Source organism: Macaca nemestrina, chromosome 5 (genome assembly GCF_043159975.1).
Source record: "Macaca nemestrina isolate mMacNem1 chromosome 5, mMacNem.hap1, whole genome shotgun sequence".
Taxonomy (NCBI): domain Eukaryota; kingdom Metazoa; phylum Chordata; class Mammalia; order Primates; family Cercopithecidae; genus Macaca; species Macaca nemestrina.
This window is the reverse complement of record NC_092129.1, coordinates 39,153,525-39,225,613: the sequence shown is the minus strand read 5'-3', so window position 1 is coordinate 39,225,613 and position 72,089 is coordinate 39,153,525. Positions and strand designations below refer to the sequence as shown.

Below are 72,089 nucleotides of genomic sequence, written 5' to 3'. Positions count from 1 at the left end.
ATGTTATCTATTTTCCTGTCTCCACCCTCAATTTTGAAATCCTTCCCAGCAGGCACCTAACACATTCCTGGCACAGAAAAGGTGCTCAGTACAGTAAACCCTTGCGAAATGATTTAAAGAATTAACGAACTAATAATCAACATGGTAACTGAAAGAAATGAAGGGGCAACATGAACATGAAGTTTGGAGTGGGCAGTAGTGTCAGTGAGAAAGCTGTTTCTCTGTAGTGTTACCTGAATTGGGTCAAATGAAAAAAAATCCAGGAGAACTGGGTTCTAATCAAACTTTAACACTAATTAACTGTCTGCCTCTGGGCAAGTTATGTCACCTCTGTCCACCTGAGCTGACTTTTCTATAAATAGTACGAACTCCATAGGTTTTCTGTGAGGGTAAATAAAATATTGTATATACAGTGTCTATATTTTTTCTAGAACACATTAAGAATATAACACGAGTTTAATAAGAATATAACGAGTTTAATAATTAAGAATCTAATAAATATTAACTTCAGCCTCTTAAAGTTTAATATTATCTAAACCTGATGAAATCAACCAATTCAAAGCAACCAAATCAAAGAGCTTTAGACTAGTAATTTCAAATAGAGAGTTACTGATTAAGAAAACAAAAACCTTCTGGCACAGAAGATGAGGATTAAGAAAAAAGAAGGCTGGGCACTGTGGCTCATGCCTGTAACCCCAGCACTTTGGAAGGCCGAGGCGGGCAGATCACTTGAGGTCAGGAGTCCTAGACTAGTCTGGCCAACATAGTGAAACCCTGTCTCTACTAAAAATATAACAATTAGCTGGGCATGGTGGTGGACGCCTGGAATCCCACCCACCTGGGAGGTGGAGGCTGAGGCAGGATAATCACTTGAACCCGGGAGGAGGAGGTTGCAGCAGCCAAGATTATGCCATTGCATTCCTGCCTTGGTGACAGAGTGAGACCCTGTCTCAAAAAAAAAGGCAGAACTAAGTTCCAAAATGGGCTGGACGTGGTGGCTCATGCCTGTAATCCCAGCAGGCTGAGGATTGGAGGCTGAGGCAGGAAGATTACTTGAGCCCAGGAGTTCTAGCCTGGGCACCACGGCAAGACCCTCGTCCCTAGAAAAAAAAAAAGAAAGATAAAGAAAAAAAAAAGTTCCAAACTGGAAGGGAAAATTGAATTCACATTAGTAATAATGTCTCCACCATTCCCTTTGTCTTTTTTCTTCTTTTCTTCCTGTAATACTTCACTTTATAACATTTCCTAGAGAAAGATTTATATACATATCTTAAGTGTACAGTTTGATGAGTTTTGACAAATGTACGTACCAATGTAACCAACAGCTTCTTCATGACAGAATATTTTAATGGCTTCAAAAAAGTTTTCTTGCACCCTTTTCCAGTGAGTTCCTTCATAGACAACAACTGCTCTGATTTATATAACAATATATTAACAGTGCCTTTTCTTGAACTTCATATACAGTAAATGAAATCATGTGTTCATCTTCACACAGAATTAGTCTGTGAGATTCATCCATATGTATGTATGAGTAGTTCTTCATTTTTTTGTGGCTGGGGAGTATTCATTTTTTTCCTTTTTTATTTAAAGAAATTCTGGGGGTACATAGTAGATGTATATATTTATGGGGTGCATGAGACGTTTTGATCCAGGCACTCAATATTCTTTTGTATGAATGTCACAGTTTGTTTATCCTTTCTCCTGTTAATGGACATCTGGGCTTTTTTCCCCAGCTCAGGATTGTAAATATTCTTGTACGAGTCTTCTTGTAGATCTATATTTTTGTTTCTCTTGGTAAATACATAGGAGTAGAATTGCTAAGTCCTGGCATGTTTAGTTTTATTAAAAACTAACAAACAGTTCTCCAAAGTGACTGTATCATTATATACTTCTACCAGCTGTGAATGAGAGGTGTAGTTCCCTTCTAAATGCTTGCCAATATTTGGGGTTGTCAGCTTTCCAAGAAAGACTGTAACATTTTACATTTCCACTAAACTGTATGAGTTACTCCACATTCCTCACCAGCGCTTGATACTAGCAGTCTTTTTAACCTTAGTCATTCTAATGAGTGTGTAGTAGAGTGTGGTTTTAATTTGCATTTCCCTGTTGACTAGAGATGTTGAGTACATTTTCATATGCTTATTTGCCATCCGTATGTGTCCGTGTGTGAAGAGTTTGTTCAAATCTTTTTGCCAAATTTTTCATTGTGCTTGCCTTCTTACTATGGAACTCTTAAGTTTTTTTATAGATCCTGGACACAAGCCCTTTGACAGACATATGCTTTGCAAATATTTTCTCTCCATCTACAACTTGCCTTTTTACTTTCTTCATTGTGTCTTTCTAAAAGTATAGGCTTTTAATTTTGCAAAAGTCCATTTTGTCAACGTTGTCTGACGATCAGTGCTTTTCCTGTCCTACTTAAGAAAACTCTGATTAACTCAATGTCACGAAGACTTTCTCCTACATTTTTATCTGTAAGTTTCACTGTCTTAGCTTTTTTTATTTAGGTCTATGATTCATTTTGAGTTAATTTTTGCTTATAGTCTGAGGTAAGGGTCAAGGTTAATATTTTATTAATCCATAGAGATATATAATTATTTCAGCACTTGTAAAAGACTATCCTTCCCACACGGAATTACTTGGCACCTTTATTGCAAACTAATCCATCATATAAGTGTGGGTCTATTTCCAGATTTTCTATTCTGTTCTATTGATCTATTTGTCTATCTTTATACCAATAACACACTGTATTGAATAATGTAATTTTATAATAACTTCTGAGATTAGGTATTGTGATAATGTGAAATATATATTTGGTCTCAGATCTGTTTCCTCCTAAAATTTTTAGAATCTTCAAAGCGATGTCCTTTTGTACACTAATGAGTTGACTGACAGCTGACAGCCCCTATGCAGCTTCAAGATGGAGACTGGTCACAGGAAAGACAAAGAAATCATTATAGGATTGGGAGGGTTACAAGAAAGACCAATAAATCATTGTAGGATTGGGACTTTCAGCCCACCTCGCAACCTCTGGGAAAAAGAAAGGGGCTGAAAGTTAAGTTGATCACCAATGGGTTGGTTTAATCAATCATGCCTATGTAATGAAACCTCTGTAAAAGCCCAAAAAGGCAGTGTTCAGAGAGCTTCTGGATAGCTGAACACGTGGAGGTTCCTGGTAGGGCATGGAAGCTCCATGCCCCCTCCTCCATACCTTATATGCATCTCTTTATCTATATCCTTTGTAATGTCCTTTGTAATAAATTGATAAACACAAATATTTCCCTGAGTTCTTAGAGTCATACTTGAAAATTAATTGACTCCAAGGAGTAGAGGATGGGAAACCCCAATTTCTACTTGGTGGGTCAAAAGCACAGGTAAAACACCTAGAGCATGCAATTGGCAATGAACATGGGACTCAGTCTTGAGGGACCTAATTCTCAAACTGTGTGATCTGATGCTATCTCCAGGTAAGTAGCATTAGAATTGAATTGCATTAGAGGACACCCAACTGGTGTACACCACAAAATTGATCGCTTGCCTGTTGCTGGGAAGAAATCACATATTTGGCCACAGAAGTCTTCTGTGTTGACTGTTATGGCAGGTGAGCAGCAGAGAAACAGTTCATGTTTTGCCACTGGAAGATATATATCCTCTAACTTTGATTTTCTTTTCTTTTCTTTTCTTTTTCTGAGATAATCTCGCTCTGTCCCCCAGGCTGGAGTGCAGTGGCGCAATCTCAGCTCACTGCAGCCTCTGCCTTCCAGGTTCAAGCGATTCTTCTGCCTCTGCTACCTGAGTAGCTGGGATTACAGGTGTGTGCCACCACACCTGGTTATTTTTTGTATTTTTGATAGAGACAGGGTTTCACCATGTTGGCTAGGCTAGTCTCAAACTCCTGGCCTCAAATAATCCACCCACCTTGGCCTCTCAAAGTTTGGGGATTACAGGCATGAGCCACCATGCCTGGCTATGTCCTCCAACTTTGTTCTTCATTTAAAAAATTATTATTGCTATTCTTTGCCTTTGGTTCTCCTTGTAAATTTCATAAGCAGCTTACTAATTTTTTCAAACAAGTCTATTAGGATTTGTATTGGTATTACATTGAATCTATAAATCAACTTAGGAAGAATTGCTGTCTTAACAATGTTGAATCTTCTAATCGACGAACATGTATGTCTATATTTATTTATGTCTGCTTTTGCTTTTCTCAGCAAGATTTTGTGATTTTCAGTGTAAAGGTCTTACCATCTTTTGATAAATTCATGTCTTAGTCCATTTAGGCTCATCACAAAATTCCACAAACTGAGTAGCTTGTCAGCAACAGAAATTTATTTATCAGAGTCCTAGAGGCTGGGAAGTTCAAGATCAAGGTGCCAGAAGTGTCCAGTTCCTTGTTAGACAGTGACTTCTTGCTGCATTCTTACATGATGGAAGAGGTAAACAAGCTCTCTGGGGCCTCTTTTATGAGAACACTAGTCCTATTCATAAGGGTTCCACCCTCGTGATCTAGTCATCTCCTCAAGGCCTCACCTCTTAACACTGTCACACTGGAAATTAAGTTTCAACATAGAAATTTGTGGCGGGGAAGGAGGATACAAACATTCAGACCATAAAAATCCCCAAGTATTTTTATGCTATTATAAATGGAATTTTGTAAGTTGTCTAATTATTCACTGTGTACAGAAATATAAATTTTATTTATTGACCTTGTACCTTACCATCTTGCATTCACTTATTAGTTCTAGTAACTTTTTATAGATTCTTTAAAATTTTCTATGTACAAAATCATTTTATATATAAACAAATATAATTTTACTTCTTCTTTTCCAATTTATATTTTTTATTAGTTTTTTTGTATATTACATTGGTGAAGACTCCAGTGAAATATTGAGTGACCCAGTAAAAGTAGACATCTCTCCCTCATTTTTGAACTTAGGAGAAAATATTCTGTCTTTCAATATTGAGCATAATGTTATCCGTTAAGTATTCATAGATATTCTTAAATCAGATTTAGGAGAAAATCACCTTTTATTCCTACCTTGCTACCTTGCTAAGAGTTTCTATTATAAACAAGTGTTGAATTTTTATAAAATGCTTTTTTTTTTAACATCAATTGAAATAATCATTTTTCTGGTGTTTGCTCTGTTGATGTGGTGAAATACATTGATTTATTTTCCATTGTTAAATGCTATTTGTTGCAATGTATTACCCTTTTTATACATATTACTGGATTTGATTTGCCAAAATTTTGTTAGGAAATTTACCACTTATGTTTATTTGGCCTATTAACATAATGTCTTTTCTCGTGATGTTTTTGTTTTAATATCAGGATAATGCTAGCTGCATTTAAGGAACAAATTATTCCCTCTTCCTTTGTTTTTTGAAAGAGTTTGTTTTGAACTGGTTTCATTTCTTAAGCATTTAATGAAAATCCCCAGTGAAGACCTCTGAGCCTGGAGTTATCTCTATTCAAAGCTCCTTAATTATGAACTGAGTTTCTATAATTAATATGAGGATATTTAAGTTCTCTGGTTTGTGGGGTTCTGATTTGGTAATCTATTTTTCTTAAGAAATTTGTTTATTTTATCTAAATTGTCAAATTTGCTGGCAAAAGCTACACATAGCATTCTCTTTTGATCTTTTTAATGTTTGTAGAATCTGAAGTGATGCCCCCTTTTCTGATATTGGTAATTTTGGACTTGCATCTTTCAGCTAGAGTTTTAAGAATTTTATTAACATTTTAAAAGAACAAGTTTTATTTATTTTTTCTCTATTGCTTGTCCAATTTACCTTTCATTGATTTCTGCTATCTTTATTATTTTCTCCCTTCTACTTATTTGGGGTTAATTTTTGTGCTTTTTTTTGTAAGTTCGTAAGGTTGAAATGTAAATCATTGATTTTAGATCTTTTCGTTTTTCTTTAATTTATACATCTTATATGTATAAATTAATACCTTTTCAGAAGACAAAAAGATCTAAGAGAAAAGAGAAAGATCTACCCACGGATTTGCCTCGATCACTGTTTTAGCTGCATCCCCCAAAGTTTGGTATGTTGCATTTTTATCACTCAGTTCAAAATATTTCCTAATTTCTTCTTGCAATTTTTTTCTTTAACTCATTAATTACTTAGGAGATGTTGTTTAATTTCCAAATGTTTGGGGTTTTCCTAGATATATTGTTTCTATTTGTTTCTAATTCAAACTCATCATGATCAAAGAGCATACTAAGTATGATTTCACTATTTTAGAATCTTTCACTGAAACTTGTTTTATAGCTGAATATATTATCCATCTTGGCAAATATACCACATTGCTTTTGAAAAAAATGCGTCTTTTGTATTCTTTCAAATGTTGGGTGTAGGATTCTATAAATATCAAGTAGATCAAGATGGTTGATAATTTTGTAAAGAGCTATGTGTTTCTGATTCAATTTGTCTAGCTGTTCTTTTATCTTTGGGAGAATGACATTAAAATCTCTAATTATAACTTAGGAATGGCAATTTTTGTTTCTAGTATTTTTAAGTTCTGTTATTAGGCACATAAACATTTATTACTGTTATGTATTTCTAGTGGATTGACAAATTTATTATTATAAAATGTCCTTCTTTATCTCTGGTGATACTTTTATCTTTAAAATTTTGTTTATATCTTATTTTAATATAACTACACCAGTTTTCTTACACTCTCTGTTTTCATGGTAAATCTTTTTCTATCCGTGTACTTTCCATCCGTTTTTCTCTATATAATTAAAGTGCAACTCTTATAAATGGCATATATTTTGGTCTTGCTTTTTATCCATACTATCTCTATATTCTAATTGGAGTGTTTAAATTACATTGAGTGTTTAGATTAAATGCATTCATGTATTTATTGATATATTTATAATTGGGTCTACCATTTTATTATTTTGTATTTGTTCCTTCTATATTGTGTTTCTTTGTTCCTGTTACCTATTTTTTTAGATACTTGGAATTAAATTTTATTTTTCCTATTAGCTTTTTAGCTATACTTCTTGACATTATTTATGTAGGTGATTGCTTTAGGAAATGGACTTCTTATAGTCCACTTACATTTATGCACTGTGGCTTCATACAAAATGTAGAAGACTTACAACTCCGTCAGATCCATATTGACTTCTCCCTAATCCTTTATCCTTTAGCTGTTACACATATCACAGCTGGATATCTTAGAAACCCCACAAGATAGTGATATAGATTGATTTTAAAGAGTTATATTGATTATACAAAATTAAGATTAAAAAGCAAAAAAAAAAAAAAAAAGAGCATTTTCTAGCCAGGCACTGTGGCTCACACCTATAATCCCAGCACTTTGGGAGGCCGAGGTGGGAGGGTCACCTGAGGTTGGGAGTTCAAGACCAGCTTGAGCAACATGGAGAAACCCTGTCTCTACTAAAAATACAAAATTAACCAGGCATGGTGCCTCATGCCTATAATCCCAGTTACTCAGGAGGCTGAGGCAGGAGAATTGCTTGAACCCAGGAGGCAGAGGTTGCGGCCAGCCGAGATTGCGCCAGCCTGGGCAACAAAAGCGAAACTCCGTTTCAGAAAAAAAAAAAAAAGCATTTTTTGTTCGCCCAGATGGTTATTAGTTCTAGTGCTCTGCACTCTTATTCATGGTTCTGAGTTTCCATCTCTTATTATTTCTCTTCAGTCTCAAGAACTACCTTCAGCGTTTCTCATAGTATAGGCCTGCTTGCATCAAATCCTCTTAGTTTTCCTTCATCTGAGAATGTTTTTCTTTCTCCTTCATTGCTGAAGGGTATAGAATTCCGAGTTGACAGCTTTCTTTTACTTGAAGCACTTTAAAGATGTTGTTCTACCCTGCTGGTCTCTGTGGTTTCTCATAAGATCAGCTATTAATTGAATTACTGTTCTCTTATATGTATGTGTTGTTTTAATGCTTGCCACTTTCTAGATTTGTTCTTTAATTTTGGCTTTCAGTATGTGACTCCGATGATACCTGTTTCTGCAAGATAGGCTTTGACAAAAATCAAAATTTTAGGTCAAATAACAGTATCACTGATTCCTTTACTGGCTAGAATGCAAAATATGTAGAACCAGGTCAGGTTTCCAAGGAGAATCTTATCAAATCTTTAAATAGCATGCAATTTAAATGCTATTGAGATTGACCAGAGCAAATTCTTTGTATGAAGCAAGTATAATATTAATAACAAAATATGATTTAAAATTTACATAAAATAGAAAACTACAGAAGAATCTCAAATATGATGACAGTCAGAATCAAATAACACATTATAAAAATAATACACTGGCCAAGTGCAATGAGTCACGCCTGTAACCCCAGCACATTGATGGCATGCACCTGTAGTCCTAGCTACTTGGGAGGCTGAGGCAGAAGGCTAGCTTGAGATAAAGGCTGCAGTGAGCTATGATCATGCCACTACACTCTAGTCTGGGCAACAGAGCAAGACCCAGTCTCAAATACTAATAATAATAAAAATAATATGCCATAATCAGTGGGGTTTACTCTATAAATCTAAGAATACTTGGCATCATGAAGTCAATTGATACAATTTGTCAAATTTAAGGAGATTTAAAGAGAAAATTCACAAATCATCTCTGCAAATAATAAAAAGATATTTGATACAACAGAATTCTCATTCTTTATTTTTAAAATTCAATAAAATAAAACTTGATTATTATTTTGCTAACATGAAAAAGATATATAAATAGAAATCCCAGAACAACACAAGGATGCCCACTGTACTGCTAGGATTTAATGTTTCATTGAAGGTGTTAACTTATGCTATTAGATAACAGAAGAAAATCAGTAGTGTAAGAACTGAAAAGGAAGAGGCAAAACTAACTCTTAATCCACCTAACAAAGGTCTAATATCCAGAATCTACAAGGAACTTAAGCAAACTTACAAGAAAACAAACAACCCCATTAAAAAGTGGGCGAAGGATATGAACAGACACTTCTCAAAAAAAGACATACATGCAGCCAACACATATATGAAAAATAGCTCAACGTCACTGATCATTAGAGAAATGCAAATCAAAACCACAATCAGATACCATCTCGTGCCAGCCAGAATGGCAATTATTAAAAAGTCAAGAAACAACAAATGCTGGTGATGTTCCAGAGAAATAGAAACACTTTTACACTGTTGATGAGAATGTAAATTAGTCCAACCATTGTGGAAGGCATTGTGGTGATTCCTCAAAGATTTAGAACCAGAAATGCCATTTGACTCAGCAATCTCGTGACTGGGTATATATCCAAAGGAATAAAAATCATTCAATTCTAAAGACACATGCACATGTATGTTCATTGCAGCACTACTCACAATAGCAAAGGTATAAAATCAACCCAAATCCCCATCAATGATAGACTGGATTAAAAAAAAAAAATGTGGTACATATACACTATGGAATACTATACAGCCATAAAAAGGAATGAGATCATGTCCTTTGCAAGGACATGGATGAAACTGGAAGCCATTATCCTTAGCAAACTAATGCAGGAACAGAAAACCAAACACCACATGTTCTCACTTGTAAGTGGGAGCTGAACAATGAGAACACATGAACACAGGGAGGGGAACAACACTTACTGGGGCCTGTTGGGGCAGGGTGGGGTTGGGGGAGAGCATTAGGGAAAAGAGCTAATTTATGCTGGGCTTAATACCTAGGTGATGGGTTCATAAGCCCAGCAAACCACCATGGCACACATTTAACCTATGTAACAAACCTGCATATCCTGCATATGTAAACTTAAAACACACACACACACACACACGCACACACACACACACACAAATAATTTATTTTTTAAAAGAAAAGAACAAAATAAAAAATGAATGCAGGGAAAAAATGCAATTAATACATATATAAAATTAATTCTATTTGAAAATGGTATAATATTTGATTTGTCTTATAAAACACATAAATTGAATAAAACTGCAATGTTTATAAAGTAGCAAGATTTAAATTAATATAAAAAAGTAGGTAGCCTTCAGATTTGCAAACAATATACAGAAAAACAGATAATTTTGCTATTTATAATCAACAAGATAAAATAACTAGAAGTAAGCTTAACATGAAATGGGCAACACCTGTACCTAAGAAAAACTTAACAATACTGTTGAAGGAGAAAAAAAGACACGTAAACAAATGAAACAGTGTATCTCATGTTTCTTAATGCAAAGACTCAACATCATTACAATGTTCATTCTACTTAATGAAGCTAACAAAATCCAAGCAAGAGTAGCCAACAAACCTTGAAAATCTCCAGATGTTGCATATAACATAAGACTTCATTGATTAAAACACTTTAATATTGACCTGTGAATGTAGACACCAGTGGGACAGAGTAGAAATTCCAAAAACAAGGACAAATACATGTAGGAAATTGAACTGGTAAAGATGGCATCTCAAATCATCTTTAATAAATTGCATGAAGACAACTGAGTAAAAGGCAATGTAGGATCCATGGTTCATATCATGCATCATGATAAATACCAAATGGATAAAAAATTTAAATGGAAAAAATAAAATCAAATAAGTATTTAAGAAAATATAGATAAATTTTATCATAGAACTACAGTTGGGAAAATCTATCTACCTATCATTCCACTTCCAAAACCTAAAGAGAAAATAATGATAAAATCAAATGCATAAATACAAAAACCTTAAACATGACAAAACAACAACAACAAAAAAAACAAAATCCAAAGACAAAAGAAAAACTGGTCAAAACATTGCAATTTGTAAACAAACACTGATCTTCTCAGTACCTAATAGCTCCCAGAAATCAAGATTTTTAAAACCTATAGTAATAGGAATGGGGAAAGGACATGACACAAAAGTTCACAAATGGCCCTTAAAGGTATGACAATATTCTGTTTTACTCATGATAAGAAATCAGGCTGGGCATGGTGGCTCACCCCTGTAATCCCAGCACTTTGGGAGGCCGAGTTGGGTGGATCATTTGTGGCCAGGAGTTCAAGACCAGACAGGCCAACGTGGTGAAACCCCATCTCTACTAAAAGTATAAAAATTAGCTGGGCATGGTGGCGCACATACAAGGACTGTAATCTCAGCTACTGGGGAGGCTGAGGCTTGAGAATCATTTGAACCTGGGAGGTGGAGTTTGCAGTGAGCCAAGACAGTGCCACTGCACTCCAGCCTGGACAACATAGAGAGACCCTGTCCCCCACCCCCAAAAAAATCAAATATTAAAACCACACTAAGAAAACACTTGTCATCTGTTGGATTGGCAAAATCCAGAAGTGTGATACACACTCCCTTGGCAAGGCTGTGTAGGAACAGGTACCCTCACACATTTACTGGTGGGAGAATAAAATGCTACAACGTTCCAGGAAGAGAGACTGGCAATAGCTATCAACATTTCAGATGCATTTACCCTTTAATTCCCCAACATCATGTCTCAGTATCTAGCCATTAGTTACACCTGTACACATAAAAAATAGCACATGAAAAAGGATGCTTCTGGCAGCATTGTTTGCAATAAAGGAGACTGAAAACTACTCAAGAGTCCAACAACTAGGAGACTGGTTGCATAAACTCTTAACACATTCATGTACTGGAATGATCTGCAGCTGTCAAAAAGAGCGAGAAGGATGTCACAGATGGACATGGAGAAAGCTCTATGATACATTAAGTGAAAAGAAAAGCAAGGTGTAGAACAGAAAAACTACCTTTTGTATAAGAAAGAGAAATAGAAGAATATTTATTCGTATGTGTATAACAAAATAGTGTAAAGATAAACAGAAACTCATATAATAATGTAGAATGGGCAAGGGAGGAATTTGGTGGATAGAACAGAGAAGGGCAAAATGTCCCAGTGTACCTTCTTAGACAGATTTTTATTTTTATTATTATTTTTTTAGACAGAGTCTTGCTCTGTTGCCCAGGTTAGAGTACAGTGGCATGATTTCAGCTCACTGCAACCTCCACTTCCCACATTCAAACGACTCTCCTGTCTCAGTCCCCCAAATAGCTTAGACTACAGGTGCACACCACCACAGCCAGCTAATTTTTGTATTTTTTTTTTTTTTTTTTTTTTTTGAGACGGAGTCTGGCTCTGTCGCCCAGGCTGGAGTGCAGTGGCTGGATCTCAGCTCACTGCAAGCTCCGCCTCCCGGGTTCACGCCATTCTCCTGCCTCAGCCTCCCGAGTAGCTGGGACTACAGGCGCCCGCCACCTCGCCCGGCTAGTTTTTTGTATTGTTTTAGTAGAGACGGGGTTTCACCGTGTTAGCCAGGATGGTCTCGATCTCCTGACCTCGTGATCCGCCCGTCTCGGCCTCCCAAAGTGCTGGGATTACAGGCTTGAGCCACCGCGCCCGGCCTTAATTTTTGTATTTTTAGTAGAGATGGGGTTTCATTATGTTGGCCAGGCTGGTCTTGAACTCCTGACCTTAAGTGATCCACCTGCCTTGGCCTCCCAAAGTGCTGGGATTACAGGCGTGAGAGTTTTGATTTTTTTTTTTTTTTAAGACAGAGTCTTGCTCTGTTACCTAGGTTGGAGTACAGTGGTACCATCTCAGCCCACTGCAACCTCCACTTCCTGGGTTCATGTGATTCTCTTGCCTCAGCCTACTGTGTAGCTGGGATTACAGGTGTGTGCCACCATGCCACCATGCCCAGCTAGTTTTTGTATTTTTAGTAGTAGAGACAGGGTTTTCCCATGTTATTCAGGCTGGTCTCCAACTCCTGACCTCAGGTGATCTGTCCACCTTGGCCTCCTAAAATGCTGGGATTACAGGCGTGAGCCACTGCACCTGGCCAGTTTTGAGTTTTGAGCCACGTTCAGAAAAATTTTTTGAAGGGAAAATAAATTCAAGATATGGGAAATTTTCTAAGACTGTTGTTATTTAGTAAAACAACACATGGCTTCTGTCTTGCTAGTTGTGGCCCTATGGGGTGGTCACATGCGGGAGAGACTCTCATCTGTCCAGGAAGAGGGAGCAGAGTACAGGGCGTCGGTGCTCACAGAGGCGGCAGCCAGGCCCTAAGCCATCCAGAACAGTCAGGCATTAGCACAGTTTATCTTGGCCCCACGCATGGCCTGATTCCACTCATTGTCTTGGCTCCCTGTGGTAACTATCAGGTCATGGGACTGCCTTGGGAAGAAAAAAAGTAATGGGCTATCCAGGCAGGTTCCACTCCCTGTAATCTGTCCCTGAGGAAGGTCCCGAGAAACATTAGCAAGGCTTTTCTTTGAAATGCCTTTCTATAATTACTTTTTCTGTCTCAGGAAGACTGTTTCATTGCACCTAATCTAAATTTAGGTTTCCTAATTCCATTCCATTCCTCATGGAAACTGTTTGGACAATCCAAATAATGACCGCCTTCACTGATGTTTTAAGGTGGTGACATTCATACATGATTCCCCTCACCAGAGCTTAAGCCAGCTAAGGATGAACAGCCTCGAGTGTTTCTCCCGGTAGCCCTGGGGAATCTGGTCCTGTGGGCTTGTTCACACTGTTGCTCAAGCATCCTGACCTTTTGGGGCAATGAGACAAAAAACAATAAAAATAAAAAATAAAATAAAATAAAATCACTAGTTCTAGCATTGTCTTTCAGCTTTGCCTTGAGTATGCTTTAAAAGACCATATTCTCCACAATTCACAGAAGTGGAGGACAGCATTAATGTTGACAAAAAGTATAGGTAACTGTCCCAGGGCCCCAACAGATCTCCCTAGGGCCAGATAAAAGTGCTATCTGCCTTAACTCAAACTGTGCAGTGGGAAGATCAAAGACTTTGAAAGAAAGTCACCCCACATTCTCTCCTCTCAGGAATATGCAGCAAACAGTCATGAAAATATATGCCTAACCCAGGTGTATAAGGTCCCTCTGCCTTCCAGCTTGTATATCCTCTAACTCCTTGCTACTGAGAGCATGGTCTATACATAGACCCGAGGATCAGCCTCACCATGGAGCTTGTTAAAAATGCAGAGTGTCAGGCCCTACCCTAGATATGCTGAACCAGAATCTGCATTTTAACAAAATCCCCAGGCGATTCACAATCACATTCAAGTTCACAGAGAGCTGCTCTGACCTGCAGGTGCAGGCAGAATGTTACCTCATTCTGGTCTGTGCTCTTCCTTTTACCTGCCCTTCTCTCATGATTGAGACATCTTCCAAGTACAGAGTCTTAGTCCATCCTGTAGATGCATGGGAACCACGGAAGCAAAGGGGTGGGAAGACTCTTCCTCTCCTGGCCATCCTCTCCTCTCCGTGTCCACAAAGCAAAACCACCAGTTAGCAGTTCAAAGCAAGTATCTCTATTTTGGAAACTGGGGACACGTTTAGGAGCACTTCCTAAACTAAGAGAGGGTAAGTTAAAGCTGTCACCCATTTGAACTCTACCCATCTCAAGATTCCTCTTCTACAATTCCATCCACCTCCTAGGCATGGGGGTGGCCTCCCTCCCGCCACTCAAAAAGAGCTCTGACGTCTCACTCTTCTACCATCCTCCCTTCACCCTTGCAATGAGGCAAGTCTGTTAATTTCCTTCTAAAGTTCTAGGTTTCAGTTAGTCAGGGAGTGGTGCTGGGGACTCTAGGGCCCCTTGTTGATGGTGGAGATGGCACTTCCTGATCTGATTTGTTGTTCCACCTTCGCACCAATGTGAGGTGCAGATGGATGAGTTCCTCTAATTGGGAGACTTAGGAAAATAGTTTCTCATGGACAGGCAGTTCAGTGTAGTGGATAGAGCAAAGTATGCAGCCAGAATCCTTGAATTCAAATCCCAAATCGACCTACAACAGCACCAGGTAGGCACTGGATAAGTAAGTACCTGCTATCCTTATATAGGTGCAAATAATGTCTGGAAATATTTCAGAATGCTGCAGGCTTGTGAATTGAAAGAGCAATTTGAAGTGATTATCTGAGAGCTTCATACAGGCTCACTGAAGGGAAAAGTAACATTTATGCTTAAGAGCCCCAAGACCATGTGCAACAGGTAGAGAGAGGAATCAATGTTTCTTGTTGCTTCTTCCTCAACCTCGATCTCCTGACTTCACAGGTAGGCTTATCACTCCCGGCTTGAATTACTTATGGACATTATTTCCCATTGCTTCATTTCTGCTATTTTACTTGACTATCCCAGTGCTCTTTTCCTATTGCAGAAGTTTGTCTAGTGGGCACCTTTACTAACCTCCTTCTTAAAAATGGTGTTAGAATACAGAAGTTAACATAAAATAATTCCCACATAATTGTATAACTATAAGGAATAGAACTCAGGAATCAGAGGAGCTATATACAGATAGACAGGGAATTTCTGTTTTTAAAGGTACACTAATTGTAATAAGATCTTTTTTTTATTCAAGGAGTACTTAGAATAAATTTCAGCAAATTTGGATCTTTGAGAACAATACTCCTCAAGTTACTAGGTCTTCTGTGTGGTGAGTCAGCCCGGGGGTGACATCCTGCACTGTATATCTGCTGGCATGGCTTTGGGAATCATTACCAGGCTGGTTAACTTAGTTTAGGTATTAAGAAGATAGGAATTCTATTATGACTTGTGCCAAAGCATACAAAAAAGAAAAAAAGAAGGCGTTTGTTTGTTTGTTTGTTTGTTTTAACAGAGCCTTGCTTTGTCACCCAGGCTGCTGGAGTGCAGTGGTGCTATCTCTGCTCACTGCAACCTCCGCCTCCTGGGTTCAAGCGATTCTCCTGCCTCAACCTCCCGAGTAGCTGAGATTACAAGCGTGCATCACCATACCTGGCTAATTTTTGTATTTTTAGTAGAGACAGGGTTTCACCACATTGGCCAGCCTGGCCTTGAACTCCTGGCCTCAAGTGATCCGCCTGCCTTAACCTCCCAAATTGCTGTTATTACAGGCATGAGCCACCATGCCCAGCTGGAAGGAGACCTTTACTGTCACATCAGTTGCAATTTGTGTGTGGGTTTAGAGCATTTCTAGATTTTCTATGAAATTTGGAAAGTTATTTTTACTTTCTTTAAAATGGTAGAGATGTCCAATAAAGTGAACCTAAAGAAGTAGAGAAAAGGACTGTTTGCACAATATAACTATAAAAATTCCAATTTGAAGAAACCAAAAGATCATCTACTACAACAATTCATAAAATGTTGGCATCCCTTCAGTGGTATACTTGTTAGAGATTGCTTTATCATATAGCAGGGAAATGTATGGCTGTAGGAACCAAATAGACCAAGGTTTAAATATCAGTCCCATCACTTCCCAGCTATCTTACCTAAGTCAAATTGCTTAATTTCCATTAGCCTCAGTTTTCTTATCAGTGAAATGGTGCATAAAAGCTACCCTGTGTGTAGTTGGTAAAAATTAAATGAGATTTTATATATATATATATACACACACACACACACATAGGCACAGTGCTAAGTGCTATATATACATATATATATATATATATATACACACACACACCTATGTATGCCATAAAAAATGTCATACATGCTGGGCACAGTGGTCATGCCTGTAATCCTACCTACTACTTTGGGAGGCTGAGGCAGGAGGATCACTTGAGACCAGGAGTTCAAGGCCAGCCTGGGCAATATGGTAAGACACTGTCTCTACAAAAAATTTAAAATTTAACCAGGCATGGTGGCCCCTGCTATGGTGTCAGTTACTCAGGGGGCTGTGGCAAGAGGATCCCTTGAGCTCAGGAGGTTGAGGTTGCAATGAGCTATGATTGCACCACTGCACTCCAGCCTAGGTAACAAAGCGAGACCCTGTCTCAAAAAAAAACCGAAAACCAAAAACCAAAAAAAAAAACAAATCATACAAAGCACTTAATAAAACTTAAAAGCAAAACCATACAAAACTCTCAGTTCTGTGAGCTTTTTCACTTGCCTACCTACTTTGAAGTGTTGTCCTTAGGAATAGAATTACATATTTAAAGCACTTATCACATGGTAGAGACTCATTAAGTTAGAAGGGCCATTATTATTTCTTCCAGATTATCGTTCTACATCATTCATTCATTCATCAAATATTTGGGAGGAATTGACTGTGTGCCAGTGGTTTGAGGGAACTCAATGAATGAGACACTTGTGTTCCTCGTTCAAGTCTGGAGGTGATTGGCTTGAGGTGGTTTGAGTGTGACAGGCAGAGAGAGGCAGAAGTTTGGGGCTAAGTGACAGGTAGGTGTTGGTGCCATTGACTAATCTAGGGCAGGTTGGAGGAAAATAAGATTTTGGGGCAGAAGATGATGAAGAAGAAATCAAGGGTTCTATTTTTCTTATGTTACGTTCAAGATGCTCATGAGACATTCAAGAGGAAGGTCATGGAGGTAGCTGAATATATAAGGCAAGAGAGATTTGACTGGAGAAAACAATGGGTTCATTATGACATATGCATGGCATTTAAAACAACAGAGCTTGATGAGGTGCTGAAGAAAAAGTGTTGAAAAGAGAAGAGAGGCTCAAACTGAAATCTGAGGAGCCTCAACATTCAGAACTCAACTGGGCGCTGTGGCTCAAGCCTGTAATCCCAGCACTTTGGGAGGACGAGGCAGGCAGAACACCTGAGGTTAGAAGTTTGAGGCCAACATGGCCAAACTTCGTCTCTACTGAAAATATAAATACTAGCTGTGCATGGTGGTGAATGCCTGTCATCCCAGCTACTCAGGAGGCTGAGGCAGAAGAGTCTATTGAACCTGGAAGGCGGAGGTTGCAGTGAGCCGAGATCACACCACTGCCCTCCAGCCTGGGCAACAGAGCGAGACTCCATATCAGAAAAAAAAAAAAAAAAAGAAAGAAAAAGAAAATAACTCAATGGAGCACAAGTAGCTGAGTAATGCCCCAGGAAGCCGGCATCATTGTTGGACTGCTCAGATGTTCAGGATGTTTCATTTTGAACCTACCTCATTGGAATTTCAAAATATCAGCCTCTTTGGAGCAATACAGAGCAAGTCTGTTCCTTCAAGTAGATGAAAAGCTCCCTGCATGCCTTCCATTGGACTTCTCTCCTTTAGCTTAAAAATATCCACAGTCCTGAAACATGGCTCAGAAGCAGGTATCACCCAAACCCTACTCTTCCAACTCAGCCAGCCAGCCACATACAGGACCCCAAAGCAAAGAAGAGGGTAAGTACAAGGAAAACAGATGAATCACTTTGAAAACCTACCGCTGTTGTCTGAATGAAGCATGACTGTGGCTAAAACAAATAGAGCAGTTGTATAAAGCAAGGCTATTGTCTTTCAGGGAAACCATAAGACGAAGAGGGCACATTCTATAGTCAGTTGTGCTTCAAGCAGCATCTTTAAAATTATGGAGTAGAAAGGTATGTGCTGGTGATGTCAAAGCAACTGCAAACCAGCTGAATTCCACTAGAATTTAGTCAGATGTTCATGTTTCCTCCTGGAGTTCATTACTTCAGGTAATTCATTTGTCTTTGCTCAATTTTTGTTTTTTTGTTTTAAAAGACAAAGTCTCAGGCCAGGCGTGATGGCTCACACCTGTAATCCCAGCACTTTGGGAGGCCAAGGCAGGCAGATCCCTTGAGGTGAGGAGTTTCAGACCAGCCCGGCCAACATGGTGAAACCCCGTTTCTACTAAAAATACAAAAATTAGCCCGACATGGTGGTGAGTGCCCATAATCCCAGCTCTTTGGGAGGCTGAGGCAGGAGAATCGCTTGAATCCAGGAGGCGGAGGTTGCAGTGAGCCAAGATTGCGCCACTGCACTCCAGTCTGGGTGTCAGAGTGAGACTCCATCTTAAAAAAAAAAAAAAAGAAAAAAGAAAGAAAGAAAACAAAAAGACAGGGTCTCACTCTGTCACTCAGGCTGCAGTGCAGTAGCTTTTTTTGTTTTTAGATGGAGTTTCGCTCTTGTCACTCAGGCTGGAGTGCAATGGCGTGATCTTGGCTCACTGCAACCGCTGACTCTTGGGTTCAAGTAGTTCTACTGCTTCAGCCTCCCAAGTAGCTTGGATTACAGGTGCTCACCACCATGCCCAGCTAAGTTTTGTAGGGATGGAGTTTAATCATTTTGGCCAGGCTGGTCTCTAACTCCTGACCTCAGGTGATCCACCTGCCTCAGCCTCCCAAAGTGCTGGGATTATAGGCATGAGCCACTGCTCCCGGCCTAGTGCAGTGGCTTGATCATAGCTCACTGAAACCTCGACCTCCTAGGCTCAAGCAATTCTCCCACCTCAGTCTCCTGAGTAGCTGGGACTCCAGGTGCATGCCACCACATCCAGCTCAGTTTGCTTTTGATTTCCATTTCACAACTCTGATATAGTGCGTTTGTTACTCAGCTATGTAACTTTATATTTGAATATCTATTAATTGACTTTGACATCATCCCAAGCTTTGGCCTCCACTCTCAATTTAGGATCCAGTATTTACCTACTACTTCAGTGCTTACCCAGGTTTTGGTCCTGCTGTATCCTGACATATCTAGGGAAAGCACATGCAAAAAACAATATTGTAGGTAAAAACACTCCAGCCATTAACCAAAGGTCATATTTTACAGATGTGCTCTATGTGGAACTGGGTGCATTCATTTTTCAGACACCTCTGTATATAAAACAGTGTTGGTACCTAGTCATTTCCTGAGCGAGAGACAGCTGATAATCAAGGTGTTTGAACCACTCCTGCCTGACAGGACTGTGAGATATGGTCTCCACATCTAGGTACTAAGTATCTGACCAGATAGATTGTTGAGGTAGTTCTACTCAGGGTACTTTGATGCAGGTCTGGAATTTACTTCTCTTTGTGATGTTAACCATCACCCAACCACAGGACCATTGGTGTGAGTCTTTCCACCATTCTAAGGTTCACTCTCTCATTAGCATCTCATCCTAAGGACACCTTCTACCTCCTTGTCCTCTAAGCGATGCTTTTCAAACCCTGGCCTACAGACCAGTGGCTGCATCAGAATAATGAGGAAGGGCTTTTGGAATACTATGCAGCCATGTCCCTTTGCAGGGACATGAATGAAGCTGGAAACCATCATTCTCAGCAAACTAACGCAAGGACAGAAAACCAAACACCACATGTTCTCACTCATAAGTGGGAGCTGAACAATGAGAACACATGGACACGGAGTGGGGGCATCACACACCGAAGCCTGTCTGCGGGTGGGGGACTGGGGGAGGGATAGCATTAGGAGAAATGCCTAATGTAGATGATGGAGTTGATGGGTGCAACAAACCACCATGGCACGTGTATACCTATGTAACAAACCTGCACGTTCTGTACATGTACGCCAGAACTTAAAGAATTAAAGTATAATATATGTATATCATATATATATATGATACGAATATTATATTCTTCAGGAGATTTTGATTCAATAGGCCTCAGGTGAGGCTAAAACACTACCTTTTCTAATGTTCCTTGTATGATTCTGATGAGTAACCAGGTTGGGAATCACACTTACAGAAAGTCCAAGTCAGGAACAGGAGGTTATGACTTCCTGGGCCACATCTTCTCTCTGGTCTCACTCTATCTGGTTAGCTTCATCCAGTAAGCCCTTTGGTCAGTTTGTTCCCATTGTGACCATTATGATTGCTCATAATGGTTCTGTTCTAATTCTCCTGGCTTCATCTCATTGGTCATTCCAGCTGCTCTGATCCTAATAGTCCTTTTGATAACTCTGTTCTAGTTTACTAAGAAGAGTCACCAATTTTGTTTCTGTGGTTTGGTACGAAATAAGGTGGCAAAGAGAGCTCTCTCCAAATGCACTCCTGACATTTTTCAGCAGCTCACATTACTAGTTCTGGACCAAGGATTGGGAGCAGAAGAGACACATGTCGTCTCTGAGTTGAGGCTGTTAAGAGCTGGTGTGACTTTCCATTCTTCTCTTCTCCTCTAGCAGCGACCTGAGAAGCTACATATTGACTTGGCGCTACCACGGATGGAGGAGCCTGCATTGCTGAATCACAGGATGAAGGCGAACCCATGCCAGCCTCCATCCGTCTCTGGGTGAGCAATAAATAAACTTTTTTTGCTGAGCCACAGAAATTTCAGGGTTGATTTGTTACCACAGCATGGGCTACCCTGTCCAGGACTAAACAAAACAGTGATTTCTGGGTAAAATGCTGCCAGGATAACTAAGCCGACCCATCACGACCCAATTTCCTAATTTCTTGTTCTCTTTCCTTTCCAAATAGCACATAGTGGACACCCATTGGATACCGCAAAGACAAAATAATGCTAGTTACAAGGGATGAAACAGCTCATTAGTGAAAGAAAAAGTAGCTCCCACTTAAACTGTGATTGACCCTCCAGGAAAGTTATTTTCAATCATATTTAAATCCTTTAACATTTCCCTTACCTCTCGTTCATTCTATACCAAAGGTGGCAGACTCCGATGTGAGGGTAAAATGCAGGAGTAGGTAGATCTAAAACAATGGGTAATGTGGGGCTTTGTACTTAAGAACAGAGCAAATAGAAAAGGGCTTGGCCGTCTCAAGACATTCAAATCAATAAAAGTAACAGCTCTGGGTAATTAAGAGACTGCAGCCCCGATCAGCCTGCCACCAGAAGCTATGACCTGAAGCTGGACGTACCACTAGAACTCCATCAGGTCTAAAAACCATTTTTGAATTTTAGTATATACATGTCAAAATACTATGCAGCCATTCAAAGATATGAAGCATGCTGGATGCAGTAGCTCATGCCTATAATCCCAACACTTGGGGAAGCTGAGGCGGGAGGATTTCTTTTTTTTTTTTTTTGAGATGGAGTCTCATTCCGTTGCCTAGGCTGGAGTGCAGTGACGCAATCTCAACTCACCGCAGGCTTCACCTCCCCAGTTCAAGCAATTCTCCTACCTCAGCCTTCCAAGTAGCTGGGATTACAGGTGCACGTCACCATGCCCAGCTAATTTTTGTATTTTTAGTAGAGACTGGGTTTCACCATGTTGGCCAAGGCTAGTCTTGAACTCCTTGCCTTAGGTGATCCACCCGCCTCGGCCTCCCAGAGTGCTGGGATTACAGGCTTGAGCCACCACGTCTGGCCTGCCTTCCTGCTTAATACCCACAGAATGAGCACTCTCCAGAGGAGTCAACAATGCTTGTTTGGTGGGGAGTATTTCTTAAGCCAAGAGTTCAAGACCAGCCCTGGCAACATAGCGAAACTCCATCTTTACCAAAAATTTAAAAAGTTAGCTGGGCATGGTGATGCACGCTTTTAGTCTTAGCTACTTAGGTGGCTGAGGTGGCAGGATCTTTTGAGCCAGGGAGGTTGGGGGCAGGAAGCCATGATCTCAACATTTCACTCCAGTCTAGACAATAGAGTGTGACCCTGTCTCCAAAATAAATTAATAATAAATAATAAAAATATGATATAGAAGAATAGTCACTGGGAAGAAAAATTGCTTATGATATATGTATGTGTTTTTAAAATTAAAAAAACAATTATAATATGTAATTTATTAAAATAAAATGTGCAGAAAAAAAGACTAGAAGTAGAGTTCATGTACCTAATAATTAACGGTGGATGTCTCTAGGTTGCAGGCTTTTCCCACTCTCCTAAAATAAACATGGAGTGTTTTGCAGTCATCAGGAAAGAAATGTTATCTTAAAAATTCGTATCTTGGAATAAAGGGCAAATATATCACTATGTTAACTACAAAAATTACTGATTTTTAAATTTTAACTATATAACGTGTACTATGATATCTTGTGTGTTTGGTGTGCTTTAAATCAGTGGTTGTACTAAATTACAGAGAAACTAACCTGGAACTGCCACTCATCTACAAGTTCTAGTTAGGTTAAAACATATATCTATTATCTTTTATATATTTTAGAAGAAAATTTTGCTCATTTTAGTGATTATCATAATTATATGGCAAAAGAGAACAAACCACATCTTAAAAGCATAACAGCACAGGGGCAAGTGGTAATAGACAATGGAAAATATCCTGTAATTACAGCTGCCAAAAGAATGCAAATAATTAAGAAAACTTTTTGTTCTCCAAGTTTTTGTTCCACTGTTTATTCATTGGAATGACTTGGATTTGGTGAGTTCCCAACAGACTTGAGACTGGTTCATTAAGCTCTAATCAGATTAGGACTTTTTGTTTCTTTGTTCTCTGTGTCCTCAGGTGGCAATTTTGGCAGAACATCATAAATTTTTGCCCTGCATCTAAGTACAGTAACATAACTTTGCCTATGTATTACATAATAAGAATATGATTCTCAGGCATCAATCCTAAAAAGGCAACTCTAGTTAATCAAGTCTACTTCTGTCCAAATAATCTTCAACATATGAATTTTACTTGTAATACGCATGTGTATCACTGCACTAGATACACATTTATGTATGGATAGCCAGGCATATATATTCTCCCAGAGCAATTCCCAGATGAACATTTTACTTTTTAAAACTGTTTTTAAAAACTTTTTGAAAAGTTTTCCTAAATCTTATTTCTCTAAATAAAGGTTGACTTCATGTATTTGAATCAGGTGGCAAGATGGGTGAAAAACATGGTAAGGAAGGTTATTTGTCAGAAAAAGAAACAGAAATACAAGACCAGTTGGATAAGAACAATTACAAGACCATCAGGAAAAGGCTTTAAATTAAATATGAAATACAGCAAGGGCCCAGTAAAATCTTCAGTATTGAAGAGCTGGTATAAGTCATCTTGCTATGCCAGGGGGCAGAAAGATTGTTGGGAGGAAATGGCCACTAGATGCTATCTAAAGTCACTACTGGATTATCCTGGAGGCACAGATAAATAAATAAACATACATCAGAAAATTTTCACTTTAATAAATTCACCCAGACTTTCATAATCAATAAATCGTCTGAAAAGCCATTCTACTATCAGCATACTTATGAACTTTATGTTAGTTCAAAAAATAAAATGGTATTTGTATTTATGTACGGAGGAACTCAAGGACTCTAAAAGTCTTATTCTGGTCTTGACAACAATTCAGGTGAATAGAGAATGAAAATGAAGACACAGGTCAGGGTAGGTCCTAGATGAGACTTCAGAAAGTTTTGGACAAGACAAAGGTCCTGATACAGATGGGTAGGCTTCAGGTTCTGGGCAGCTCTGGAATGGTGGCTGTGTGCACTCCAGCAGGGTAGAAGTAGTGATCTTCACACACTTTCCTGATAGCATGACAGATGATGATCTGCATATACAGTCCTCAGCTCTTGGAGCAGCAGGTACTTTAGGGGAGACCTATGCTTCCTGCAGGAGGCATTTGAATGGCAATCAGTTTTGTAACATTTACATTGTTGAAGGTGTTTGGCTCCTCACACACTTGAGTATAGAAAATGTATTGAGTATGTGAAATGTATGGAGTATAGAAAATGTATTGAGAGTATAGAAAATGTGTTGAGTAGAGTCTAGAAAATGTACTGAGTATAGAAAATGTATTGAGTATAGAAAATGTATTCAGAGTATAGAAAATGTATTTAGTATAGAAAATATATTGAGTATAGAAAATATATTGAGAGCATAGAAATGTATTAAGTATAAGTGTGTAGAAAATGTATATAGTGGAGTATAGAAAATGTAATGAGTATAGAGTATAGAAAATGTATTTAGTAGAGTATAGAAAAGAGTATAGAAAATGTATTGAGTAGAGTACAGAAAATGTATTGAGTAGAGTATAGAAAATGTATTGAGTATAGAAAGTGTATTGAGAGTATAGAAAATGTATTGAATAGAGTACAGAAAATGTATTGAGTAGAGTATAGAAAATGTATTGAGTAGAGTATAGAAAAATGTATTGAGATAAGCCAAGGCCAGGCTCAGTGGTTTTCGCTTGTAATCCCAGCACTTTGGGAGGCCAAGATGGGAGCCTCACTTGAGGCCTAGAGTTTGAGACCAGCCTGGGTAACATAGTGAGGCCCTGACTCTAAAAAATTTTTAAAATTTGCGGTGCATGGTGGCATGCACCTATGGTGCTAGCTACTCAGGAGGCTGAGGCAGGAGGATTGCTTGAGCCCGGGAGTTCAAGGCTGCAGTGAGTCATGATCACACCACTTTACTCCAACCTGGGTGACAGAGTGAGACCCTGTGAAAGTAAGAAAGGAAAGAAAAAGAAGGAAGGAAGGAAGGAGGGGAAGGAAGGAAGCGAGGGAAGGAAGCGAGGGAAGGAAGAGAGAGAGAAAGAAAGAAAGGGAGGGAGAGAGAAAGAAAGGGAAAGAGGAGAAAGAGGGAGGAAGAGAGAGAGAGAAAAAAAGAAGAAGGAAGGAAGGAGAGAAAGCAAGCAAGCAAGCAAGAAAGAAAGAAAAAGAAAATGTGTGTCAGACTGGTTGTCAACCTATGAGTGATAGGCAGCATACAACAAAAATAGACATGATGACAGAATCTCAGGTTTGATCTAGAGCAGATCGTCTCAAGTTCTGTAACGGCATCAAAATCAACTGTCCTCAATTGAAAAGATCCAGTACATCCTATTTTAAAATCTACAGAAATGCACCTGTGTTTCCCATCACTGTACCATGACTCCAGTTTCCAAGTTTGCAATGCAGTGAAAAAAAAAAAAAAAAAAAAACCCAAATCCTTCTCCATCTTAAGCTTCAAACCACTGCAGACTTGAAGCAGAGATAAAAGAAACCCTTTTAACCTCTGTTTTTCACTTTTTGGTGCTTAACAGGCAATCCTAACATTAACAAGTTTAGTTCCGTGAAACACCTTCTGGGCCAAAAGATAAGACTTCCTTCCCCAACAAATCACATTTTCTCAAATATTTTTCAAAGCTGAGGTGTAAGCCTTTTAATAGAATTATGCAAATTTTGCCCCAACTCTAAATGTTTTAGGAACTAAATAACCACTTCGAAGAATCACAGTTTTGCAGTGTCCACATTGGAAAAGAAATGCTAGGAACTGCAGGCAATGAAAGGGACGGCGGTGGCACCCCACAAGTGGGAATTTATTTTTCTTTAACGTTACTCTGCACAAACCTAAAGCAACCTCTGCTACTGAAAGGTCAGTTTTGACTCTCTGGGATGAAAATGCTGACCAGTCGTTAGGGGATTATCTGCTTGGCAGAGTAGAAGAAGTCCAGCTCAAATGCATCTCATTCCTGATTTGAACTGGCTGAAGGACTAAAAGCATCTCACGCACAAGTCAGGGCAATGAACAGTGAGGCTAGAGACTTGTATGACTCCTAAAACTGAGATGCCAAAGGACATCTGAAAAAGGGCTATAGCTCGTTGTGAAGAAATATTATATTTCCTAGTTGGTTTTTTAAAAATAATGGAAGCCTTTTTCTTATAAATGGTACTTAGGAAAAGATTATTATGAACAATGTCTTCCAGTCTCACTCACACATGCTTAGCACTGCAGACTGGGTAAGACACCCTGTTTAATGGAAGATTAGAATAGTCATATACATAAGCTATAACATGGAAAAGCACACAAACTGTTCTGATTCTGCAACTCTTGGGCCTTCTGCACGTGGGTAAAGAAAAGCACTTATGTGGAACTTCCAGAAGCACCGTCTTATCACTAAGTGCACTCTTTAGGACTAAAAGGCTAACAAAAAGTGTTTTTTTTTTTTTTTTTGGACTTAGGTAAGGTAGAAACAAGAACACATTTTCTTGTTGCAAACTCATAGGCCCTGCGGCATGGCTTTAAAACAGGAGCGTCCCTGCTCCCTCTGCGAGCTGGTTCTTTTCTCAGCTGTTCCCTTTTCGGGGAGAATGGCCTCTTCTCCCTAAAAACAGTGCTTGAAGGTGGCATGTTTGGCAAAGCAGGCTGAGGAGAAAGGAAGAGCACAAAAGAAGGAGTGCAGCATGTGGGAACCCTTGCCAAGTTACTCTTTTCATTCCAGTTTAGCTTTTCAAGGGCCACTAGCTAAGGCTGACATTTGTTGCCATCATGTTATTTCCTAAGAATGAGGCCTCAGCTGAAAATCCAACCCCAATCAACTTTCAAAAATGCACTGATATATTTTTAAACACACACAATGATGACAAAAACCCCAAATTCCAGCCTGTCCTCTCGCTTCGTATCGTGCCTATCTGCCTTGGCACTGTCCAGACTGAATGCCCTCAGAAGCAGCTCCTTGCCTGCAGCTGTGAGGTGTCTTGTTTGCCATCAACCACCTATGCTATGTGCGCACTCAGCTGGCATTTCTGCCAAGAAGCTAAAGTCAGGAACACCGGCAATTTCAAATATGTAATCAGGTTTCAAAATAAAGTCCTTGTGCTTCTGGTATATGGGAGTATTCCCAGAAAGAGTGGGGGTTCTGCTGTCACTCTTCTAGCTGCTGTGTAATTTTTGTTTTGCAAGGCGCTTGATATGTATCTGGCTTTAAAACTGACATTGCCAGGCATCAGAAGTTGAGAAGTTTTGTCCTTGATTTATTTGTTCTTCTTTGTGTTCAATTATGATTAGAAGTCACCTCTACACAGCTGCTCTACAATTTGTACTGCATTTGCTTCTGGGATTTCTAACTGCACTGTTCAATGGAATAACATTAACATTATGAAAATGAAATCCTTTTTTATAGTGCAGTGGATAGTGTTTTATTTAAAATGGCTAACAGCTGTAATTTGCAGGTAGTTAACTCATGTGAAGTTTAACTTTGGCATGTATTTTTCCCTAGGGAACTATTTTATATAAGCAGAAACACAAATGTGAAAAAGTAAATGAAACCCAAAACACACCTACCAAAGTAATTCTGATCACAATAGCGACATCTCTGCTGCTGATACGTTTCTGGAAAGAAAAAAAAAAGCGGGGGGGGCGGGGGGGGACTCTGCACTGTAGTCTGGAATGATAGTAAGTAATAAAAAGAAAATATATAGCTGTTGATGTTTTTGTTTTCTTTTCTTTTTTCCAAAATAACAAGGACTTCATAGACACAGATAAGCTACATGTTCTTTTCCAAAACTTTCCTGCAACAGAGTTTTCGGACAGGGTCATATTACAATTCTAAATGTGAATAACACAGCAAAAAGAAAAAAAAAAAGGATTTTTTTTGACTGGTACTCGTGGGTATTAGTTTGTACTCTTGCAAGCTAACTGAATATCCATATACCCTGTGTAGAGTCCAGAGGATGGCTTTGATGCTCTTTCCGATACAAGATGGTTTGGGTGGTTGAGTAAGAAGTGTTAAAAGGGCACAGAAAACAAATCTCCTGATTGGCTTCTTTTTCTGAGCACCATTACCCAGGGCACGATTGTGAAAGAAGATATCAGGAATGGTAAGAAGACAGGATCATGCCTCAGGGGAAAAAGAGATCGGTCATAACTACAGATGGTGCCGCGAATGTAAAGGTGGCTACAAATGTGTGTGAAGAAGTGGATAGTGTTCTCGTTTTGCAGTGCCTAGAGTTTAAAATTTAGTATAGTAGTGTCTATGGATATTCCATTAGCTTTCAAGAGTACAAACTAACACCTATGTGTACCAGCCAAAACCACTCCCTTTTTTTTTTTTTTTTTTGCTTTTTGCTGTGTTATTCATATTTAGAATTGCAATCTAATCCCTTCTGAAAACTCTGTTGCAGTAAACCATTTTCCATTATTCTTATCTTCTAACATGCCATTTGATATGTTAGAAATATTAAATATTAGCCTGTTGTTTATTTTCTGCACACTCTTCCTCCCCAACCAGAATGTAAGTGCCAGGGAAGCTTTGTTTGCTTTACTTACTCCTCTGGCCCTAACCCTAGATCAGTGCCAGGCACATAGTTGTCTGTTGACTTAGTAATGAGTAATCCATTTCAGTCCTGTGTTTCTATGAAGCTGATTGATAATAAGCTTATAGCTTCTGAAATTACATTATATTACTCTATATTCATTGAACACTGAAGGCAAAACCTCTATCTTTCTATTTCAAGGTACAGTGCAGACTGGTGACACTTTGAGAATTTTAATGTGATTACTTGAAGTGAGTTGAGGCTTCCTCCGAATTGGAGAATGACTGCTTGGTTATCAATTTAACTGCTTGTGAGATTGTTAGTTTTTTGAATAGAGGTCAGGAATAACACGGGAAGAGAATATATTTTCCCAACTCCTCCTATAAATGCACCATCCAATTAAAGAAAGCTGAGATAACACTACTTCAAAGCACTTTCAAAAAAATGATGTCAAATTTTGCACACAAGTGGAGTGCTGCTTTGATTTCACATACGTGCTCATATCTGTTTTTAATAGAATGTTGATAGAGAAATCTTGTACTGCTGGAAAGAAATGAGGAACAAATGTTCTCTTACAACTTGCAAATTTCAGCCAGTAAGTTCTGGGTTTCTTGGACTAGTGAGCATAAGTATCAGCTAGTGTGTTTTCTAAAATAAGGTTTATTCCTGGGCCCATATTCTGGGAGCTTCTGATTCAGTGGGTAGAAGTAGGGTGCAGCAATCAGAAATGTTTATAATTATGCCATGGGATTTGGATGCAGGTGATCTGCAGACTTCACTTTGAGAACAATAAAAAATAAAAACCCTGATTTGTAAAAGGTCCCATAGGATCTTGGTTTCCTCTTGAGCGCAACTGTTACTAGATTATAATTCAGGTACCCAGCTGCCAGGTGAATGGCTTTATGTTTTGATTATAAGAAAAGTAAAAGGGCCAAGAAACTCTTAGAACATCCTTTACAGTTCTAAAAATGTTTATCTTTTCTATTCTTTAATTGACTGAAGCTTCTGTTTAGGTTGATGCCACAAATATTGATGTCACAAAAGTGAAGTACGGAAAGAAAGTTCATAAAAATATTTATTTGGCATCTGGCAAACTATAAAATATTTTCTCACATGTCACCTAATTTGATTCTCATAGTAACTCTGTCGGGGAGTCAGGGCAGGTGTGTGTTAATTTTGGCTATGAGCAAACAGAGGTCTGAAGAGGTTCTAACTTGCGCAATGCCAGATAGTAGAAATAAACAGCAGAGAAGCCACCCTTCCTGGGACTGCTCATGCCTAGTGTATGTAGTGTTGGTTCAATGACCTTTCATGGTCCCCTAATATATGCAAATATATTCCTTAATGTCTTTCTCTCCTGACTCTTTCATCTCTAGAGACATTGCATAGGGAACAGTTAATACTGTGCTCAGGAGGAAGAGGAGGAGGGTTGGATGTTATTGTGTGTTCAGGATTAAATGAGATAATATATGCAAAAGTCTTTGTAGTTATAAAATATTATACATATGCATGCATATATTATTATTGCATTGTCTATTGCATATTATATTATTGCATATTATATTATTGCTTATCCTTTTCAGAGCATGACTGCATCATATAGGAAACTCTTGGCTAGGCACAGTGGCTCACACCTATAATCCCAGCACTTGGGAGGCCAAGGCGAGTGGATTACTTGAGGCCAGGAGTTCAAAGCCGTGTCTCTACTAATAATAGAAAAACTAGCTGGGTGTGTTAGCACATGCCTGTAATCTCAGCTACTCAGGAGGCTGAGGCACAAGAATCACTTGAACTGGGGACATGGAGGTTGCAGTGAGCCAAGATTGCACCACTGCACTGCAGCATGGGTGACAGAGCAAGACTCCGTCTCAAAACATAATAATAACAATAAGAGAAACTCTTGAAACTTGGAGTTTCTGAGAAAAAGAGTTACGAGCAATAAATTTAATGATAAATTTTTAAAAATTGAGGAAGGAATACATGCAGAAATAAATAATAATTTAAAAGATAATGAGAAACTAATTAGAATATCCTGAAATATGATTGAAGTTCAGTTGTGGGAGGAGATAAATGACTCATACTGAAAACTACCTAAAATAGCACATACAAAAGCGTTTATAAGCTTAGAATTTCTTATTTTATTTTCTCAGAACATTTCTGGTAGTTAAATTTGTGGCTTCCTGAGATGTGGGCATCTCAGAGGAACCATATAGATTGGCGCTTGTACTACAAAATATCCTAAGTTGACTGGGTCTAAATGTGGTTTATTTTTATTTACTTTTAGCGCCATTTTCCCCACTTACCCTGACTCGAAGCTCATGAAAGTGGTTTTTATACCCTGAAGTCAAGGAGGCATTGTTCAGCTGCATCATTTGCCTACTTCTCACAGCTTGAAAGGGGAATAAAAGGCAGATTGCCTCACCACCTTGCTATTTTAGTCTCCTGATGTCTTGTGGTCTCGGCACTTCTCCCTGTCTGTAATTCCATATTGCTAGTTGTAATCAAATCCTACCTTGGAAAGGTCAGACTTGAGCAGGAAGAGTGCAGTCATTCCAACAGCTGCCACTCCGGGCTCTCCCGCTGTGTCACAGTGTGAGGCATGTTAGATTTTTTTTTTATATATATGTACATAGATATATAGATATAGATATAGATATAGATATAGATATAGATATTTTTTTTGAGACAGAGTCTCGCTCTGTCACCCAGGCTGGAGTGCAGTGGTGCGATCTCGGCTCACTGCAGGCTCCGCCTCCCAGATTCACGCCATTCTCCTGCCTCAGCCTCCAGAGTAGCTGGGACTACAGGCCCCCGCCACCACACTCGGCTAATTTTTTGTATTTTTTTAGTAGAGACGGGGTTTCACTGTGTTAGCCTGGATGGTCTCGATCTCCTGATCTCATGATCCACCCGCCTCAGTCTCCCAAAGTGCTGGGATTACAGGCATGAGCCACCGCGCCTGGCCGAGGCAAGTTAGATATTAAATTGAATTATCAGAGTCCTTTCCATCAGATACTGTACTGCCTAATATGGGCATAAACAAATGGTTACTTGATATAGTCAATTGTTCAAAACAAGAATGAAGCAAACATCAACTTATCTAGTAGAGTCTGAAAAAGAGAAAGAACACTTGTCATTGCTGACAGATGCAGAAATGCAATGCATCTTACAACACATGCTGATTCACATTATTATTCTGACCCTCCACGTCTGTAGTGTGGATTGAGTCTAACTTAAAACAGAATCTTAATCATGTAACACCTGATGTGTTCATTCAACTTGGGGAAGCATCAACTCTCAATGCCTCATTTATCCTGTCTAAAATGCCTACTCAAGAAATTTATAAATCTCAGCTCGCTATAGATGGTCACAGTTGTCCTTCAAATCCCATTACACAACGCCCACCTGACACCACACCTTTGCAGGGTGAATTCAAATAATAGTTGAGGAACAAACTCAATGTACTACTCTAGGAATTCCCACTCCTATTTTTTCCAGGGAAATTTAGAATTTCTTTGGAATTGGCCAGGTGCAATGGCTCACGCTTGTAATCCTAGCCAAGGTGAGTGGATTACCTGAGGTCGGGAGTATGAGACCAGCCTGGGCCAACATAGCAAAACCCCATCTCTACTAAAAATACAAAAATTAGCCGGATGTGGTGGCGTGCACCTGTAATCCTGCTAACGGGGAGGCTGAGGCAGGAGTATTGCTGGAACTGGGGAGGCAGAGCTTGCAATTAGCCAAGATCGCACCACTGCACTCCAGCCTGGGTGACAGAGGGAGACTCCATCTGAAAAATAAATAAATACATAAATACATAAATAGAATAAAATAAAATAAAATTTCTTTGGAATGGCTACTTTCTCGTCTTCTTGAGCTTCATGAGGAGCTTGAAATCAAAGAATACTTTTCTGTGACATTTAATGCCAAATACAGATAGAAAGAAGTATGTTTAGGATGTTCCAGGGGTTCGAAAAACATGGTCACCCAGGCCCACTAATCTGGTCTTTTTTTCTTCTTCTTCTTGTTTTGTTTCGGACACAGGGTATGACTCTGTCACCCAGGCTGGAGTGCAGTGGAGTCATCACAGCTCACTGCTGCCTTGGCCTCCCAGGTTCAAGGGATCCTCCCACCATAGCCTCCCAAGTAGCTGGAACTACAGGTACATGTCCCCACACCTGGCTAAATTTTGGTTTTGTTTTTGGGTAGAGATGGGGTTTTGCCATGCTGCCCAGGGTGGTCTCAAACTCCTGGACTCAAGCGATCAACCTGCTTTGCTCAGCCTCATAAAGTGCTGGGATTAAAGGTGTGAGCTACCATGCCCAGCCTAATCTGGTCTTTAAAACCAGAAAGATATCAAAATATTTCAAATTCCTTATGGACGCAGAACTTCAAACTGAAGCAGACTTTCTAGGCTCTTGTTTACACTCCATTTTACTTCCATATTTGAGTAATGTTTTCTCTTCTCTTTCTTCCTTTTTTTTTTTTTACCCTCTTTGTGTCACAGTATAAATAATCTTTAGAAGGATAAGCCTCTGCTAACAATAGAGCTCTATTTACTAAGTATCTACTATATACCACACCCTGGATCAGGACCACCAACATTATCTCATTTGAAATTCTTAATTGCTAGCGATGTTGTTTACCATCTTGCAGATAAGGAAATGAAGATCAGAAAAAGTAGGTAATTTGCTTAAATTTACAAGAATGAAACACAAAAATGTGATGTCAGGTCTGTCTTACTCCAAAGCCTTGTGCACCATGTTTGTGTGTCTACATGTAAGCATATGTATGATTTGTTGTAAAGAGATAATACACCTCTATTTGTTCCAGCTTCTCTACTTGCTAATTGACCACATGCAAGTCATTCGACTTCTTACAAGGTCAGCTCCTTTGACTGGAAAACGGGAATCACAATTCTTTTTGTTGTTGTTGTTTGTTTTTTGTTTTTGAGACGCAGTCTCTCTTTGTCGCCCAGGCTGGAGTGCAATGGTGCGATCTCGGCTCACTGAAACTTCTGCCTCCCGGGCTCAAGCAACTCTCCTGCCTCAGCCTCCCGAGTAGCTGGGACAACAGGCGCGGACCACCATGCCTGGCTAATTTTTTGTATTTTTAGTAGAAATGGGGTTTCACCATGCTGGCCAGGCTGGTCTCAAACTCCTGACCTCGTGATCCACCTGCCTTGGCCTCCCAAATTGCTGGGATTGCAGGCATGAGCCACTGTGCCCAGCGGGAGTGACAATTCTTGTTCCTTGAACTTCATAGGATTATTGAAGAAGTAAAACGAGAAGAAATATATGGTGGCTTTTAATAGCACCCAAACGCTTTCAAATCACAGGTGTGCATTAATGAAGGTTAGGTTTGGCTGCCATAATAGAAAATCCAAAATGACTGCAGCTTACACGAAAAAGAAATCTACTTCTCTATCAAGCTGGGCGCGGTGGCTCACGCCTATAATCCCAACACTTTGGGAGGCCGAGGTGGGCAGATCACTTGAGGACAGGAGTTCGAGACCAGCCTGGCCAATGTGGTGAAACCCCATCTCTTCTAAAAATACAAAAATATTTCTGGGCATGGTGGCACACACCTGTAATCCCAGCTACTCAGGAGGCTGAGGCAGGAGAGTAATTTGAACCCCGGGAGCTGAGATCATGCCACTGTACTCCAGCCTGGGCGACAGAGCAAGAATCTGTCTCAAAAAAAAAAAAAAAAAAAAGAGAAGAGAAGAAATCTACTTTTCCCTCACATGAAAGATGACCAGTTCAGGGAAAGCGGGCAGATTCCCACCCATCTGGTCCTGAGAAATCTTCAGTCAGGCCACTGTCTTTGTCCATATGTCACCTCGTGGTACAAGGTGGCCCCAGGGAAATGGTCTACTGTGTTCAACACATAAGGAGAAAAGTCAAGAGAAGAATGCACTTCCTAGGTTGAAGCAGGTGGATCACTTAAGGTGAGGAGTTTGAGACCAGCCTGGCCAAAAAACCCCGTCTCTACTAAAAATACAAAAATTAGGCATGGTGGTGTACTGCCTGTAGTCCCAGCTACTCAGGAGTCTGAGGCAGTGGAACTGCTTGAACCTGGGAGGCAGATGTTGCAGTAAGCTGAGATCCCACCACTAGACTCCAGGCTGGGTGACAGAGTAAGACTCTGTCTCATAAATAAATAAATAAATATTTTCTTTAAAAATGCACTTCCTTCCTAGAAATTGCACGCAAAATAGTTCAACATTTCCTATTTTCCCAAAATCTTAGGCTACCTGAGACACGTGGAGACATGACAATTATCCTCAGATGAGAGGACTAATAAGGCTTTAAATGCAATGTGTCATTTTCCCTCTACGAGCATGAAGTATGCTTTCAAAGTATTTCTGAAAGAGGATACATGTCAGATATTATCCTCATTTCACATGTTGTGTAAGTGAAACAGAGTGGCCATAGGCCTTGTTTCCAGTCACACAGTTAGTGGATGAAAAAAATTACAATGAAGATATTTGATAGTTATATGATAATTATAGCTCCTACACAATTTTTTTTTCCCCGCAAGACAACTATGCAGAAAACATAAAATTCAACCCCATCAGGCAAATGTTGGCAGGAGAAAAATCAAAATCAAACATCCTGAAAACTGACTTGAATTTGGCTTTGGGTAAACATAATTGAAACAAAGCTTGTTTCCAATAAACTGGAATGCTACAACCCAAAGTCTTGACAAATTGGAGGTAGAGAGATATAAAAATTCTAGCTATATACTCACTCACCTTGTCTTTCGCTTTCATTTTTATTTTAACAACAACAAGAAAAAGCTGTGTAGCCTCTGACTATTGACTGTGGTGCAATCCCAGCTCCTTACCATTAGTGACTGGCACCTGAGCAATGAATGGCATGGCAGCATGCATCCTCATGATTTTGAGATATATGTAGAAAGAACCTCAAATTCGCATAGTCTATATATGGCTATAGCACATTATTTTAAAAGTAATACGTGCACTATAATAGTGTAAACATTGTACACAGAATTGAGGCTATTATTTTACATCGAGTAAAACATCGTACACAGAAATTAGGCTAAAAACACAAACTCGGGCCAGATGTGGTGGCTCACATCTGTAATCCCAGCACTTTGGGAGGCCGAGACAGGTGGATCACTTGAGCCCAGGAGTTCAAGACCAGACTGGGCAACATGGCAAAATCCCTGTCTCTACAAAAAATACAAAAATCAGCTGGGTGTGGTAGTGAGTGCCTGTAGTCCCAGCTACTTGGGGGGCTTAGGTAGGAGGATCTATTGAGCCTGGGAAGTTGAGGCTGCAGTGAGCCATGTTTGCACCACTGCACTCCAGCCTGGGTGACAGAGTGAGATCTCGTCTCAAAAACAAACAAAAACACACAAACTCCAAGAGTATGGTGGATGCCTAGGCAACATCTCCTAGATAGCCAAAGGTCACCTTCGCTGTCCTCCATGGAGATGTCTTCAAAGCAACTTGAACACTGTCTGCATAGCTTCCTCCTGTGCCTCATCTGGGCCTCCTTAACACTGGCTTCCCTACCTTAAAAGCCACACAGACCCATCTCTACCTCCACCTCTCCCTCACTTGTTGTCATTGTTCTCCTGGCTCTTATTACCACCTGGTGCTTGCTATACATGTGTTTCCTCCTTTATGGTCTGTTCCCAACTAGAATGAGGACAGGATGTTGACTTGATTGCTATATCCCAACTTCTTAGAATAGGACCTGGCATATTTGTAAAATAAATAAAATAATAAATACTGAGAAGTTTAGACATTATGATAGACCAGAGAAAATAGTTGGTTTCGGCGAGTGGTTCCATAATGTGCCCCTTAAATTGTACCACGGATGTCTCTGACAAAGGTTAAGAAAGCCTTCAGTCAGACCTTAGTAAATCTTAGAGTAAACTTTTCTTTTTCATTAAAATGTAGAACATTGATAAAATCGGTCATTTCCTTCAAGGCTTCTGACTTTTTTTCATTAAGGTTGCTGCCTTTACAATGTTTCTTTGAGTGACTGGTAATGACCTCCTTATAAACTCTCAGACAATAGAGAATACCGTATGCATCCATATTCATTTATTCACTCATTTAATTATGCAACAAACATTTTTTGAGTAGCTACTATTAACTAGGCAACATTCTAGACCCTAAGGGTATAGCAGGAATCAGACAGTCCCTGCCTCCATGAAGCTTATATTCTAATAGGGAGAGAGACAGACAATAGGCAAATAAGCAAACTGATACATATTTTGAAGGATAAGGAATGCTGTGGCTACTGTCACATTGGGGACTGAAAAATAGAAGAAAGAAAGAAAATTTTAAAAAAGAAATGCTGTGGAAAAAAAACAGAGCAGAGTAAGAGAACTGGGTGTGGTGACCTGGGGAGATTAAGGGAAGGGCATTAGAAGAAATAAGGTAGTTAGGTACTGCAGAAATGATGGAGAGTGGGGGTCTTAGAGAGGAGGAAGCTCTGCCGGGCACAAAAGATCCAACAAGAAGGCCCTGAGGTGGTGGCGTGCTGGGAGGGTTCTGAGACTAGCAAAGGGGCAGTGTGTGGGAGCTGCCTGGGAGAAGGTTGTAAACCTGGGGCCAGTGTGTGTGGGCAGCAGTGAGTGCAGAAGGAAGTGGATGCTTGATAATGTTAAAGATAAACAACAAGGGAGCAGCCCCTTTAGGGTCTTGGAGGCCACAGTAGAACTCTTTAATCAGAGTGAGGAGGGTGCTAAGAAAAGGAGCAGCATAATCTGATTTACTGTTTGAAAGATCACTCTAGTATCTGGGTAACAATAGGCTATGGGGGCTGAGAGCCTATCGATAAAGACAAGGCTGGGCACAGTGGCTTATGCCTGTAATTCCAACACATTGGGAGGCTGAGGCAGGAGAATCAATTGAGGCCAAGAGTTCGAGACTAGCCTGGGCAACATAGTGAGACCCCATCTCTTTTAAAAATTTTAAAAAATGAGCCGGGTGTGGTGACATGTGCCTGTATTTACTTGGGAGGCTGAGATGGGAAGGATCCCTGAGCCCAGGAGGTCAAGGCTGCAATGAGCCGTGATCTCAGCATTGCACTACAGCCTGGGCAACAGAGCAAGACTCTGTCTTTAATATGAAAATAATTAATGCTGCTATTGAGAGAAATGGAGAGAAAGAGTGAAGTCATGGATGGATCCAAGCAACTGGCTTAGAACAAAGTTACCATGCACTGAAATGAGGAAATGGGAAGAGTGTAGGGGTTGAGGAAATTGGGGTTTGGGGTACACAGTTATAAACAGCCAAACTCATTCAACCTTTTTAAGCAGCAAAGAAATGCAGCAGCATTCAGAACTGTTGCAAGAAAGCCAGAGAGCCAGCCTTGGGGGCCATGCACCCAGGAGCACCGCCCAGAGAGGTCTCCATGCCCTCTTCCCCGACACTGCCCAGCCGCTGGGCAGAGGCAGCCAAAGTCCAGGCTGACACTGGACAACAAACACCAGAACCTCTGCCCCTGCTGCCAGACGCTCTAATTGTCACTGTCGCCTCCCAAGAAAAAAATATAAATAAAGGACTCCATATGGTTCCTACTTTTCAGTTCGCTCCTCTGATGTGGGGTTCCTGATGGGCAGAGCCTGGTGTGGGGCTGCAGGGGAGCCTGGCTCACCAGGCCTCTGCTTTCCACTGCCAGGGTTTGAGAGCAGAGCCTCAGACAGTCATTCAAAAGGCCTTTGGTAACATAGTAACCTTCACAGATATTCTTGCAATCATGGTTTTTGCCTGTTACTACTCAGTGAACAATTCAATTTAAAAAAAAAAAAAAAAAAGAATTTGATTTTTTTTTTTTCCTCTATATCCAGCTCTGGACCAGGTTTCTTGTAGAATAGGTGCCCAGTCTTTCTCCAGACTGGGTAAAGGCCTGAAGCAGGGTAATAAAACTGACTTCACTGTTTGAGAAATAGTTCTGGGAGAAAATGTAAAGATATTTGAAATCTGTAGATAAAATTCAAGAGAAAAATTAATGATAGTCTTTAAGCATAGGAGGGAATATACACCAAGTAAGTGATAAATGGATAACACTGCTTAGGTCGATATGAAAAAATTGGAAATTTGGAAAATCCTGGTCTAGTGTTCCTTAAGAATAATCATCACTAGATTAATTAGAAAGTATTAATAAGAAATTATTAACTATTTATTGCTACATGTACTGAGGGGTTAGCAGTTGTAATGAACTGAAGGTTTTTGTCCCTCCAGAATTTATATATTGAAATCCTAACCCCCGAGGTGATTAGGCAACAGGGCACTTGGGAGGTGATTAGGACGTGAGGGCAGAGCCCACAGGAATGGGACTAGTGCTCCTGCAAAAAAGGCCTAGAGAAACCCCTGGCCCCTCCTGCCAGTAAGAAGGTGCTGTCTGTGAGGAAGTGAGCCCTCATCAGACACTGAATCTGCCATTGCCTTGATCTTGAACTTCTCAGTCTCCAGAACTGTGAGGAATAAATCTCTATTGTCTCCAAGCCACCCAGTTTTGGTATTTTGTTATAGCAGAATGGACTAAAACACCAGTGCTAAATAATGCTGTGTTCAATGCTGATTTTCAACATCTCATTCGATTCTCACAATAACCACAACAGGCAGGACTAGACTAGAGAATGTAACTATCTGGTCTTGCTAGTAAATAGTGGGGGTCCAATGTCCTAAACTCTTGGCTTCAAAACTATATGCCCCAAGTTAATCTCTAGTGAGATATGATGTCTAGTAAGCAGGAAAGGAGAGGACCTGGCTGATCCACAAACTTAACAATCTGCCCTGAGTAATCTCATTAAAGGTGTATTTTAACTTTGTTTTTTAAGTGTCATTAACGTGTTCTACTATATCTTCACTGCTGGGAATTTATCCTTTTTTTGTTTGTTTGTTTGTTTGTTTTTGTTTTTGTTTTGTTTTTATTTTTTGAGACGGAGTCTCACTCTGTCGCCCAGGCCAGAGTGCAGTGGCCAGATCTCAGCTCACTGCAAGCTCCGCCTCCCGGGTTCACACCATTCTCCTGCCTCAGCCTCCCAAGTAGCTGGGACTACAGGCGCCCGCCACCTCACCCGGCTAGTTTTTTGTACTTTTCAGTAGAGACGGGGTTTCACCGTATTAACCAGGATGGTCTCGATCTCCTGACCTGGTGATTCGCCCGTCTCGGCTCCCAAAGTGCTGGGATTACAGGCTTGAGCCACCGCGCCCGGCCGAATTTATCCTTATTTACCTATAAAAACACGCATATAGGTACAAAGGTACATTTTCCAGTTTTCTTTGTAAGAAGAAAAAAACTGGAACTCTAACATCATCATTCAGGAATTTTTATCAAGTTTCATGAATTATGAAATATCTATATAATAGAATATCATGCATCTTTTTAAAGTATAGGAGTATCTTTAAGATATAGTTTCAAGTTAAAAATATCCAGATGAAAAATAGTGGATATAGTGATTCCATTTGTAAATAAATATATGCATATTTTTATGCTTGTAGATACATTAAAAAATTCTAGAAAGATATACAAATTCTTGTGGGAGGAGGGGAAGTTTTATAAAGGTCAAGGAAGACCTTTGCTACTCACTTAGTATCTGTTCGTATGGTTTCAGTTTTCTACCTTGCATATAGATAGATAACTTTTTATTCTTATTTAAAATGAGTGTTTTTAATCAACTCTGTATGTTTGAAAGATTGTTGAGCCTTATGAAAAAATTAGTTTAGGTCTTTATATACTTTGTTTTAAAAATTATAAAGCTGGCTGTGTTTGGTAGCTGAAGTCTATAATCCCAGGACTTTGGAAGCCCAAGACAGAAGGATTACTTGAGACCATGAGTTTGAGACCAGCCTGGGCAACATAGTGAGACCATGTCTCTAAAAAAAACAAAACAAAACAAAATTGTATTTAAAATTAGCCGGATGGGGAGAGGGCAGAGCAAGATGGCTGAATAGGAACAGCTCCAGTCTCCAGCTCCCAGCGTGAGCAACACAGAAGACAGGTGATTTCTGCATTTTCAACTGAGGTACCAGGTTCATCTCACTAGGGAGTGCCGGACAATCAGTGCTGGTCAGCTGCTGCAGCCCAACCAGCGAGAGCTGAAGCAGGGCAAGGCATCGCCTCACCTGAGAAGCGCAAGGGGGAAGGGAATCCCTTTTCCTAGCCAGGGGAACTGAGACACACAACACCTGGAAAATCGGGTAACTCCCACCCCAATACTGCACTTTCCCAAGGGTCTTAGCAAATGGCACACCAGGAGATTATACCCCACACCTGGCCAGGAGGGTCCCACGCCCACGGAGCCTCCCTCATTGCTAGCACAGCAGTCTGCGATCTAACTGCAAGGCAGCAGCGAGGCTGGGGGAGGGGTGCCCACCTTTGCTGAGGCTTAAGTAGGTAAACAAAGCCGCTGGGAAGCTCGAACTGGGTGGAGACCACAGCAGCTCAAGGAGGCCTGCCTGTCTCTGTAGACTCCACTGCTGGGGACAGGGCACAGCTAAACAAAAAGCAGCAGAAACCTCTGCAGATGCAAACGACCCTGTCTGACAGCTTTGAAGAGAGCAGTGGATCTCCCAACACGGAGGTTGAGATCTGAGAACGGACAGACTGCCTGCTCAAGTGGGTCCCTGACCCCTGAGTAGCCTAACTGGGAGACATCCCCCACTAGGTGCAGACTGACACCCCACACCTCACATGGTGGGGTACACCCCTGAGATGAAGCTTCCAAAGCAAGAATCAGACAGGTACACTCGCTGTTCAGCAATATTCTATCTTCTGCAGCCTCTGCTGCTGATACCCAGGCAAACAGGGTCTGGAGTGGACCTCAAGCAATCTCCAACAGACCTACAGGACATGGATGCAGCTGGAAACCATCCTTCTCAGCAAACTATCACAAGAACAGAAAACCAAACACCGCATGTTCTCACTCATAGGTGGGAACTGAGCAATGAGATCACTTGGACTCGGGAAGGGGAGCATCACACACCGGGGCCTATTATGGGGAGGGGGGAGCAAGGAGGGATTGCATTGGGAGTTATACCTGATATAAATGACAAGTTGATGGGTGCTGACTAGTTGATGGGTGCAGTACACCAACATGGTACAAGTATACATATGTAACAAACCTGCTTGTTGTGCACATGTACCCTAGAACTTAAAGTATAATAATAAAAAATAAATAAATAAATAAATAAGCCGGATGTAGTGACACTTGCTTTTAGTCCCAGCTACTCCAGCCAGAGTGACAGAGCAAGATCCTGCCTCATAAATATATAAGTAAATAAACAGCTATATAAAACCTTGCGTTAATACCAAATATTTTGTTAGCCTGATTCTTAAGTATTTATTGCTAAACTACATGTTACTATGCAGACATTTACTACAAATGGTCGGTTTCCCTTAAAATTAAAAAATACACAGATCTATACATTCACAGCATGAATAATCAAATGGAAATTTAATGATCATAGCTAAGACTTAATTTGGTGCTTCCTCAGTGCTAGGCTTTGTGAAAAGCATCTCATTCACGTTATCTCCCTAAATCTTCACGCCTCTACAACCTTGATGCTTGCCCTGCCCATTTTGCAGAGAACAGAGGGAAACAATTTGCCTGAAGGCATGCATCTGGGAAGCCGTGAAAGCAGAAGAGCCCAGAGACTCTGAACCCAGACATAGGAGCCCAAGTATTACACATTACTCCTCATTGCCTCCATATTCAAATAAGTTTGACTCTGGAAATATGATTGTGACATTTCCAAAGAAATTTGGCTTACACCTCCTTATACATATGTAGTGCAATGTAAAGCTTTGATTTACTAATGATTACTTAACACTAGTATCTGGGAATGTTAGGGCTATATTTTCTGATCTATAGAATACTAATTTTGCCAACAGTACTTGGTATTCATGGTGTGATTACTGATCGATAGGTTGAATTTTCATATACCACAGGTAACTAGAGTACAATGGCTAATTACACTTGGTGGCTATATCAGTGGTAAATAGAAAGCTCCTTTTGTTTTCATCTTTATTACTAGGAATATATCTGAAATCTATTAGTACTCATTTTCTTAGTAGAATAGCAATGAGATTTTCTTTTGGTGAAAGAAATTCTTATGGAATCGTTACAGCTGTCAATGATCATAATCTAAAAATATATTAAGCTGAATTTCTATTAAAAGTGTACTATATCCTGGGGAAAAAAAATGTTCTTTTTTTATACTAAGTCAGTAATATGTGTTTGTTTTAGGTAATTTTCTCATATTTTCTTAAAAAATAGAATTTTTACAATGATTCCAGCTAATTGGATTCCAGTTTACTAAGGTTTGATGACATACAAATATTTCAACAATTCCACAAATGTGTAATTTGTGAATTGCTGGGTTTGGGGAAAAGCTCTGCAGTGAAAGATACTAAATGCAGTGCAAAAACTGAAAGCATTGTTTGTAAAAAGGAAGATGCTGTGGTTTTACAGATTATATATTCCTGACACACCTGAAGCTTCTCTCCCGCATCCTACCGGGAAACTCCCTTGGACTTGTGATTCTTGTTCCTCACCCACCCCCTTTAACTCCTCCTTTAAGACCATTCATGGCCAGGTACATTGGCTGACACCTGTAATCCCAACACTTTGAGAGGCCAATGTGGGTGGATCACTTGAGGTCAGGAGTTCGAGACCAGCCTGGCCAACACGGCAAAACCCAGTATCTACTAAAAATGCAAAAATTAACTGGACTTAGTGGGGTGCACCTGTAATCTCAGCTACTTGGGAGGCTGAGGCACAAGAATCGCTTGAATCCAGGAAGCAGAGGTTGCAGTGAGCTGAGATCATGCTACTGTATTCCAGCCTGAGTGACAGAGCAGTGTCTCAAAAAAACAAAACAAAACAAAACAAAAAACAAAAGACCATTCATATGAGAGAGAGAGGCTCTTAATCAAATTTCTTGCCTAATATAGAAATATCTTGAATGCATTCCTGAAGGACAACAATCCAGTTGGAATGTTAATTCTTTTCATTATAGGAAATGCCTTATGTCATTGAATATTTCTTATATCAGACAATTATAACTACTATAGTCCTTCAGCCACAAAACAGTCAATTATTGACATTACTTCTGGCGGCTGGAGCAACTCAGATTATGAATGCTAGTTCCTCTGCAGACTTCCCAAGTCTTGTTGACCTAAAACCTTTCCTTATCTAGTTAGGGGGTTGTTGAAAATAATAAAGCCAAAGAGCGTGCAAGGCTCCTTATCATCTCTAAACAAAATATCTCTTGGAATGCACAGCCTGCCTTGTCTTACATGACAAAGCATCCCAGACTATATTTCACATGGATGGAAGTAGTGCATTTTCCATTAGGAAATGGAACAGTAAGGATGGATTGTTCTCAGGTACCCACATCCAGGGACACTATCCAAGAAGCCACACAAAACACGTTTTAAACAGAAAATATTACTTTTCTCCTTGTAGGGTGCTTAGCAGAATCCTCAGCTCACAGGATGAATAAATGGAGACTAAATGACACACAAATAATCTACACACACAACTATCAACACATGGAAAGACAGCAGGATGGCCAGACCTCAAAGTAACAAACAGGTAAAATTTGCATAATTAGGTCTTCAAGTGTCTTTAGTTATGAAATGTGTCTGATTCACTTGGTGATTCTGGGCGTCTTAAGCTGGGTCTGTTAGAAGCCAATCTGGCTCATGTTCTGCCAATGCACTGGGTGTTTGCTCTGCTGGGTATCATTAACCAACCAGTTTGATAGGAGTGCTTTGTTTTCTGAGCTGCCGGAACAAACAGGTTATTTAGGCCATTGTGTAGAGAAACTTGGTGGTGGTTTTTGGAGAAGACAGATCTCTCTTCCAAGGAAGGATTATTATGTGGTTGCAGTAAGAGATGAGAAATTATTCTCTTGATGTCCACATGTTATTGAGGCCACAGCAGGGCAGGGAGGCAGCCCTTCATATTGATGTGAGTGGTGGAATGTAACTCATCCAACCAGTTTCCCCTGAGGAATTTCTCAGCCAAACACTTCCTAACCTCTCTCCTCTCTTATGCATCCCTATTAGATTGGAGTGGGGGAGGGGTGGTGCTGACACTGAAACCTTCAGTGCTTGTTAGGAAGACATCTAAAATATTTTATCTGTGGGCAGTAAAATGAAGTAAGAAACCAGGTTGCCTGGTGGGAAAACCATCAGCTTTTGAATCATCAAATTTTGAATCAAATCCCAGCTCTGCCATCATTAGCTTCATAACCTCAGACCCTCTCTGCGTCTCAATCATTAACTGTAAAAGACTGCTGTGAAGTTTAATAAGACACCTAGGATCATGTCTACTGCTGTCCAAAGTGTGGCCTGGCCTAGTACCAGTATCTGCATCACCTGGAAACTTGTTAGAATTGCAGATTCCCAGTCCCATCAGAGTCCTAATGAATTAAACTGGGACGGAGAGAAGGTAGCAGCAACCTGGTTTTAACAAGCCATCCAGGTGATTCTGATTCACAAGAAAATTTAAGAACCCCTGGCTGGGTATACAAAAGTCCCTCAATAAAAGGCAGCTGTTCTATCATATTAGTGTAGTATTTTACAGCTTACGGATTTGCTTTTTCATTCACACTACCGTCTGCTTTGCTCAGATTTGCATTCTCATTGACCCAGTAATTCCACTTTGCAGAATTTTCCTAAGGAAATAATTGGAGATGTTCAGAAAGATTTACTTGAAGAATTAATCATGCAAGTGAAAATTTAGAAACTAATGTCAAATGAACAATATGAAACTGGTTTCATAAATTATGGCACACCTATATAATGGCACACAGTGCAGCATTTTAAAATCTTACCGTAGATCAGTGTGTGCCAGAGCAAGCTCTGAGAATCACCTCCATCCGAATCTTCTGGGGTGCTTCTTCAAAAGGCAGATTTCAGACTTATGAGTCCCCAGATGAGATTATGAATGAGAATCTCTGTGAGTGAGAGACTTCAGAATCTTTATTTCCCACATGCTCCCAGGTGAGTGGTATGCAGCCAAAAGTTTTCAAATGTTTTAGATTAATAATAATATATGGAAGATATTCATGGTGTATTATTGGGCAAATGAAAGTATGTTTTAAAGCAATATTTAAAATATCTCAATAACATAAGCACCGTAGCCATATATGTAAAAGACCAAAATACATATGCTAAAATGCTAAGTAATTATTTCTGGACAGTAAGATAGCAATTCTGGTGATTTATTTTCTTCTGTTCTAGATGTTTTGCATTTTCTGTATGTATAGCTTTTCTGTGAGAAAAGTAAAACCACATAATAGTGCATGTGTCATTGAACTATGGAGTGGGAACTTCATATTTTATTAATTTTTTTTAAATTTTTGTTTTCAGTAGAGACAAAGTCTCACTAGGTTGTTCTTGAACTCCTGGACTCCAGAGATCAATCCCAAAGTGCTGGGATTACAGGCGTGAGCCACCATGCCTGGATTGCTTGAGGAGTGAAGGGCAAGATAAATCCAGAATTAAGCTATGTATTAGTCTGTTTTCACACTGCTATAAAGAACTGTCAGAGACTGGGTAACTTACAGAGGAAAAAAGTTTAATTGACCCACAATTCTGCATGACTGGGAAGGCCTCAGGAAACTTACAATCATGGCAGACGGGGAAAGAAGCCCGTCTTACATGGTGGTAGGTGACAGAGAGCATGTGAGAGTGCAGGAGAAACTATCATTTATAAAACCACCAGATCTCGTGAGAACTCACTCACTACCATGAGAACAGCATGGGGGATACCGCCCCCATAATCCAATCACTTTCTTCCCTTAACACATGGGGATTACAATTCAAGATGAGATTTGGGTGGGGACACAAATCCTAACCATATCAGGCTGTAAACAATGACTCCTCACCTCTGCCCAGGGGATGCTGAGGCAGTCAGCCGTTCATTAGGCAATGCAGGTGACTAGGCATGTTGCTGACCCCATCTGTCGTCCCCAGATAATCACTGGGGGCAGAAAGACAGGAAATCAGAGCACTGTTGGCCTGGCACAGAAGTTGTGGAAGCTTCTGCGGAGTTCTTTTATAATAGGAGAGTTGCCCATCTTTCACGAGCCCCTTAAAATGTGAAACAATTTCTTCTTGGAGTTTTGTAAGCGAAGTCCGGAAGGACAATGGAACAAAGGGGTGAGGAGCTTGCTCATCCACTCTCATGATCTCCCACCCCTCCACTCTCTGCTCCCCAACCCCCTTCAAGTGACTACAGCCATTTGGGCAGGTAGTGGCCTGGGCTTGCAGGGGGAGCGGAAGCTGGGTGCACACATCCCATGCACCAAGTGGCTGGGCAGGCCTGAGCTACCTGGGACCATCTGCACTCACGCTGTGAATACCCCTGTATCAGAGAAAGCATGAAATTAAATAGCAAGTAAGAGACCCCATGACAGGCCAAAAGAGAAAGAAAGGAAATCTTCTGCCCCTCTCCCCACCACCACTCCTGCTTTTTGAAGGGACTTTGAGGGGTTTTCTTGTGTGTGTTTTTACTTGGGCTCTGCAAATTAAAGTAGCAGTCCAGATGAGGACTTGTAGGAGTCTTAGGGATCGATGCACACATATCAAAGAAATGAAAAGAGAGGTCTTATGGGAAGAGGTTCCTCCCTTGGTAATCATTTCTGGTCTGTCTGAGAAAATTAATGTACTGCAGAAGGGCGTATCCCTGAAGGCACCACAATGTAGAATAAATTGTATGGTTAAGTCAGGAGTATTTTCTCGGAAGGGAGTCTCTAGTGATTATAGACCAGGACACAGCCCTACTTAATTGTATGCAGTACAAACAATCACTCTGAGTACTCTTTTCATATTATACATGAAAGAGTATTTCATATGTGTGTATATACACATATATATGAAGCCAGGACTAATTAGAGAAAGTATCGGGAGTGTGACAGACAAGTTCTTCAGCTTTTGCTAAACAAGATTGAGAGGAAAAACATAATTATCAAAAAGAGCTGAGTTCACCTTTCTTTCTAGAAATTATCTTTCCAATAGCTTTCTCTTGTTCTCATTTTGGGAAAAGAGTTAAAAATAAAAAAGGAAGTAATGAATTTCGCTTTGTGGAAAGCACACTCTAGCACTTTGTTCATTAGCATCTGGAAAGTCCAGGGCACTCATGCGCAAACAAATTACAATGCAAATGCTTATTAATGAAAAATCTATGATATGCATGTTTATAAAAATCAATTACACTTCACGCCAATTTCTAAATTACTCTCACAGAATTAAAAAACATTTTAAGTTTCTGATAAATAAAAACTTGGTGTTACTCCTCCATAGAAGTGAGAAAAATTCATTAAACTCCTGAGTCCTGCTGGTTGTCTCGGTGAGGGCCAAAGAGAGTTTAGTAATTACTCACATGTGGAAAAACGGGTGTGCATGTGTTGGAAGGAGGTGCCTTTTGGACCCAAACCTTGGCCTGGTTTCCCCAAACCTCATGGACTTCTTGTCTTCCTCTAACAAGAGGATTAGCCAGGGTCCTCTTTCCTATTTACATGCAATATAGATACATATATTAATAAAATGTGTCCAGTTGCAAAGAAAACGATGTAGATTTAGGAGCTGGCTTAAGGCATAGCTCTGCTTCCTCTCAGGGTTAAGACACAGCTCCATGGCTGGATCTGGCTGAAAGACTGGTAGAATAAGATTTCCAGACAGTTCTCCCCTTGGACCCAGGCAAATGGTATCCTAGCCTGAGGTGCCTGCTTTAGTTTTAAGAGGAGGGAGACCCATGAAGTGAAAGAGTCATGCCCACCTGGAACCAAGGCACTCCCTTCTAGTCCATACTTTGGGCACCTTGAACTCTGAATTTTCTCTCCCGAATACCCTACCCCTTCCACAGCCTGTGTGGGCTACTCTTCAAGTCATAGCATTACAGCTGTTAACTGCACTTCTAACCTGAGAAAGTCCAAAAGGCAACTCTTCGCAGGCTCCCGGGTTGGAGGGACAATGTTCATACACATGAGTGTGCATGGGGGTCAAGTTGCAGGACTAAGCAGCAGCTAAGAACATAAAAGATACAAACTATGAGTTGGAAGGATGGAGGCCTTCATCTGTACACTTGTTGCACCACCTGCAAACATCAGAGATGGATCTGCTGCCAGGAGACCACATGTGCAAGGGCCTGAGTAACCTCCTAGGCAGAAAACATCTTAAAGGAAGAGGGAATGAAGGGATGATTGTGAAGGCAGCATAGGGTCTACCCCTTAAATTTATTATTCATAATGATGTGAAACTCAGCCCACTTGAAGCTAAAACTTATTGAATAGCATTTGGTTTAACATAACAAATGTTCACTAGGCTGGCCGCGGTAGTTCACGTCTATAATCCCAGAACTTCGGGAGGCCAAGGTGGGTGGATCACTTGACCTCAGGAGTTTGAGACCAGCCTGGTCAACATGGTGGAACCCTGTCTTTACTGAAAAATAAAAAAATTAGCCATGTGTCATGGCACATGCCTGTAATCCCAGCTACTCGGGGGACTGAGGCAGGAAAATTGCTTGAACCTGGGAGGCGGAAGTTACAGTGAGCCAGGATCGTACCACTGCACTCCAGCCTAGGCAACAGAGGGAGACTCCATCTCAAAAAAAAAAAAAGAAAGAAAGAAAAGAAAAAATGTTCACTAAACTACCGAAGTTTCCTGACCTCTTACATACAATTCAATCATCTGGAGATTGCTCCCTGTGAGATATTGAATATCCAGCCGTTTAAACCTATGATATGGCCAACCGATGCTGCCAGAGAGGACAGATGCCATGCTAAGGACTAAGAACGGGTCCACTATCAGCTGTCTCCTCAGTGCTTTTCTTAATAAGCACAAGGATATCTCTCTGCTTGCCTGAAGTTTCACCTGTCATTCTTTGGGTTGAAGTGATAGCAGCTAAAACATGGGACCCCAAATTTCAAGCTTTGGTTAAGCTGAGAGCAGAGATGTTCTTCTCAAAGGTAGTATGGAGGCAGACATAGGTATGGAGAAAGAAGAGTGCACAACTTCATAAAAGCACTCAGTACCTGAAGGGCACTCAAACAAAACAACAGGAAAATCCCAGAAATGAGACAGGAGGGGCAGAGACAACCAGGCCCCATCCATAGACTTGCCCACCACAGACCCTGTGAATCTGTATAATTTCAGTTTAGGTTTAGTTGCTTTAATTGGCAGAGAAATGATGCTCTCTATGTGGAAGGAACCAGAAACAAACGTTTTTTAGTTCATTAAAATTTTCACCATATTGAAATAGGCTCGTTTTCAGTTTCTTTCCTTTTAAACATGTATGTGGTGTTTGGGAGCTATATCTCAGAGTCATCTATGTGATAACGTCACTTTTATGTTAACAGTCATTTGGTACCAGGAATATTTTTTGAGTAATTTCTTTGTTGAGATATAATTCATATACCATAACATTTACCCCTTTAAAGTGTACAATTTAGTCATTTTTAGTACAGCCACAAAGTTATGCAACTTTTCACACATCTAATTCTTAAAATGTTTATCATCACCCTGAAAGTCCCATTATCCATTAGCCCTCACTCGCCATTCTCCCTCTCCTCTCAGCCACTGGGAACCCGTAATCTACCTTCCATCTCTATGGATTTGCCTGATCTGGACACCTCATACAAATGGAATCATACAATATGTGGCCTTTTGTATCTGACGTTTCACTTAGAATAATGTTTCCATGGTTCGTTCGTGTTTATAGCATGAATCAGTTCTTCATTCCTTATTATGCTGCATAATATTCCATTGTATGAGTGTATCACGTTTGTTAATCCATTCGTCAGCTGGCGCACATGTGGGTTGTTTCCACTTTTTGGCTATTATGAATCATGCTGCTATTAATATTCATATGGCTAAATGTGTGGACATATGTTTTTAATTTTCTTGGGTAGATATGAAAAAGTGGAATAGCTGGGTCATGAGTGTATTTTGTTTTTGTATCTTTTAAAATCTTAAAAAGGGGAAGATGATGTTTCAAATGATCATCTGAATGTTGGGTTTCCACATTCCACCAGGAAGTCATATGGTATGAGTATGATCTCTCCTTCTCTTGGCTAAAGGAAAGTTCCACATCCCGTAGAAACCACTGGTTGTTGAAACGAATCTGAACAGACCTTTCTCTCTCTCTCTCTGTCTTTTAATTTTCTTTCTTTTTTTTATTTTTAGCAAATTCTCCCAGATTCTGATATATATCTTTTGATAGAAATGACTCTGGTACTTTCCCCAACTTACTTTCTATGGAGCACTTTCCTAAAACAAGACTTGTATTTAAATATTCATCCTTCTAAAAAGTATTTAACAGTGTAAGTTCTGCAACGTTGACAATGGAAACATGGCAATGTGCCCTTGTTTGACTATTAAGGAATTGCTTCCAAGCACCACAGGACCTTGAAGACCAAAATAACACAATTAGTTGGAAGGTGAACAATGGCAACTTACCAGGTGTGGTAAACACTTTTTATCCAAGAAGAGCCTTTATTCCTTCTGCATGCACATCAAGAATGAGAGAATACATAAACCACATATTTGTTAATAAGATGTGCATTGCATTTTTGTCCATGTAAGCAACTGACTTGATTGTACGCCAACTAGTTGAAAATGAAATATTAAGTCACAGGGGCCACTTAGCATCAAGTCATTTAAAAATAATAATTTCATGTTATTTTTGGTAGACTTTTCTCCCCTTAAACTTGTTTGTGGACATAGCTACAGTTTGAAGAAGAGAATGCTTCCTCAGAAATGTGCTACATTGATAAGTTATGCCATAAAGAGGCAGAATCTATTTTTGACTTTTGAATTTGACTATTGTAACTGATATTTCTCACTTTCCGTGTGCGTCATCATAGTTTTTTTCCCCGTAGGTTTTTTAATCCTTTCCGGGTTTTCCTTGTTTTTTTTTCATGTTTGACCTCCTAATTCCTGAATCACCAACTTCACCACTTGTGATTGTTTTCAAACTAATGTATTTCACACATACGTTTCGGGGATACATCCATCAGGAGAAACATGAAATGCCAGTACAAAGTCATCTTTCTAATTTGTTAATGCATGTCTGAAAAATACAGAGTGTGAGATGAGTATAAAAATAACTTGAAACAGAAGGCTGAGAAGCCAGAGGGAGAGAAAATACACATAATAAGTAGTTTGTTGATTCTTTTCCCTATAAACTAACCCACATGTCACTGCCTGCTATGGGGTTTGTCTAGTGCCTGCACTTTCACGTTTCCACCCGCGGAGTTCCAGGCCACTGATTCTCAGGATTCATGCTTGTCAGTATTCATGCTTGTCATGCATGCAGCATGTTCATTTCCTGGCAACCCTTCTAAGAGATGGAATATTGTAGCCTCATTCTAATCACAAGTTTCCTCGGGAAAATTCCTTGGATGCTGTGCAAACCACTCAAATTCAATCCTTCAACAGAGACCACTGAAATGTATGACATCTGCAATTATGATTTGTATTTGTGGTCCTTGTGATTTGTATGAATATCAAGCATCCAACATGTCAGAAAGAGTTTGCTGTGTAAACAATGGCACAAATGAGATGTAGGCTTGGGCTGTGTACAGAGCTGTACAGAGCTTTGCACATGCCACTCTGCGTAGCAGAGAAGAATAGGGTGACACAGTCTGTATTTTTCTCAGTTCAACTAAGCAGACATTACTAGGCACAGTGTGCTCAAGATACGGAGGGATTATAAGAATAACTTGTTTCTGAGGAGCACAGGAGATAAACTAAAAAAGAAAGGTCTATTATAATAGAGCAGTAGATACATAAATAGCTGCTGTGATGGTATAACCTGTGCATATACATTATTAGAAAATGAGGAATTTATTATGTGGAAATAATCTGAGAAGATTTCATTACAGGGTTAATTGCTAAGCAGACTACTGTAGGAACTATGCAATTTTGTTTGTTGAAGTAAAGAGAGAATGTCTTTTGAACTGTGGATGAAGAGTAAAAGCAGAAGGGTAGAAAGTAGCCAGGCATGGTGGCTTGCACCTGCAGTCCCAGCTACTTGGGAACTAAGACGGATCTTGAGCCCAGGAGTTTGATGCTGCAGTGAGTTATGATTGCACCTGTGCACCCCAGCCTGGAGACAGAGTCTCCAGTGCAGTCCAGTGCAGTGGTGTGCTCTCGGCTCACTGTAACCTCTGCCTCCCGGGTTCAAGTGATTGTCGTGTGTCAGGCTCCTGAGTAGCTGGGACTACAGGTGCACACCACCATGCCTGGCTAATTTTTGTATTTTTAGTAGAGACGGGGTTTCACCATGTTGGTCAGGCTGGTCTGGAACTCCTGACCTCAGGTGATCTGCCTCCCAAAGTGCTGCGATTACAGGCATGAGCCACTGTGCCTGGCTGAGATCCTGTCACTTAGAGAGAGAGAGAAAAAAAAGAAGAATGGAAAGTAGAAAGCCCTGGCAATGTAGTTTGAAATTTAAAACTCATCTATTCTACAAGTCTCCTCTAGTTAAAGGAGGTCATGTGACTTAATTCTGGCCAAAAAGTTAGCAGAATCCTGCTAGGTGTCAGAGTGAGACAACTTTGCTATCCCCATGTAGAGCAGGTGTGGCTGGCCGTGACCTTCTTCGGCTTATTCCTGCCTCAAAGGGCATGGCAATGGGGTCTGAAGCTGCAGCGGCTCTTCAACATGAGGGGAAGGCCAGAGAATCCTCCAATGCTGCTCCCAACATCTGGGTCCTCTTTTTGAATATGAGAAAAAGAACCCTTCTTACTTATAAGTCAGTTTTTTTTTTTTTTAATTTTTGGAAGCCAAGAAAATTCCTAAATGATATGCTTAGGTGAGTTTTTGGCCAGGAATAAGCTGCTTATATTCCAGCTGTATTTGGTAAAAACAAATTTTAAAATAAAAAGTGCCCGTGATCATAGAATTACTTCATGAGAAAGCCATGCTTTATATCTCTCAAGTGTATTCCCTTGAAGAATCACAATAAAATAATTATATATCTCCATTTCATAATTTGTGGCTAAAAGTAGATTTCCTGATCTTTCAGCCACATTTTGTCCATTAAGCTTCGCTATCTCGGACAAGCACATCTAAAACCCTCTGCATGGCTATGAATTTAATGTCAGCTAGGATTTCAAGAGACAGGTACATTTACAGCGTCATTTATGTTCCTTTAGTTTCTCTTCCAACCCCGTGAAGTAACCTGTTTCTGCTGGCTTTTTTTTTTTTTTTTTCATATTTAGAAGATTATTTTATCCACTCCAAAATCTAAACTTTTTGCAGTGTCTTCTCAAATTTTATTAAATAAAGGTGGTTTACAAATTCATACTCCCTAAGCCCTTCAAGAATTGCTTTCCACCAATTCCAGTAACTATCAGCACTGCGTAGGGAGAAGGAGAGCATATCTTGAAGGCTGGCAACTTTTGTCAGAGCATACATAGACTATGAAAACCACAAGGAGGCCAGGTGCTCACGCCTGTAATCCCAGCACTTTGGGAGGCCAAGGCAGGCAGATCACTTGAGGTCAGGACTTCGAGACCAGCCTGGCCAACATTGTGAAACCCTGTATTTTTAGTCTCTATAAAAATACAAAAATTAGCCGGGCATGGTGGCAGGTGCCTGTAATTCCAGCTACTTGGGACACTGAGGTGGGAGGATTGCTTGAGCCCAGGAGGTGGAGGTTGCAGTGAGCTGAGATCAAGTCACTGCACTCCAGCCTGGGCAACACAACGAGACTCCATCTTAAAAAAAAAAAAAAAAAAAAAAAAGGCCGGGCATGGTGGCTCACGCCTGTAATCCCTGCACTACGGGAGGCTGAGGCAGGTGGATCATGAGGTTAGCCTTCCTGGCTAACAGGGTGAAATCCCGTCTCTAATAAAAACACAAAAAATTAGCCAGGTGTGGTCGCAGGCGCCTGTAGTCTCAGCTACTTGGGAGACTGAGGCAGGAGAATGGCATGAACCCGGGAGGTAGAGCTTGCAGTGAGCCAAGATCATGCCACTGCACTCCAGCCTGGGCTACAAAACGAGATTCTGTCCCCCCCCCCCAAAAAAAAAAAGAAAAAAAAGAAAAAGAAAACCACGGGGAACCATTTGGGCTAATGGATCCCATTACTTGTTGGTTTTCAAAAGCTTTGGGGGCACTTTTTATTTTTATTTTTTTATTTATTTTTTTATTTTTTGAGACAGAGTCTCGCTCTGTCGCCCAGGCTGGAGTGCAGTGGCCGGATCTCAGCTCACTGCAAGCTCCGCCTCCTGGGTTTACGCCATTCTCCTGCCTCAGCCTCCCGAGTAGCTGGGACTACAGGCGCTCGCCATCTCGCCCGGCTAGATTTTTTTTTTTGTATTTTTTAGTAGAGACGGGGTTTCACCGTGTTAGCCAGGATGGTCTCGATCTCCTGACTTCGTGATCCGCCCGTCTCGGCCTCCCAAAGTGCTGGGATTACAGGCTTGAGCCACCGCGCCCGGCCTGGGGGCACTTTTTAAAAATAAAAAGTCTGAGATTCATCTCCAGACATTCTGACCCAATGTACGAGGAGTAAAGGCCAGAAATACGTATTTTTATTTTATTTATTCATTTATTTAAGACAGGATCTTGCTGTCACACAGTCTGGAGTGCAGTGGTGCAATCATGGTTCACTGAAGCCTCTACTTCCCAGGCTCAGGTGATCCTCCCATCTGAGCCTCCTGATTAGCCGGGACCACAGGTGCACACCACCATGCCCAGCTAACTTTTTTATTTTTTATAGAGCTGGAGTCTCACTATATTGCACAGGCTGGTCTTCAACTCCTATTCAGGATGCTGAGGCAGGAGAACTGCTTGAACCTGGGAGGTGAAGGTTGCAGTGGGCTCAAGTGTTCCTCCTGCCTCAGCCTCCCAAATTTCTGAGATTATAAGCATGATCCACCATGCCCAGCAAAATACATATTTTTTAATCTTTCCAAATACTCATCCAGATTTGAGGACCACTTACCTAATCCAGTGCTTCCCTGAATGTGCACAGAGCACAGCTAGGGATTTTGTTAAAATGCAGATTCTGTTTCAGTAGACCTCAGGCTGGCCTAACAAGCTCTCAGGTGATGCCCATTCTGACAGTTTATGAAGCACACTTAGAACAAGGAGAATCTAAGCTGCACCCCACCTCTACACTTTTGTGCTATAGAGAAGGAAACTGAGACTGGGAGAAGTTAAATGAGTGGTCCAGATCATACAGGCATGCAGTGGCAGCATGAGGATCAGAAACCAGGTCTTTTAATTCCCAGTCCAGACTCCTCTGCACTATTACACTGACTCCAGCAAAGAGGAGCCTGTGAGACCTGTTGGTGTTGATGAGGACTGAAGAACATGAAGCTGCTTTGGTTCACTCTTTTGTTTTATTATGGGCCCTTTGAATAGCTCATGATCTCATTTTCCACCCCTCTTCAACTTCTCTCTCCACCTCATACCTAACCAGTGGTGTGCTGGTAAATGCTTAACTACTGACTTTCTGGAGGAAAAAGAAAAAAGATCTGATTTGTAACGTTTGCTGACCTCCACGGTATAAATACTCCTACTATGGTTAACATGAAGCTGGAAAAAGATGCACACAAACAGCTCTCATGAAGTAGTGGAGGCCAGCTCCTGCACACCATTGCATCGACGTGTGCATTGCATTGCACACATTGCATCCTCTGACCCAGAGCTGAAGCCACAGGTCAGGACAATAGCTGAGTCCCAGCCTGACTGCAACGAGTTGGTACTTGGCTAGAAGAAATAACACTATTGCTTTTTAACCAAGCCAACCTCTAGTGTAACTGGTAAGATATATTGATTGTGTGTGTCTTAGGAATGCTAATACAAAGAAGAGAGGAAAGATAATGGAAAAAGCATCTGCTCATAAAGTAACTGAAACCTTTAGAGGCCAAAAACAAGCAAACAAAAATCAACAGATAAATCCCAAAGTGGACAAGTGTATAGAGAGATGCTTTTACTTAGTCAAAATACAATCAAAGAACACTGGATCAATTTGGAATTCAAGTTGACAGTATTGGCTGGTTGCTTCCTGTGTTCAGAACATTTAGCGAGGTTCTTGCACCACAGGTTTTCTTTCCATGGGGTCTTATTGCAATTTTCTTTTTCTTTTCCTAGGAGGAACTACTTCTGCCAGGAGATTCACTGGGGAAGATAAGACAAACAGTCGCCTATGTCAGTGCAGAAGTGACTGCATTCCATTTGCCACTGTCCCCCAGGTATTAGGTTGGTGCAAAAGTGACTGTGGTTAATGGGGAAAATTGCAATTACTTTTACACCAACCTAATAATTTATATTTTTTAAAGTAAAGTTTCGCTATCAAAAGAGATTCATTGTAGTAAGCAAATTATACACTTCTAGAGAGAGACTACACAGTCATTCACAGCAGATGACATCGTACTGAACAATAACTAAAGTCTATATAACAGAAAGTTTACATTGTCTAGACAAGTCACACAAAGAAGTGCAAACAACACTATTGCTGTTATTTGTTAAAAATGGTTATACATTGCATAGAAGTGTTATTTCCCCCATGTAATTACTGAACAATGAAAGTAAAGTGCCAGAAAAATAAGAACAATAAATATGGACTTTCAACATGGAGGAAATTCAGATACCATAAATATTTCTATCAAAAATGGCATTGTTATACAAAAATTAGCCAAGTGTGGTGGCATACACTTGTAGTTCCAGCTACCTGGGGGACTGAAGTGGGAGGATCGCCTGAGCCTAGGAGGTCAAGGCTGCAGTGAGCCTGGGTCTGGGTTACAAACTGAGATCCTGTCTCAAAAACAAACAAACAAAAAATGGCCTTGTGTTTCCCTTCGATTTCTATTCTCACCTGGTCTCTCTCCCTAATAAAAATTCATTTTACCAATGAAAAACATTCTCCTCACCCACCACCTAAATGTTTTTACCACTCACTAACCCTCTCGGGGAAAGAGAAGTGTTGTTCTCTCCCATTATCTAATTTAGTAAATAGTGCACAGGATCAGAAACCCGGCTGCTGCAATAAAGTGGATTGTTTTTCTCTTGTTATCAATCCCTGTTTTCACTGTGACAAGCCAAAAAGGTAATGAAAATCCAAAGATAAATTTTGTTTGAACTACATTTAGCAAAACTAACAGATTTAGAAGCAGATAACCATTATGAAGTAATCTTATAAGACACATAAGCAAAACCAAATATGAGGGTCTAGGTGGTGGCTCATGCCTGTAATCCCAGCACTTTGGGAGGCCATGGCAGGCGGGTCACTTGAGGACAGGAGTTCAAAACCAGCCTGGCCAACGTGGTGAAATCCGGTCTCTACTAAAAATACAAAAGTTAGCTGGAAGTGGTGGCACACACCTGTAATCCCAGCTACTCACGAGGCTGAGGCAGGAGAATCGCTTGAACCTGGGAGGCGGAGGTTGCAGTGACCCAAAATCATGCCACTGCACTCCAGCCTGGGCAACAGAGCAAGACTCGGTCTCAAAACAAAAAAACAAAAACGAAACAAACAAACAAACAATATGAATAAGTTCAAATATCTTCATATAGGGATATCAAGATACTAAATTGAAAATTCCTTAAAGATTTGTCTTTAACTTAGCTGGTAAGTCCTAGACCAGTGGTCCCCAACCTTTTTGGCACCAGGGACCAGTTTCGTGGAAGGCAATTTTTCCAGATGGGACTGGGGGTTGGAATGTGGGGGATGATTTCAGGATAAAACTGTTCCACCTCAGATCATGAGGCATTAGTTAGATTCTTGTGAGGAATGCACAACCTAGATCCTTCATGTGCACAGTTCACAATAAGGTTTGCGCTCCTATGAGAAGCTAATGCTGCCACTGATCTGATAGGAGGCAGAGCTCAGGCTGTAATGCTCGCCCACTGCTCACCTCCTGCTGTGTGGCTTGGTTCCTAACAGGCCACAGACTGGTACCAGTTAGCAGCCCAGGAGTTGAGAACCCCTGTCCTAGATGTTTGATATGTTACCCACAGAATGCTAGTGTAATTTGAGAGTCTATTTTAAGCAATATTTCTTGGCCATTATATGCAAAATCCTGAGCAAGGCATTACAACTACATGCAATTCAGGAAATATAAAATAACCCTTTTTTTTTTTTTGAGACAGAGTCCAACTCTGTCCCCGAGCCCAGAGTGCAGTGGCACGATCTCAGCTCACTCCAGCCTCCACCTCCCAGGTTCAAGCGATTCTCCTGCCTCAGGCTCTCAAGTAGCTGGGTTTACGTGCCTGGCTAATTTTTTGTGTTTTTAGTAGAGACGGGGTTTTGCCATGTAGGCCAGGTTGGTCTCGAACTCCTGGCCTCAAGTGAGCCACCTGTCTCAGCTTCAACCTATTCTGTTTGAACACCAGAAATATGCTAAGGATTCATTTTGAGCCATAATCTAACTCTGAATCTAAGGTAAGATGACCCAGTTGGCTTAGAATATAGCTCTAATAAAGTATTGTTCATTTATGCATCCCTGACAGTAAAAAAAGTTTGTGAATATCTTGATCACTAGAGAGAGAAATGAGAATGTGAGTGTACAAAATCCAACCTCATAATGAGAACACAGCCCTGAGCACAGGTCCTGAACAAAGGGCAGAACATCTTTTTGTCATCCTCACACTTTCTCTAAACCCCAATTTAGAATAGGTTTGTTACGAAGATCAAAATAGATGAATTGTATGGAGAATCTGTAAACCCAAAACACCATAAAGGTGTAAAGTGGTATAATTGTTATTACTGTATGTTTTTACACACCAAAAACCACAGAGTCGGCCTTTTCACAGCTCACAGCGTGAAAAGGTGTGTTTCTCCTTCCAGACCACATTAAAATTGGTCAATATATGACTTTTTAGTCTTCTTATGGTTAATCCAAGTGAATTTTAATTTTCCTCCATGGTTAGGGTTATATTTTCCCCTTTATTTCTAGAATCTTTTTGCCTTTCCTTTCTTCTTTTTCTCTGCCTCTGTATATGTCTGTCTTTTCGTTTTGTTATCTTGTTATCAATCTGTTATATAGACTTTAGTTTATATCTGTTATATAGACTTTAGTTTATATAACTAAAGTTTTTTAGAAAGCCTAAGGGCCTTTCCACAGAAAGCCTAAGGGCCATTATTATTGTTGTTCAAGGGGAAAAGTGGCTCCCAAATGCCAGGCTCAATTCTCTGGCTTTCTTCCTCTTCCAATCTTTGTCCCGAGATGCCTCACTGCATTGTTACTCTTCCAAAGTAAAATCAATCAGTTCTTTAAAAATCTTCTGAATGCCCATAATTTGATGTACTTAGTTTACTATCAGTCACTACATGATACACTTTTAATTTGGCAAATTTAATGTGACAAATTAATTTCACAAATTTAATGTGATGTTCAAAGCACCTTGAGCTATGCAATTCAAAATAATAATTTGGACAGGCCTTAGTTTACTTTTCCCCATTTTTCTCTAATAGTGTTCAACAATTTCATATCTGCCAAATCTGAGAAAATTCTTCATAAAATTTCAGAGCTTTTGAGCCTCTTTGAAGTGGCAATATCCACAGGAGACCTGCTGTGCTCAGTTAACTTGCTAACTTGACCCTATATCCCTGCGTATCCAAACCTCTCTATCCTTTTCTCCCGGGCAAATCCCACCTCAGCCCCCAATGCTGAGTAGCTCCGACTACAAGCACAAGCCACCATGCCCAACTGATTTTTGTTTTTTTGCAGAGACTGAGTTTTGCCATGTTGCCCAAGCTGGTCTCAAAATCCTGGTCTCAAGTGATCCAGCCTCAGCCTCCCAAAGTGCCGAGATTAGAACTATCAGCCATTGCACTTGACCTGTTGGCCAACTCTTAATAGCAATTCTTCTATGCTATGGTGAAATAATTAGAAAAGACTACATCCCTAAATATTTTGGGATGCATTAATCACTGTCTTTAACTAATTAATTAATTGAATGCAAAGAGTCCATTCTAAAATACACGGGAATTTTATCCTTCAACACAGACTTTCTACAGTAGGATTCAAAGACATTTTTGAAATCTTACATTACAAATTAGAAAGTAGAAACACATTTCTAATCTGATATTAAAACAATTACAGAGGAAATAATTGAAAATGTCTTACCAGACGACTGTCAGAATTGGCAGTACTAGGCAGTCCTCCTGATTTTCATTCCAGAATAAAGGTAAGAAGGTAGATATTTTTAAAAGAACTAAATAGTAAGTTAATCAGCTGTAGTATTCTCATTTTTTTCCAGAAGTTTTTTCTCATTATCTTGTTTACTTTGGGGACCAATAGCTTGTCCTCTTTTTGCAAACATGAGCAGAAACAATGAGTACTTTTTCATTTTGCCTCTAATGCTAAACAGTAGCTCCTTGAGGCCAAAACTACAGATCCATTCTCTCTCTAATCCCCAGTTCCTACCACAGTGACTGGTAATAACTTTCAGTAATTACGTGCACGATGCATATTTCCTTGTTAACTAAATATTTTACTTATTTCGATTGTAACCTATAACTTTTATAGAATCCTTGCAAGGTGACCAGAAAGCTCTTTTCTGAGGAGTGTGATTCTTGTTTGTGATATTTTTTTACTCATGTCTTTTCCTAGTGATGATATTGTCTCTCCAACACTCTCTCTCCTCCCCTCAACCCCTCCTTCTCCATCCCTGTTTTTGAAATCTGTTTATCCTAATTATAAGCTACTTAATATAGAAAGAAAATAATTTTAACAAAGGGAAAAGTTTCTTAAATGCATTACAACAATGGCAGGATTCTTCGTAGAGCTAGCAAGCACCACTTACAGTTCTTAGGAAGAAAACCGAAGCCAAAGGACATCATCTAACATGGAGAAAGACCCATAGGGGAGAATACTCCCAAAATTCATATCATCAACAGCAGTACGAAATGTAAAGTGATGCTAAGAGTCTGACACATACCAGCATGTAAGGGCCAGTCACACTCGTTGGGTGTCAGAGGTTACTTCTTCATTCATAACTGAAAAGTGGAAGATGATTCATATGTCTTTGCTACTGATGTAAACAAAACACGGTGGGTGGACAGCACCCCCCGAGGGAGATGGAGATGTGGGTGATTGGGTCAATAAGGAAGTCACTCTGCCAGCCTCCTCCTTCTTCCCAAATGTGCACAAACTGCACCTTGTAAGGTGTCCAAGGACAATGACTTATTCCATAGCAGGTGCAAACACTCAAGATTTCAGTGAGTATCAACCTCAAAAAGCTTAGGTGCTGAATCTAAATTCCACAGTCTGTCGACCTGACACTGTCCTTTCTTCAGGTGTTTATATGGCCCTGGAAAAAGAACGAGTTCCATTACATAAAAGGAATTACAAAAATAATGCACCCAAACTCCAGAGAGTACTTACAGTCTGGCATCATTTTGCAATAGTTTCAGTTTCAGATCTGCATAGAATGTTGACCAGGGACAAGGATTAACAAATCTTAAATGTAAGCATTTTGGGTCTTTTATTTCCTTAATTTCATTGAAAATAGCTGTGTCATTGACCCTTTTTAGGTATATCATTATATGTATGCTCAGAGTTGACTTCCAAGGGAGTAAAATATGGCAAAGGATCATTTTAATCCAGTCGTTATCTTTTATTTATACCCAAATTTTGTAGATCTTATATGACAATTGATTTCTGCTTTATCTGGTTGTATGATGAGGATGAGTTATTTTTTAAAAACACAACTGTTACTTACAACTTAAACACAATTTGGACTTCATAAGAATTGTCCTTCTTTCAGGCTCATATTTATGCTAACAATGTTCACAACTATAATAGAGGAAAAAAAGATTTTAAGGACAAGAATGTTTCTTGAGAATAAGTGAACACCGCTTGTGACCTGGTATTTTTTGGAAGAAAGGAAGGTGGTGTGAAATGCCCCTCTCATTCCGAGGTTCTCTGGAAAGGGCTGTCATTCACAGTTGCCTGGGCAAGCCTGAGCAGGACACATGTTTGGTGACTCAAAACATGCAGGTAAGAGTAACTAGGGTGGAACAATGCATGGCCACCATTTCAATTATGTTGGGCTATCAAAACTTTCTTAGGCAAAAGATTAAACATGTTTTTCACCAATTGTAATGGTGCTTATTTTGTTTTTTTAAAATGAGCTATTGTTGGTGTCTGTTTCTCAGAAACATAACTTACTGTAAGAATCCACACACAGGCTTAGTCACACAGCCCACCCTCCTTTGTGCATTTCAGATGAACAAGAGGCCTGTCTACAGAGCATTTGCCACTGAGTCATTGCACTCCGCACACAGTGAGCAATGAGCAGTAAGTGACCAGGAAGATGACAGAATCCCATCATTGTTTTGGTATTTAGAAACTAGTAAACAGTGAAATCTTGTTTTAGTTACAAATAAAAACAAAATATTCCATTCCTTTCTCTTCTTGAGGGTGTGCACAGGTGGAAGTGAATGTACTCTTGTATAAGGACACATATCCCTCGTTATTCAAATAGGTATGAGGAGACTCCAGAGGGCTGTGTTCTTAAGATCTATATAGGAATAAGTAGTAGTTGCCAGACAGGGTTATTACCAAGGAAACCGAAGGCTGAAGTGCATACAAATCTGCACACTGATGACTTTGTTTGACTTTTGGTTTTCTCATTTTAATTACAGGATGCTCTGTAGCCTTACTATCCCTTAGCCTTTCCTCTACAAATATAATACTCATAGTAATTCATTAGTTTTCTATGACATTGAAATGAAAATTATAGGTATAAAAATTAGGTTCACAAAAATCTTCTGGAATTCTTCTGCTGAGGATTTGTCTACTCTCTCCTATTTGTTCAGTTATTTAATCATTTATTTTCATCAGTATGGGCATGTGGATATTTATCTTAGACTTTGAGTTATGATCCAACAGCACACTATTGATTGATTGATTAATTGATTTGCTTAAATTGCTTCAGTTTTGGCCATTGGGAACTTTTTCAGTCATGTGTCTTTTTGACATATTCCTATCACCATGGGGTTTTTTTTAAAAATTTTTTATTTTCTGCTATCATTTGAGTGCCTCCTTGCCTTCTGGAACTATAAGATGCTGCAGTCTCATCTCAGGTATTGCCTTCTCAGTCCTAAAATCAGCCATGTCTCTAAGTAACCATTGGAGAATGGTATTAGAAATCAAGATCGGGGCTGGGAGTAGTGGCTCATGCCTGTAATCCCAACACTTTGGGAGGCCGAGGCAGGTGGATCACCTGAGGTCAGGAGTTCGAGACCAGCCTGGCCAACATGGTGGAACTCTGTCTCTAAAGAAATATAAAAAATTAGCCGGGCTTGGTGGTGGGCACCTGTAATCCCAGTTACTTGGGAGACTGAGGCAGGGAATCACTTGAACGCAGGAGGCGGAGGTTGCAGTGAGCTAAGATGGCACCCTTGCACTCCAACCTGGGCGACAGAGTGAAACTCCATCTCAAAAAAAAAAAAGAAAGAAATCAAGATCTTCTTGCTACTGGAATGTTGACAGAACAGGGAAATATATATGTGTGTTCTAATAAGTATATGTACACATATCTATAAGTATTTATATATGTAGTTATTCGTATCTATATTAAGCTAAACGTGAGTGCATACAGATGTCTCAACTCTAATCCTATACCACATGGATCTTTCTAGCCTCTTTCCTGTCTTTGTATATCAGCTTCCACTCCAACAGTGAGAAACCTAGCTCGCACCATTCACCATCCATTCATTTATTTGCTCAATACCAGTACACATGAATAATGTCCTCAAAATCAAACTGTACTCCTGAGATGCAACTTTATTGATGAGACTACAGTGCTTACATACAGTTCATTTTGCCTTTAGTCTTGTAGTCCCCATTCATTTCAAAAGTTGTTTAGGTAAGCAACTTTCCTCCCACCCCCTTCAGGGAAATTATTTTATACATCTGTAATATACATAGATTATTTCGTCATAGCCTGCATTCCATTGTGGGATCCCGTAATATCCTAAGTGATTTTTTTTTTTAATTTGTATATGTTAAGGTTCACGAAAAGCAGTTTTTTGTGCTGTAAGGTTCTACTCTCCGCTCAAGGACTCTGGTGTAACTCCCCACCCTGTTAAGTATGGACTCCATATAGTGACTTCCTTTCCAAATAATACAGTATGAAAAGAGTGGGGCAGAGGGTAACTTTACAACGGAGAAAGCTGACAGACATTACCTCAGCCACGTGATCAAGGTTAACGTCACCAGTGATGTTGCATTGATAGCAAGTACCTTTGACGTGATGTGGTGAGGATGACACTTTACCTTTGTGATCTCCTCCAAACCCATAACCCCAGTCTAATCATAAGGAAAACACTCTAGAAACCCCAATTGAGAGATATTTTACAAAATACCTGACCAAACTTGCTCAGAACTGTCACCGTCATCAAAAATAAGGAAAGTCTGAGAAATTGCCACAATCTAGACAAACTTAAGGAGACAAGATAACTCTATATTTGTCTATGTATGTATGTATGTATGTATGTATGTATGTATGTATGTATTTTTGAGACAGAACCTCAATTTATCACCCCGGCTGGAGTGCAGTGGCACAATCTCTGCTCACTGCAACCTCCACCTCCCCAGTTCCGACGATTCTCCCACCTCAGCCTCCTGTGAGTAGCTGGGATTACAGGCGCGCACCACAATGCTCACTGATTTTTGTATTTTTAGTATAGAATGGGTTTCGCTATGTTGACCAGGCTGGTCTCAAGTTCCTGACCTCAGATGATCGGGCTGCCTCAGCCTCCCAAAGTGCTGGGATTACAGGCATGAGCCATCACGCCCGGCCAGATAACTCAATTTAATGTGATATTCTGGACAGGTTCCTGGAACAGAAAAGGGACATGAGGTAAAAACTATGGTTATCTGGCCAGGCGAGGTGGCTCACACCTGTAATCCCAGCACTTTGGGAGGCTGAGGCAGGTGGATCACCTGAGGTCAGGAGTTTGAGACCAGCCTGGCCAACATGATGAAACCCCATTTCTACTAAAAATACGAAAATTAGCCCAGCATGGTGGTGGGCACCTATAATTCAGCTATTTGGGAGGCTGAGGCAGGAGAATTGCTTGAACCCGGGAGATAGAGGTTGCAATAAGCTGAGATTGTACCATTGCACTCCAGCCTGGGTGACAGAGTGAGACTCCATCTCAAAAACAAAACAAAACAAAACAAAAACAAAAAACTATGGGTATCTGAATACAGTATGGACTTTGGTTATTAATGTATCAATATTGGCTCATTGGTTTTGACAAATGTACCATACTAATGTTAACAATAGGAGAAATTGGGTGAGGGGTGCATGATACTTATCTTACTTTTCTGTGAAGTTAAAAGTTTATTTTAAAAAATAAAGCAGAAAAAAATAGAGCTGATGCCTTAAGGAGAATGGCATTTGCAAATCTGAGGAAAAAAGGAGACTTAGGGATTTTGCTTCATTTGAGTTATAAAACATATTTTTCCTACTAGGAAATCTTCTAGGGTGTTTGATTTTTTTTTTTTTTAATTTAAAACTGGGGCACTGCCTATGAATCTAGCAAGTAGAAATGACCCAGAGGAGCTCATCTCTAAAGATGCATTTAGATTTTTCTTGCATCAAGAATGAGCTGATGACCCAAAAACCTTATTTTAAATGTTAATGAGCATCTATTTAACTGAAAATTGCTATATTCTGAAATCCTGTCTGGGTCTCATACTGAGTAATTGGGATATAAGCTCATCTATTTTTCTTTTGAATTATTCCTTTAAAACATATCAGACTATGTCATTGGAAGAGAAAAAGTGTGGATAACTCAACCCAATTGTCTGCTCAAAACCACACAGAAGGGTTTTTTTTAATTGTGCTAAAGTATGTATAACATAAAATTTGCTATTTTAACCATTTTCAAGTGCACAATTCAGTGGCATTAAGTACATTCACAATGTTGTACAACCATCATAACTATTTTCAAAACTTTTCTATCAGAACAGAAACTCTATCCAGGATATTCACATTTTGTATAGCCAGTGGTGGACACTGAAGCTGTTTCCACCTTTTGAATATCCTACACAGTAGGTTTTCTAAGTGCATTTTCTTAAAAAGAAAAAAAAAAAAAAAAGAAAGGCTGAAAGCAGTGCCTCATGCCTATGATCCCTGCACTTTGGGAGGCTGAGGCAGGCAGATCACTTGAGCCCACTAGTTTCAGACCAGCCTGGGCAATATAGTGAGACTCTTGTCTCTACAAAACAAACAAACAAACAAAAAAACAAACAAAAAAAAACGTTCATTAACCCAGCATGGTGGTACGTGCCTATGGTTCCAGCTACTCAGGAAGCTGAGGTGGGAAGATCACTTGAGCCCAGGAGGCAGAGGTTGCAGGGAACCAAAATCACGCCACTGTACTCCAGCCTGGGCAATAGAGTGAAAATGTTGAACTTCCCTGGAACGCAAAACTTGGCTTAATTGTTGTTAGCATCAGTGCCTACTATTTGGTGTCAAATGGTAAGTAAATACGCTGGAAATGAATCCATAAATTTTGTGGTTCTAGAGGCCTTGGACCAAAGTCATAGCTGAACAGGTAACAAATCTTTCAGAATCTTGCTTCTATTGTTTGCTCATTTATGCTTATTTTTGTTTTCGCACAACACTTTTGTGTTTTTGTTATGCCTTCATGTTCCCTTTTCTTTACCCCTGTTGCAGTGACTCTACTATTGTTGACTATTAACTAGTATACCAACTATCATGGTTTATAAAAATCAAGTTCTGCTACTGGCACAATTAACCAGGCTCTATATATGATAGGAACACGAGCTTGAGGAGTTGCAATTGGTGGAATTTGCCTGCCCCAAATGAAGCTCCTGTTTTCCCTTAACCTAGCTTCTCAAGATTCTCTCCCTTAGTTGAAGATATTACCAGTTACCTAATCATCCAAGAAAGACCTCAAAGAATTACTCTTGACTCCTTCCTCCTTCTTATTCCCTATTATAAATCCCACATAGTTTGCCTTGTGTAAATATTTTTCAAATTACCCACCCCCCATTCCCTTTCCTGCCTCCACAGCTGTGATGGGATCCCTCAACATTCTTTGCAATACTTCCTGTAGATTTAGACAAGAAGGACCCTGCCCCTGGGTGCGGGGCTATAGAGGGAACGGCATTTCATAAAACACTTGCACACACACAAAAAATAGTTGAAGAACACATGGTTCCTCTGTCATTCAGGACCTGATGCTCAGCATTGGAAGAGTCAACTCATCCCAAACATCCACTCTCATGACCAACAGTATTCAAGCCCCAGGGAAACACATCTCCATTTCTGTTCTCCACATCTCTTCCCTTAACGATTCTCTATACAGGCCAGGTGCAGTGGCTCACACCTGTGATCCCAGCACTTTGGGAGGCCAAGGCGGGCAGATCACGAGGTCAAGAGATGGAGACCATCCTGGCCAACATGGTGAAACCTCATCTCCACTAAAAATACAAAAATTAGCTGGGCGTAGTGGCACGTGCTTGTAGTCCCAGCTACTCAGGAGGCTGAGGCAGGAGAATCGCTTGAACTGGGGAGGTGGAGGTTGCAGTGAGCCGAGATCGCGCCACTGCACTTCAGCCTGGCAACAGAGCGAGACTCCATTTCAAAAAAATAAAAAATAGAAAAGGCAAGAAAAGAAAAGAAAAGCATTCTCCAAACAAAAGGCAACTATCTGAAAGCTATTAAAGTTGTAGGTTGTTACATAAGAGAAAAACACTGCTTCCTTCACATTGCAGAGGAATTTCAGCAGGCAGGTGTTTCAGGAACTGGAAAGACAAATTAATGAGCTGGCTGTTATAGATTAAATGATGTTCTCCCCAAATGTTTATGTCAAAGCCCTAACCCTCAGTATCTCAGCGTCTGACCTTATTTGGAGAAAGAGTCTTTAAAGATTTAATGAAGTCAACTGGCCAGGCGTGGTGGCTCATGCCTGTAATCCCAGCACTTTGGGAGGCCAAGGCGGGCGGATCACGAAGTCAGGAGATCAAGACCATCCTAACAAGGTGAAACCCCATCTCTACTAAAAATACAAAAAATTAGCCGGGCATGGTGGCGGGCGCCTGTAGTCCCAGCTACTCGGGAGACTGAGACAGTAGAATGGCATGAACCCAGGAGGCAGAGCTTGCAGTGAGCCGAGATCACGCCACTGCACTCCAGCCTGGGCAACAGAGCAAGACTCCATCTCAAAATATATATATAATTAAGTTAAAATGAGATCACTCAGGTGGGCCCTAGTCTAATAAGACTGACTTTTTATAAGATGTTCGGACACAGACACACACAGAGGGAAGACCATATGAAGACACAAGGAGAAGACAGACACCTCACAGCCAAAAAGAGAGGCTTCAGAAGAAACCAACTCTGACAACACTTTGACCTTGCCACCCAGTCATTTTGTTATGGCAGGCTTAGGAAACTAATAAACTTGCCAAACTCTTCCTCTCAGAGAGCATAACAAAATATTGGTTCCCAATTGTGCCAGTCTCCTATTTCTCTTTGTATTCTAATTTATGGTTCCTAGTAGCACCTCCACATTCTGGCCCTGGTCCTGTACCTGAAAAAGCTCCACCGTGACCCTCCTCTGGCCGTGCCTTTCCTCATAGGCCTAGTAGTACAGAGGGCCAAGGTATGCCTACCTGAAGCCCATCTGTCTTCCTACTCTAGATTTCCCTGCACGAGTAGTCCTGGGCCCATTACCAGGAACTGTACGGTCCTCGTCCCTGAATCCTTTCTCCTAACAATTGATTATACCACCACACTGCACACCCCTAAGTCTGAGAGATGGCCCAGAGCAGTTGTTTGTGTGTGATATGGTCAGAGCTTGTACATGCAGACTGGGGTATCCATATGCAAGTATGTAAGATCCCACAAGACATGGGGTGGAGCTGAAGATGGCAAGAGAAGGGGGCATGAAAAGTGAGAGTGAGAGCTGGGGGCTGGAGGACAGATTTACTCACACTTTTTTACTTATTCCTTCTGATATGGTTCTCTGAGAAGACCAAGAGTTCTAAATTTGAACCCGACTTTCCAGATCAACAATGTATATTCACAAGATTAGAGAACAGAAAATGTTTGATGTTATTGTTTGTTAATATGATTAACAGCTTTTAAATATTTAGACGCATGTTGTGTGGGTCTTCACATATTGCTTCAGGCCCCACAAATATTAAGAGCAGGCTTGGTGGTTCTAGGGAAACTCTTGAATTAAAGCAGTATTTTCAACAGTTGTACATGGAGAATGGGGAACATTTTGCAGTACTAAACAATTCATATTACTCTTATATTTGTATCTATATAGGTCTAGACATAACATGTGAAGCTTGATACCAATTTTAGTATCAAGTGGTTATTAAAATTAAAATTGTAAATAGTTGTGTTTTATAAACATCATAAAGGCTTTTTAAAAATTCAACAAAAATTTTAGCTAGTTGAAATAATTTTGATTTAAATTCTTATTAGATATTAATTATAACTTGTATTTTACTTTTACTTTTAATTATTTTAAATATTTCAGATGAAAAATATATTTTAGAAGTGTATAAAATTTTATTTTCCTTACTGTTATTTGTATTTTTTGACAAAAATACATTACATTTTGTATGCATTGATTATAATTACACTTTCCGTTTTACTCCTATAGAAAATGAAAAAAAGGCATTATGATAGAAACAGAAAATGTAATAGTGGAGTGCAGAAAATACAAAAAAAAAAGGAAAAAATAAATAGAAAATCTTCAAAGAGGCAATCTGCTTAAATCTTCAAGAACTGGAAACAATAAAAGTGAACAGGTTTTTATTGAGCATGTCAATAAAATGTTTGAATAAGACCTTATAAGTGCTTTATTTAATGAGGTTTTTATTACTGATCAAAGCAATGAAAATGAATGGGAACGTCATTCTCATCAAATCTACAACTTGGGAGGAGGTCCGATGAAATCCCTGGAAGCTCACATTTTTTATAAATGAAGAGTTAATTACCAGCGTGAACAATGAGAACCTCTGTGGTTCTTCCTGACGCTTGGATCCTCCCAGACCTCTGTCTCCAATCTTCTTCTCCACAACCTGGCCTATGCGATGCACGTGGGCTAACTGATCTACACCTAGGGAAGGATCCTTCAGCAACTTGCCTACACGAGGAGCAACGATGCCCAAGGCAGGTCCAAAGGAGCACTGACCACGTGGGATTGATTACAATGGAGGAACAAAAGGTCCTGTGGCTACACAAATTTGAAAAACAGAAGGTACAACCATTGTATTTCTGGCAGACTTTTCAAAGACTTTAATATATGAATCCCTCATCTGAATCTCCAGGAGGATTATATAATAGGCAGATTTCCCAGCCATTTTCACTGAATAGTTTTTGGAATTGGTGTCCTTGAAAAATTTCACCTAACCACTTATTCCTCAATGTGGTAGCCACTAACCCTGGGTGGCTATCGAGCACTTGAAATGTGACTAGTCTGAATTAACACACATTCTAAGAATAAAGCACACTGTATTTCAAAGGCAGTACAAAAAAAAAAAAAGACTGTAAGCTGTCTCAATAATTTTTGTATTGAATACGTGTTGAAATGATGTTATTTTTGATATATTGAGTGAAATAAAGTGTATTGCTAAAATGAATTTTACTTGTTTTGTTCTACTTTTGCAATGAGGTTACTAGATAATTTAAAATTCTACCTGTGGCTTGCATTATTTTTCTAGGATGACAGTGAGCTAGAGGACAGCATGTACATAAGACCTTCAGGATTTAGAGTCTGGCTATCTCTCCAGCTCTCTGTCTCAATACTATCTCGCTTTGGGTTCCCGTCTCTCCAGATTGCTTAAAGAAACCCCTCCCTGTCCCTGCCAACAACCACCACAGCAGACAGCCTGACATCCCTAACTCTTGCTCATTCCAACTTATGGGATGACATCTGGCCAACGCTTATTCAGCCTTCAGGTATTAAGCATCAATCACCCACACAGGAAGCCTATCTGGAAATCCAGGCACACCTATCCCCTGACCTGATTAGGTGGCCTTTCTCCTCTATCATTTCCTGTGTACACCTCTATCCCAAACTCACTATATGGCTTTATAAGCATTTGCTTATGTATCTCTCTTCTAATACATTGTGAGCATCTTGAGGGCAGAGATAGGTCTTACTTTTTTTTTTTTTTTTTTCTTGAATAGAGTCTTGCTCTGTTGCCCAGGCTGGAGAGTAGTGGTGTGATTCTGGTTCACTGCAACCTCCACCTCCCAGGTTCAAGCAATTCTTAGGCCTCAGCCTCCCAAGTAGCTGGGATTACAGGTGTGCACCATCACGCCCAGCTAATTTTTGTATTTTCAGTAGAAATGGGGTTTCGCCATGTTGACCAGGCTGGTCTCGAGCTCCTGGCCTCAAGTGATCCACCTGCCTTGGCCTCCCACAGTACAGGGATTAGGGGTGTGAACCACTGTCCACACAGGTTCTTACTTATTTTTATATTTCTAGCACTAATCACAGTGCCTGGTGTATTAGGCCCTCAATAGATATTTAGTAAATGAGTAAATGATTTAACAATGGC

The 72,089-nt window shown here is 40.2% G+C and overlaps 1 long non-coding RNA gene across 6 annotated transcripts; it reads left to right on the top strand.

Annotated features, from left to right (window-relative positions):
- The first annotated feature begins 20,562 nt into the window (after nucleotides 1-20,562).
- LOC105465650 (uncharacterized) lies at nucleotides 20,563-71,117 on the top strand. 6 transcript variants are annotated; one of them, XR_977687.2, is made up of 6 exons: nucleotides 20,563-20,926; nucleotides 44,015-44,143; nucleotides 56,668-56,768; nucleotides 62,287-62,519; nucleotides 62,748-62,819; nucleotides 70,184-71,117. It is a non-coding gene; the product is annotated as an uncharacterized lncRNA (long non-coding RNA). The 6 variants fall into 6 exon arrangements; XR_977688.3 differs by having other exon boundaries at nucleotides 20,788-20,926; nucleotides 56,668-56,775; XR_011623378.1 differs by lacking the exon at nucleotides 56,668-56,768 and having other exon boundaries at nucleotides 20,564-20,926.
- Nucleotides 71,118-72,089: the final 972 nt, after the last annotated feature.